Here is a 72,089-nt window from a genome sequence, read left to right on the forward strand (position 1 = left end):
AATGCAGATGGAGGTGAGACCTAGCGTGAATCCCCGCTTCGTGGCCGCGACTCAGAGCGCCTTGTCTCCCTCTGATGACGTCACTGCTAGAGTGCCCCTTCTCCTCCCCACATGCGTGCACGCTGTATCACGTATAGTAAATTCCACCCTATGTGCGTTTCGTGACTGCTGACGTCACTAATCCTTTGCGGACGGCACGTTGTATCCTGTGCATGGTGATTTTCACTTCCTCACCCATGGCAGATCTTTTTGATGTTTTTTTTTGTTGTTAAAAAAAATGATCAACAGAGCCATATCATTATATATCTCATTACAATTATGGACATCATGCAACTCCTCCTACTGATACTGCAAATTACAGCACAAGCTGGTGCCCATGGGGAAAATCTGGAACATAGTACCTTGGAACAATAGGAGTGTCTGTACAACAGTGCCCAATCTGTCCTATCACAGTTTAATAAATTAACCTCCAAGAGTTGTATTATAATAATGACACTACTCATGTCACTTTTTTCTCCAAAATGTAATTTATACTATACATAGACCCCCAAGGTTTGTTTTCTAGAAATTCGGAAAATAAAAGCATATAAACCGCATATGATTGTAAAACGACCCGTAACACCTTGTTCTGCAAGGTCTTCATTAGGTGTTGCTCTGTTTGACACACATTAAAGGCTTTTTTTTATCACTGCTTGTTAAGTTTATGTAATGGGTATTCCCCCACCCAATAGCATATGGTATGTGTGTGCAGGGAATCTAATGTTACCAGGTGTGGTGCTTTACCTGTTAGGCTCACAGGGGGCCTAAGCCTCCGCCACGGGGAGCCTGGGGCACGTATAATAATAGGAGTAACCTCGTACTCACTGCAGCGCCTCCACCTGCGATGGCTCCCACCAGAGGGGGAGTGGTCCTCGCAGGACAATTTATATATACCACACACACAGCATGTAAAACAACCAATAACTTTACTGTAGCAACCATACTTATCCATATATATATATATCAACAGGTGTCCTTCTCTAGAGGAAACACTACTACTGCGTCTCGCAGGACGCTACCCCCTTTCACCAGGTGATCCCACCCTGTGTCCAGTAACCCCACACAATATGTCCTCCACCCTCAAGTGAGATCAATATATGTGTGACTGCGCAGCCACTATGTCTTGTATGAATAGATGGTATAGTTGGTGCACTTGTAGATTACCTGCCGAGCACTCCAGTGCCCGGGCCTGCCAAGGAGCTTCACAAAGGATCCGATGACAGCTGACCACAGGAACTACCGCCCGGGGCGATCCCACCCGGATGGTTGCTGCAGTGACAACGAAGGTCTGAGCCCAGACCTCTGGATGGACGCGCAGCATCCGCTGTGTCCCTAACTGACTCTGGATAATAAGGGGCAGGGTCCCTAACCTGGGGCCTGTCCCTGAAACACTCAAAGCTACTGGTGACTCAGGGCTATCTGGGGCCTAGGGGGCTGCTGGCCTAGTACAGGGAGTCACTGACTCCTGCACCCTACCTCCTTCCCCTAGCTGCTGCTGACGCCGACTGACTAACGTGCTCCAAGCCCGAGAAATGTATCCAATCTCCCCTGCAGGGAGATGCTGTAGCCCTATTGGCTCCCTGGGGTCATGTGGGGCGCTCCTAGGCTCATGGGATATGTAGTCCCTTCTCTAGAGCCCTCTCTCTATTGGCCAGCGTTCGCGCGGTCTATCTGCTCATGCACAATGTCCCTGGCTGGCCGCCGCATGCGGGGACTCACTGCGCATGCGCGAAGTTGCGCAACATGGCGGCGCCCTGCTCGGGAGCCGCCGGGGACCTCCGGAGCACGGGGGTGCTCCCTGCTCGGCCCCCACCCTCCAGAAGTGCCGGCGGGTCTATCGAGTGACCCCCGGCAGCGGAGGTAAGAGGAGGGGGGGGTCGCGGCACAAAAGGGGACCTGGCTACATCTATAATAATAACTTAAATGTTCAAAGATCATTCCCTCCCTTCTTGTTTTGCTCCACTGGACACAATGTTGAACAGGCCCCTTCAGCGGCTGGTACAATACTTGTTTGGCTATAATCTTTTCTTGCAGTATTCATCCACCACATTGGTACTTCTTTTTCTTAACTTACATTCATTTTTATTCTTTACTTTTGCCATTAAAGATCCTGATACATGCCATAAAAGTTCATTCCAAGGAGATACGTTTTCCTTTAATATGTTTAAATACCGTAGCTGTGCAATGTTGCTAAACTGGCAAAACAGCATCAGTCCCAATTTACACAGTCATGACGCCCTAAATGAACTCATACCCACTCATTGGGAGTTTTTGTGTGTTACCACACTAAATTGTTCCAGTAAAAAATGTACTCCCTGAAAAAATGTAGTGTAGTATCTCTGGAGCAAAATAAAGCATATCACATGGACAGCACTAAGCACTATCCATTAAAATGTAATTTTGTCCCCGAATATTTTAAGAGAATGTGAACAATAAAAAACTTTGTATAATTTCCAACTGTACAGATCTACATTTTCTAATTTTGGATGGGTTATGTATCTCTCAGACCTTCTGTATGTAAAGTAGTGATAAATGTGTTTAATATATTTAATATATAATTACCCCAATAGGGTTACATAATATACTCAAAATATAGCAAACAAAAAATAACTTGTGAGCACATTCACGTCTTAGACAGGTCTGCAACCCTGCTTTTCGCCATTATCACATAGCATACAGTGCTTTCACTGCAGCAAGGGATTCTGGGAAAAGACATGCAAATGAGCACACAATGTCACCTTTTGACTCAAATCCATTTTTACATGAAACACTTATGAGCTTATGCTTGCTCAAAATATACATAAATATTTTTTTTTACCTGAAAAGTGGAATATCTCTGAAAATGAATACTCTAGTTTTACCACCTGAGATGTTCTAGTTCTAGTTCTAGAGAGAGATCCTCTGTCCTTGCATTTATTAGAAGTAAAAATGATTGCCATTATCATTAAATAAGGGAAAAGGGTTATAATTTTATAGTAATTAAATGTTCAATTTATACATTGACAGATAAGTAGTAATTTTTATACTGAATAACAAAAGTGCCAAGACATTGGAAATCTGGATCTCCCCATTTGGATTCACTTCATGATTGGTGAGTTCTTTTTCATGTGACATTCATGATTAAGTTCAGTTTTAATATTTAAAGCGGCAGTCCAAGCTTCCACTTTTTATTACATTTTTATTTTTTTCTCTTTAATATGTGCATCAATACAATCCACACAATGATAAGTAATTAGCTAAGTTTTGATCGATCCATTCTCTTGTTATCGATAAGCGAAGATTCGGCTAGGGGGTTCACTAACTGGCCATCAGGGCAGCAGAAGAGGACCAAAGATGTAAAAGTCTGTGGGGAAAATCATGTGACCAGGCAGTCACTAAAAACAATTGGTGCACTGCTAGAGAGAGGGCAGGGCTCAAAAAGGGGTGTTCCAGAGCCTGATTCAGAAGAGGAAGGAGATATGACTTTGTAAACGGTTGCTATAGAAACCAAAAATAATTGTTAAATTATAATACATTCAAAATATAGTTACATAGTAGATGAAGTTGAAAAAAGACATGCATCCATCAAGTTCAATCTATGCTAAAGCTATACTTACTTATTGATCCAGAGGAAGGCAAACAAAAACCCCAGTGTTATATTATCCAATAATATCTCATAAGGGGAAAAATAAATTCCTTCCTGACTCCAAGAATAGGCAATCGGATTACTCCCTGGATCAACATTCTTCCCATGTTTACTTATTTTGTATATCCCTTTTTACTGTTCCCTTCCAAAAAGATGTCCAACCTTTTTTAGAACAAATCCATTGTATCTGCCATCACAGTCTCCATGGGTAATGAATTCAACATTTTAACTGCCCTTACTGTAAAGAATATGGAAAATAGCTGAAGCGCTCAAATGCAGGTATTTCTCAAAATGATAATAAGCCAGACCACTGTACCAGGGTACTAACAATTGATATAGTACCTATTGTGTCATATAATGGGTACTATCCTCCTGAAGACAGGTGGTGTGTGGTGCAACCCACTCACCATATGTCTCATTGGCAGGTTCCCCTGAAAAATATGCAAATACTCACATCCTGGTAGGGCGGGCAGGCAGGCAGGCTGTGCAGCTACTCAATGCAATACAGGGAAAAGGGAGACCAAAAAGCGCACCAGCACAAACGGAGCAGGAAGAAACCAGAACAAAAAAATGATTAAAAGGGCACTTTAATGTGGCAAAAGACCCATCCAATGCATTTCGAACGTCGCAGCGTTCTTTTTCAAGGATAAAACACAATGTGATAACATCCATTATATACCCTCTTACCTGTGGGCCATTTCGCGCCAAAAATCAGAACCTGATGACGTCATAACAGAGCGACTCAGTGCCGATCTAAGGGCAAAAGGAAGTACCAAAGGCAGTGTGGCCATTTTGGATGTGGGCAAACATAGGAACACAATAACAAAGCTTTATTGACCATTCCAGCAGAACAAAATACATTGCTGCTAACTGGACAAGCATATTTAAACTAAATAAAGCTATATTAAACTAAACTAATGCTTAATAAAGGGTACTATTATATCAAGGAAAAACATGAACAAGGTGGATTAAAAAACTAGCTGTGTTGCAACTAAGTTATATACAAAAAAAAAAAAAGTTAAAAATAAAAACCTCTAGACATGATTAAAAAAATGTGCAAGAAAAGTAAATTTAAAGACATATTACACATACATACTGCATAACACAGATTGTGTACCTAAATCATAGGAACCAGGGAAATACAACCATTATAAAATATGAAGTATTATCCACAAGATACATCAAAGAACAATTTAAGCTTACATATTAGCATAATATTTGCATGATAAGGCATAGGTTCAAAGGTTATAATGACAAGAATATAATGTCCAATATAATGACAATTGTCTTATTTAATCTGTATTACCAACTAATTACACCATAATACGTCTATCACAAAAATGTTACAAAAAATGTGTTAGTTGCCAGTCAATGTTCAAGCCCATAGGGAAGCGCGTTTGGAGAGTGAAGATCCAATACGGTGTAATTAGTTGGTAATACAAAGTTGGCTATTGAAGTCAGGCTTACAGGTCTGTAATTCCCCCGTTGTGATCTAGCTCCCTTTCTAAATATAGGGACCACATCTGCTTTACGCCAATCTTGTGGTACTGAGCCTGTGGAAATGGAGTCCTTGAATATTAAATATAATAGTTTGGCTATTACTGAGCTTAACTCCTTGAGAACTTTTGGATGTATGCCATCGGGGCCAGGTGCCTTGTTTACTTTAATTTTTTTCAAGCCGCTTATGAACTTCTTCCTCAGTTAACCAATTGTTCATTAATATGGAGGATGTGGCTTCCTCCTGCGGCACTACTATTTAAATTTATTCTTCCCTGGTAAACACAGAGGCAAAGAATTTGTTTAATACCTCTGCTTTTCCCTTACCTCCAATACTCTGCCTAACCATCTCACACAGAAATATCATTTAGAGGTTTTTTTTTTTTTTTAAACAGTATTTTCTCATAGTACAGAACAGATTTATTTAAAAAAAAAAAAAAAAAACACACGAAGGATATAGCTTTAAGTATAAGTAATTTAAAAAAAAAAATCTTCATGAGGGGGCCGTTGCTTCAGGGAAGTGATTCAATCCGAAATACTTCTGCAGCAAAGTAAATTAAAAAGGAAGAGAGAATAGGTCTAGGATGTGGGTTAGATAATGGACACTTGTTTAATCTTTTTTAATCTCTAGGATAGAAAAACTGCTGAATAACGGCGTTATTTCCATTACATTATTTCCAAGTCTCCAGTTACATATTGTGGCAGAAATGATTCCAAGCAAATGCAAGGATTTATGTGACCTTTGAAGCATTTTCAGAACAGAAATACATTTTAATGGGATTTTTGCGTTTAACTCAAATAGTACAGAAATCCTGCAGTTTCACAAACCAGAATATGGGTTGCTACATTGCCAGTTGTGGAATTTTAACCCCTTTGCTGCCAGTGGATACTGGGATGCATTGCAAAGCAGATATTAATATATTCTCCCCATTTCAGATTGAATTTGAGACTAATAATGAATGGATGATTGCTGGCTCACTTTATGATTATTGTTTTTTTTTTAGACTGAATATCTTTCAGTGTGTGTGAGGATTTTGGGAATGTTTACAATAATCATTCAAATAAAAAATATTTAAAATTACAGTGAGAATTGTGTCCTGGAGTTGCAACCCCAATTAATTGAATAAAAATAGAGCCCTGGTTACATAACAGGCCCTTCCTGAGGTCAACAGAAAAACAGTGTATTAAATAAGCTGCCATTAAATTGATTGATACAAGAGAATGCCATGTTCATGACTGTCTATAATAAAGTGCGCAACACCTGTAATTTCCATAATCATACTGAATTAGATTGCATTATTCCTGCATTCGATTCCTCATTGTGTAACTTCCCAAAATGAAAGAATGCCAGCTCTGTAGTAGTCTTGCTTCACCCTTGAAAGTCATTCAATGTTCTCTCTGTGTAACAGTAAATTACAACTGAAGGTCTAAAGCCTCTAATTTAAGACACACTGATGTTACTGTAGTAATTGTGTTACACAACCTGCATATGCCTTATTTTGTTTAGAACAAAGTAAAAATACCATTACATTTATTTATATATATATATATATATATATATATATAGAAAAAAGGAAAGAGAAAGAAACAGGCGCACACCTAGTGCATTACCACAATAAAAATGTATTGAATGAACATAAAATCTAACAAATGCCCACTCACAAAAGTACAGCAAATATAAGCGTGTATGAGATAGGCTCTCATGTGCCATACAGCTCAATCACCAGCGTCCGTCCGCAATCAATGGCGTCGTCACGTGGATCAACTCCGTGAAACCGGAACCGGAAGAGGGGTCCTTCGCCTTCAGTGTACCATCGTATTGGTCCCTCCAGGAAACAGACACCTCCAGTATAACAGATGAGGTTGTAAGCCGGGAGAGCAGCACACGGGAGCGAAAGTTCTACAGTCAACCTGCAACAGTGCTTGTGGGCAAATGGCGGCCAGAATCTAGCCACGCCCTATGCGTTTCGTCATCAAATGACGACTTCTTCATGGGATGCCCTTCAAGCATAAGTCCTCAGTATTTATAGGGAGGTAACCAGCAAATTAGCCAATAAAGGATTATTGAATTATAGCAGTCAATTTGATCAATTACACATATATATATATACAATTTAAATAGAACATTTATACAGTATACATGAATATGACTACATAGATTGTAGATATTGTGAGGACCCCATTGATATTTGAGGAGTGATGTATGAACTCTGAAATAAAGCAACATTACTGATGTTATAAATGTAAATAATGAGTGGAAAATCACAGGATTAATTAACAAACAAGTCGCACTAGAAAATGCATCATGATTGAATTATTGGAAATTATTTCAAGTCAAACAATCTAAAGAATATATTAGAAACTAACTCATTGGATTATAATATATATATATCAAATGATATATTTGATATGGTCAGATCTATATCACTTAGTTGTTGATGACATCTCAAACAAGGAGATCACTAATTGATTGACACATAGGGCCTCATGCAGAGAGCAGCGCAAAAAGTGAAAGCGGCATTAATTGGCGGATTCTGCCTTCAGAAAGGCAGAAACCGGCAAGTTTAAAAAAAAGCGCCATTTTTTTTTTTTCCCCTTCAAATTCGCCGCGCGCCTGGAGAGTTTAAATTCTCTCCAGTTTTTTTCTCTGCCGTATGCAGAGAGCCGCGATCGCCATCTAGTGGCTGTTCGCGGCAAAAAAATGGCGCGATTTTCAACATTTTCCCTCTCCACCAAGCAGCTGGCGCTCCGCGGCCGGTGGAGAGGGAAAAAAAAAAAAAACGCGATTTTTCCCCAGTAGTTTCAACAGCGCTAATAGCGCTGGTTGAAACTCTCCATATGCAGAAAGGCAGTTTTCTGCCCTTTCTGCATATGGACATAAAAACTCTCCAAAAAAGGTAAAATTTTTCCCCCTCTCCAATTCTGCATAGCGCTGCTCTCTGCATGAGGCCCATAGTATGAATAGTTGTTTATAGAACAACATAAATTGGTAATATCTCGTTTAAACCAATGACACCCAATATATTGATCAATAATTACCACCAGAATAATTAACTAATTTGTCACCAGGATATTTACCCATTGTTTGAATGCCAGTATGGAGTCAGAGGAGGCAAAATAGATGGATCCAAAGCAATGACAGAGAAAAGGAAGCGATGGTGACTTGAATTGTGATTGAATGAGTGCATGAAACTATTATAAAAATATTATTATAAAATTAGTATAAAAATTATGTGTAGGTACTGTGATCTTATTAAGTACTGTGATCTAATAATTATATATACTATATGTTGTGTGAATAATTATGGATATTAGTGTATAATGCATGATTAGGTGTATGTGAATGAATATGGGATAAACAAAAATTTGATGAATAAATGAAAAAATGAAAAAATGAAAAAATATAAAAAATAAATAATAAATAAATAAATGAATAATGGAGATAGATATTGACCATTTGTGGAAGTGAATTGTAACAAACACGAAAACTGACCATACCCTAGATGAATGAATTAAACCACAATGACCAGACAGAAGACCATAGCCCAGAGGGAATGCTAAGCATTCAATCCAGACCTCTGGAGAACACCCATATGAGGTGTTCAAACTATGGTACTAATGTCAATATGGTCATTGTGTCCCTTGGGATGAGTGGTATCCAAAATATACATCCAGTAAGTTTCTCGGGTACATAGCTTTTGAAAGCGATCACCTCCCATATAGGAGGGGGGGATGAACTCGATTCCCATGACAGAAAGGGATTTGGGATCTTTGTTATGACTAGTACAAAAATGATGGGAGAGGCTGTGTGTTTGACACCCATTTATAATATTTCGCCGGTGCTCCAAGAACCGTGTACTAAGAGCTCTAGATGTACGGCCTATATATTGTGTGCCACATTCACATGAAATAAGGTACACAACATATTCTGTTAAACAGCTTATATGGTCTTTTATTTCATATGATGTACCATTTGAGTGTGATGTAAACTTATTAGATTTTATCAAGTGTTTACAGGTGAGACACCGGCCTCTTCCACAGCTAACGTTTCCCACCCTTAAAGTCATATTTTGATTAGTAATCTTTTTGGTTTTGAGTTTACTTGGTGCCAGCATTGTTTTGATGCTCCTCTCTTTTCTGAACACAGTTGGAGCATATTCAGGTACTAGGTGGCCAATAACAGGATTATTGCGTATTATTTTCCAGTGACAATTTAAAATATTTCTAATTTGGTGAGCAGACTGATTAAATTGTGTGATAAATTTTGGTGCATTATTTGATTTGTATTCCTTTTTTCTACTTGCACACAATGATTCAGATTTATTTTTTGATTGTTCCAAAAGTGTATCTCTTTTAATAAGACCTGCATCCTGAAATGCTTTTTTAACAACAGAGGCATCATATCCCTTCTCCAAAAACTTCCTCGATAGATCTCTCCCCTGTGATGTAACGTCAGAGTCCTCTGAGCAGTTACGCCTAATTCTGTAGAACTGGCTTTTAGGCACGTTGTTTAGCCACTTTTTATAGTGGTTGCTACCATAATGTAAATAGCTATTGGCTGACACTGATTTGAAGTGTGTTCTTGTTTGAATCTGATTTTCTGTGCCAATAAATAGTTCCAAATCCAAAAAGACAATGGTGCTAGGATGTACAGTATGTGTAAATTTAAGGCCCATCTCATTAATGTTAAAGGATGACAGAATCTCCTCCAGGATATCCCTATCACCATCCCAAATGAAAATGATATCATCTATGAAACGGCCATAGTAAACCAGACCACCCCTCAGACTAGCATTCTCCCACACATGGGTACTCTCCCACAGACCCATGTAGAGATTAGCATAGCTGGGGGCAAATCTGGTACCCATAGCCGTTCCACAGATTTGTAAATAATATGTGTCTTCAAATAGAAAATAATTGTGACTTAGAATAAATTGAATGCATACTAAAAGAAAAGTTTTTTTGTGAAGGGTGAAGGTTGGTGTCTAATTCAAAAAAGTGATTAATAGCCTGGATACCTTTAGTGTGATCAATACAGGTGTACAGTGAGGATACATCACATGTAATCCAGTGAAAGGTATCCTTCCAAATAATATCAGAGGTGGAATCGATGACATGCAACGTGTCCCTAATATGTGATTTTAAATTTATGACATACGGTTGTAAATAATAAATAATAGTCAATGTATTGGGACAAGTTGGATGTCATCGATCCCACCCCCGATATTATAGGCCTCCCTGATGGATTAACTTTATCTTTGTGCAATTTTGGCAGGTGATAAAATATAGGTGTCCTAGGGTGTTTAGTGAATAAATTTTTTTTCTCTAAATTAGTGATAATCCCTTTATTGAGTGCTTCCTGGAGGAGATTTTTTGAATTAGACACCAACCTTCACCCTTCACAAAAAACTTTTCTTTTAGCATGCATTCAATTTATTCTAAGTCACAATTATTTTCTATTTGAAGACACATATTATTTACAAATCTGTGGAACGGCTATGGGTACCAGATTTGCCCCCAGCTATGCTAATCTCTACATGGGTCTGTGGGAGAGTACACATGTGTGGGAGAATGCTAGTCTGAGGGGTGGTCTGGTTTACTATGGCCGTTTCATAGATGATATCATTTTCATTTGGGATGGTGATAGGGATATCCTGGAGGAGATTCTGTCATCCTTTAACATTAATGAGATGGGCCTTAAATTTACACATACTGTACATCCTAGCACCATTGTCTTTTTGGATTTGGAACTATTTATTGGCACAGAAAATCAGATTCAAACAAGAACACACTTCAAATCAGTGTCAGCCAATAGCTATTTACATTATGGTAGCAACCATTATAAAAAGTGGCTAAACAACGTGCCTAAAAGCCAGTTCTACAGAATTAGGCGTAACTGCTCAGAGGACTCTGACGTTACATCACAGGGGAGAGATCTATCGAGGAAGTTTTTGGAGAAGGGATATGATGCCTCTGTTGTTAAAAAAGCATTTCAGGATGCAGGTCTTATTAAAAGAGATACACTTTTGGAACAATCAAAAAATAAATCTGAATCATTGTGTGCAAGTAGAAAAAAGGAATACAAATCAAATAATGCACCAAAATTTATCACACAATTTAATCAGTCTGCTCACCAAATTAGAAATATTTTAAATTGTCACTGGAAAATAATACGCAATAATCCTGTTATTGGCCACCTAGTACCTGAATATGCTCCAACTGTGTTCAGAAAAGCGAGGAGCATCAAAACAATGCTGGCACCAAGTAAACTCAAAACCAAAAAGATTACTAATCAAAATATGACTTTAAGGGTGGGAAACGTTAGCTGTGGAAGAGGCCGGTGTCTCACCTGTAAACACTTGATAAAATCTAATAAGTTTACATCACACTCAAATGGTACATCATATGAAATAAAAGACCATATAAGCTGTTTAACAGAATATGTTGTGTACCTTATTTCATGTGAATGTGGCACACAATATATAGGCCGTACATCTAGAGCTCTTAGTACACGGTTCTTGGAGCACCGGCGAAATATTATAAATGGGTGTCAAACACACAGCCTCTCCCGTCATTTTTGTACTAGTCATAACAAAGATCCCAAATCCCTTTCTGTCATGGGAATCGAGTTCATCCCCCCCTCCTATATGGGAGGTGATCGCTTTCAAAAGCTATGTACCCGAGAAACTTACTGGATGTATATTTTGGATACCACTCATCCCAAGGGACACAATGACCATATTGACATTAGTACCATAGTTTGAACACCTCATATGGGTGTTCTCCAGAGGTCTGGATTGAATGCTTAGCATTCCCTCTGGGCTATGGTCTTCTGTCTGGTCATTGTGGTTTAATTCATTCATCTAGGGTATGGTCAGTTTTCGTGTTTGTTACAATTCACTTCCACAAATGGTCAATATCTATCTCCATTATTCATTTATTTATTTATTATTTATTTTTTATATTTTTTCATTTTTTCATTTATTCATCAAATTTTTGTTTATCCCATATTCATTCACATACACCTAATCATGCATTATACACTAATATCCATAATTATTCACACAACATATAGTATATATAATTATTAGATCACAGTACTTACACATAATTTTTATAAGATCACAGTACCTACACATAATTTTTATACTAATTTTATAATAATATTTTTATAATAGTTTCATGCACTCATTCAATCACAATTCAAGTCACCATCGCTTCCTTTTCTCTGTCATTGCTTTGGATCCATCTATTTTGCCTCCTCTGACTCCATACTGGCATTCAAACAATGGGTAAATATCCTGGTGACAAATTAGTTAATTATTCTGGTGGTAATTATTGATCAATATATTGGGTGTCATTGGTTTAAATGAGATATTACCAATTTATGTTGTTCTATAAACAACTATTCATACTATGTGTCAATCAATTAGTGATCTCCTTGTTTGAGATGTCATCAACAACTAAGTGATATAGATCTGACCATATCAAATATATCATTTGATATATATATATTATAATCCAATGAGTTAGTTTCTAATATATTCTTTAGATTGTTTGACTTGAAATAATTTCCAATAATTCAATCATGATGCATTTTCTAGTGCGACTTGTTTGTTAATTAATCCTGTGATTTTCCACTCATTGTTTACATTTATAACATCAGTAATGTTGCTTTATTTCAGAGTTCATACATCACTCCTCAAATATCAATGGGGTCCTCACAATATCTACAATCTATGTAGTCATATTCATGTATACTGTATAAATGTTCTATTTAAATTGTATATATATATATATATATATATGTGTAATTGATCAAATTGACTGCTATAATTCAATAATCCTTTATTGGCTAATTTGCTGGTTACCTCCCTATAAATACTGAGGACTTATGCTTGAAGGGCATCCCATGAAGAAGTCGTCATTTGATGACGAAACGCGTAGGGCGTGGCTAGATTCTGGCCGCCATTTGCCCACAAGCACTGTTGCAGGTTGACTGTAGAACTTTGGCTCCCGTGTGCTGCTCTCCCGGCTTACAACCTCATACATCTGTTATACTGGAGGTGTCTGTTTCCTGGAGGGACCAATACGATGGTACACTGAAGGCGAAGGACCCCTCTTCCGGTTCCGGTTTCACGGAGTTGATCCACGTGACGACGCCATTGATTGCGGACGGACGCTGGTGATTGAGCTGTATGGCACATGAGAGCCTACTGCACCGACACACTTTATTCGAGCAAATACCCAGTATGTACCTGGCAGATACCTGGAATGCGCCGCTCCTCACCTCTGACAAGCCCCGTTGCGTTTGCCTTCCCAGCCTGGGTTCATGCCTGGCTGACGGGCGGCTGATCTGTTAAATGATAATGATTAGGATTTAATAGGCTGCAATGCTTCGCGTGTCTACCAGATGGCATAAATTCATGAATTGTAATGCAGTATATATATATATACTGTGCAGTATTGCAGCCAGCGGGAATAAAATGCTTCAATCCCTGCCTGGAAAATAACGCAATGCACTCGGGCAGAAAACAGTCACAAACCTCAATACACCCGGGTATACCCGAATTCGTGGGACTAGCCGAGCTCGAATAAAGTGTGTCGCCAGTGTATCTCATACACGCTTATATTTGCTGTACTTTTGTGAGTGGGCATTTGTTAGATTTTATGTTCATTCAATACATTTTTATTGTGGTAATGCAGTAGGTGTGCGCCTGTTTCTTTCTCTTTCCTTTTTTCTAGATATCATTAGGGACTGGTGATCCCTTTGAAACGGGCTGCAAGAAAGCAAAGACATTGCCATTGGAACAGGACTTTATGTATTGAAGGTTTTCTATTACATTTTTATATTTTTTGACAATTTTTTCTATTTTTTACATATTAAATATATTTTTTAGATTTTTATTTTTTCTTTAGGGTTTATTGTCAGGAGATTGTATTGCTATTGTATTTTTTAAAGTTCTATCATAGTGTATTAGCCTACTCTACAGTAGCTGCCCCTTCAAGCCTATCCAATTAGTTACTGTCTCTCCTATTAATATCTATAATTAACTGGGTTATTTAGCGGCGCTACTTCATATTGTTTTTTTGTTGCTATATATATATATATATATATAATCAAATAATAAATAGATAATACCGTTCTGTGGCTAACGAAATGCTTTTATTTGTGCGAGCTTTCGAGATACACTGATCTCTTTTTCCGGCGATGTTACAATGAATGAAGCAAGGGTATACTTAAAAACAGTGTCTCTTGGAATGTTATCTGTGCTGGTCCTTCCCCCGGTGTGGATGTGTTTTATGGCTAGAGGTGTCAAAAGGTTCCTGAAAGCAAGTGAAGAAAGAGTGTGTATGTGTATCAGTGTGAATAAAAATGAATGGAGAGCCCACAGTATATACAGTGCTTTACAAAAGGTGTGTGTGGAGTAGGAGTGGATATAAATGGTGTGGGTGGATGTGGAAATGTGAGAGTTTGTAGCACAACTAAAAGTGTGTGTGGATACCTTGTGGTCCCTATTGGTGTATAGGGATGGAAAAACAAGGAGTATTAGTATGTGTGAGAGACAGCTGTGTGTGCACACATATAGCACAGTATGTACAGACATGGCCTTTAGCGCTCATGGGAAGAGAGTTCACTTGTGTCAATAATGACTCATAAGCATTTCGTTAGCCACAGAACGGTATCATCTATTTTTTTTTGATTATTGAAGCTCGGCTAACACGGTACTGATACCTCTACATGTATATATATATGTATATATATATATATATATATATATATGTAGCCCCCTGTAAACAGCACAAGCTATACATATCTTTCTCCTACTGTGGTAAGTCCTGTTAAGGGCAGGCACCAGTAGTAATCATGGGTTTTCCCCCCTTCACACCCTGCCATGAGTGATAGATGCAGGCCCCTGACTCTGCTGCAGGCAAGAGACAGAGGGGAGGTCCTGTTGACATCATAAGGGGTGGGGCTGATCCTATTTAGCAACCAGCTCCTGTATCAGTCAGTCTACTTCTGGGGAGTGAGCCTACTCCTAGGAAGTCTGTCCAGGGAGTTGGGGAAGAGAAGTAGATCGAGCTCTCTCTCCTGGGAGCAGGAGAGCTACTAAGAGAACGTTGGCCTATGGTAGTCAGCGAGCGAGCAGAGCTGAGGTAGGACCAATGCCCCTTGCCCTAATGAGACGGTGATGGGGATGATCTACCCCCGCCCAGAGGGGGACCCACTGGGGTACTGAGGCCCCTTACAGACCATCCTGCCAAGGTACTTCTTTGGAGGAGAGGAGAGGAGAGGCGAGAGGTGGTACACCTTGGGATTGCTGTGTGCTACTGCTGTTGTTGTTGCGGCTGCATGCTGCAAGGCTGCCATACGAAATAAAGAGAGACATTGCTGATCTTGTCAAAAAGACTGTTGTGTGATTCTGGAGCATCCACCCTGGGACCAGGGGACATTCTTCTATACGGGTCCTACCCCATATCTCTGGGAAGGTATAGAGGATGGAGGTGCTGCACCACCACTAAGGAAATGAGGCATATACCCCAGAAGCCTGGTCCTGTGTCCCCAAGAACATCGTGGGAAGCTCAGGCCCTCCTGTTACCGGCAGGTATGCACCACTCATACACGTGTAGCCAGCCCTCATACACCCTAGATATAGCATCTGTGTCTGGGGGGGGGGGGGACAAGGTTTACATATATATATACACACACACACACACACACACACACACACACACACACACAAAACGGTGTGGCTCAACAAAACCAATAAATAAACGATATCAAGAATCAGTCTGAATAAATCCAAAATGTATATAACACATTAATCTATGATGACTGATAGTGCTGGAGAAAATATGAATATATAAACACACAAAAGACAGACAGAAACCCCATAAGCACGCAAAATTCATCGCAATCAACAAAGTAAAAAAGCATGAAAAGTCTGGATCAAAGAACAAATGGATTTTAATAGTACAACACACACAAAAGAAATACTAACAATTTAAAAAAACATAAAGAAAATGAACCACTATGTGACCCTCCAAGGCACAAAATACAAAAAAGAGAGGGAAAAAAATGCCTAAACCTATTCTACCTGCAGTGAAAAATGTGAGCCACTAACATGTACAGTATAATAAGGGACACAAAGGGAGGAAAAAGAGAAAAAGACTCCTCCATCATCCCTTAGCAAATAAGTAGACTCAATAAACTGAACCAAAACTCCTAATGAATGCTAATGCTATATAAAATTACCCTATAATCTAATAATCCCTGGAGGACTGACCCGCAAAAATACAGCCAAACAAGCCTTTAGGATATTCAGCAAAAAATATAAGCATCAATCAAGGGGTAAAATGGGTCAAAAAAAGTACACATCAATATAATGAGAAATTATGTACCCACTGCAGAAAGAAGGGAAAAGTAATCAGACTATATCAAAGAGATGGGCTTGTGTGTAACACATACCGCCCTATTGAAGTCACCATATCCGACTAGGCAAATAGAAGTACCCACAGGCAAATCTACTTATAAAAAGGTGGTATACTAAGCACAAGGGAAATGAGTGATACTCAGCTGATGTAAATAGCATAGTCAGGAATCCACGATGGTATCCGGTCCCTGCTGTATGGTAAGATCCTTCTCTGATCATATGAGGAGAATAAACCCGCTTCTGTGTAGTCTGAAATGATGTATCATGGCAAAAACATACTAAAAAAAATGATAAGAGGTCCTTGGAGGTATCACATGCATCCGAAACACTCAACGCGTTTCGCCCATAGGGTGGGCTTCTTCCCGGAGTGAGTGAAGTGTGATGCGAGTGAAGATTTTTTAAATACTAAAATTGGAAACAGCCGCGGTCGCCACCTTGGAAAACTATATAATAAAGAATCCCTAAAGGAGCACACGAGTGTATCCAAACAATAAACACATTTTATTAACATGATAAAAACAGGGGAGAAAAATATAAAAATGGTGGGGGACAACCCGCTACCTAACTGTAACAGCTGTATAATATATAATCGCACTTCCCCCACCCCCTGGGAGTTATGGCGGCTACGGTGTATGTGATGCATTACCTGCGGCTCACAGGAGGCCTGAGCCTTCGCTACTGGAAGCCAGGGTTGTGCCTGATCCATCGAGTGACAGTGCCTCCATCTGTATGGGATCCTACTATGTGGGATAACCCATTACAGGACCCCATGCAATAATACACCGGTAAGAGTAACAGTTTTACTGCATGCATAAAAATAACAATGGTAGTCCCAGCTACTAGGCCACGCACGGCTGTACCCTCACACTGTCCTCCAACACAATGTCCACCCTGGATAGAATATCCCCCAAAGTACTGAGGGGCCCTTGGGCACCCAACCACCCTGGTGTTCACAAGAAGCAATCCACCCAAATGTGTGAAACAGCGCTGCCCACAAATCCAGCACCCCGGTAGCATCGATTGTAGGTAAGGGCCGTCTGGTCCCACGCCATTGTCGTCAGCGATGAGTCTGCCTCTGCGTTGGGTGGTGTCCAGCATGAGTGCAGCATCTTTATAGTCTCTAAAGTATTTCCCGGAGCTGTCATTCCCTTCTTCTGCTTTATACCAATTCTCGTCTGAGACCTCAGAATCCCAATTCTCTCTAGAACTATTAGACCCCCAATTTTCATCAGAACTATCAGTATCCCACCCAGGAATCTGGTGAAGCATCTCTTCCCTTTCCCAGGTAGACAGAGTAGCTACTCTTAGAAAGCAGATAATCAGTGACAGCTTCTCTGAGCCAAGACTCCCTATTACCTTCAATTTCCCGGATAATGGTTTTGGGAACATAGGGGTACTCATACCCATGAGACTGTCTGTACCTTGCTACAATAGAATGATCTGCCCCGCTCAACTTGGTCAATTTCTTGCAATGGACTTGTCGTGACAGGACCCAGTATTTTGGTTCATCTTTGTACACCTCCTGATATAGCATGGAGGGTCCCGCAGGCTTAACAATACCCAGCTGTATTTCATTAACTCTCTTCCTTAGTTCCTCCGCTGTTTCCTCAGGAGTAAAGGGTCCCTCTTCCCACCAGTGATCTACTACCTCCCCATCTATTAATACAAATGTGGTGTGGTTCATAGACAAGGAGTACCCCTGAAAGAGAGGATCCCACCACTTGCTTGTAGTATCCAGGGACACAATAGAGGAAGCAGACTCATTCTCAGTATCCATTCTGGTGGACACACCAGAGGTTACAGATCGATAAAAGGAAGAATGACTGGGCCTATTTAAAAAAAATTCTAAATAAGACGTGGGATGCTTAACTACTGGACACAGGAATCTCCCCCTCTGACCCCTTGTCAGAGTCCACCCAGTCCCGGTAATCAAATGATGGCTTGGGGACCTTCTTTTTACCCAGTGAGCCATGGTGACTGCGTTGGGAACCCGAACTAGATGGGGCTTGGGCATGGGCAATGGTGACAGGGGCTGGGGCCTTGGAAACAACAGTGTCCGGGGCAGAGTCCTTAGCTTTGGCTAGGCCACGGTCTACCGCAGTTGGGGTCTTTGGTGATACTGGGTCCCAAGGCCGCCTCTTTCCTCGGCACGTAACCTTGTGCATGTTGTGTTCCATTTCTCACCTGGGGCGGGCAGAACTCATGGAGCAATCACAGCACAGTTCTGGTCCGCTCCGGCGGTCGCCACGGAAATGATGTCATCAGGTGGAGGCATTGCGGGATCTCGGTACAGGTCCAAGTCCTGCCCCGGAAGTACGTCATCCGCAGGGTGTTGTTCCGGAAGGTTGGTGCGATCCTCTGCACGGAAGTAGGCACCGGGCAGGGCCTCTCCACTGGATTCCTCTGTCGCCACCTGCAGGGAGTAAGGGGGTGGTGCCTCACCGCTCCACTTGCTCGAAATGGGCATTGGATCGACTGGAACTGCTGTAGGTACTGCTTCAGCTGCACTGGGCACCGTCGTGGCTATGGGACTTCTCCGCGGTTCTGGGCACACCAGCACTCGCGGTGTGTGGTGGTTTCTGGACTCCGTCTCTCTATTTTAACAGTATCTGGCTCTTTTTCCTCAACGTCTCGACGGTGGTCTGCTGGTTGGTGCATCACCATGTATCTGGAACTGTCGTCATCGTCGGATGAGGTTGGTAAGGGCTGCTCCACCTCGGACAGGTACCTTGGCACTTCATCCTCGCTGGTGGCATTTGGTCTGAAGCCGTCCGGCTCAATGCCACCAGGGACATGCTTAGGTCTTTCCTAGGCCTGTCAACTCAGCCAGTGGTCTTTGGGCTCCCGTTTCAGGAACCAGGTTGAACGGACCCCCTGGAACATCTGTTAGGGCGCACAGGCCCTCCGTGGTGGTAGTCTCAAGGCCGACCACATCGATTAGCGTAGCCACGGGGCCTTTTGTCTTGACCGATGGCTAGCAATGGCACTACCAGCCACATATAGTAAGTTCTGTTCTGCAGCGAGCCATAGTACTGGGCTCACCTCCGGGTGTTTTGCATTGCAAGCACAGGCACTGCAGGAATTCTTGACCCGCCACCTCAACTACCTGGGAGCTGATACGTGGTCAAATGAAATTCAGCCATTGTAGAATTGAGCAAGGCGATGTTGAGCAGGAACTTGAGTAGAATAGTTTTGTCTCCATCGTTAGCTCAGAGGAACTGAGGATGCGGCAGCTCGCATCCAGCCCCTCCCTCAGTGTGGACAAGACTCACTGATTGGTTGAAAAAACGGGCAGCAGGGCTTCTAAAAAAGAAGAAGCCCTGTCCTACTGTTTGTTATGGCCGGGGTTACTCTCGGTAACCATAGGGTTAAGATTGGGCCCCAGGGTTTCCCCCGTTTACTTATAATATATCTCCAATGTATTGTATTATGTATGTTTCAACACGTGAAAGCAGTGATACTGTACTGATCAGGAGATTGTAGAAACGCAGGGGTTAATTTCCCTGAAAATGTACTCTTAGTCACTGTAAGCACTGTACTGTAATTATCAGGAATTGTATTCATGGGGACGGAAGCCCCTTCTATGGGCAGGTAGCCTTAAGTTATGTATGTTTTATTTGTATTTATTCTGTGGCCTTTGTTGTTGAATTCAGGAGGGTTAAGCGACATCTGTGCTGCTTGCATTTTATTTGTGTAGCTGAACTAGCAACGAATAGCTGATTGATCGGCCCATGTTAAGTCAAAGGGCTTGTCTTTGTGCAGGCTAGGTGGAGTGTTAAGGTAGTTGGGGTCAGACACGCTCCGCTGCTGGGAAAATACTTACTCCAAAGCCGAACCATTGTTCTACCCAAATAACTCAAGAGCCAAGCCGGAATCTACACCTGGCTACACCTGGTGTTCTCATTTCGGGAAGGAGAAGCTCAGATAATATATGCAGAAAGAACTGATGCAGAAAAGAGAACTGGGACCTGCTGAGAGAGATGGCAGGGACCTGTGCGAGAAACGCTGTATGGAGAGCTGATGGGTCTGTGCACCTGTGACCACTTCAGTAGAGACTCCTCGTCCTACATAGTTACATATTTACATAGTAGATGAGGTTGAAAAAAGACGTACGTCCATCAAGTTCAACCTATGCTAAATTTAGACAACAGATACTTTATTCTATATCTATACTTACTTATTGATCCAGAGGAAGGCAAACAAAAAACCCCATTAAGGGGAAAAATTAATTCCTTCCTGACTCCAAGAATTGGCAGTCGGATTAATCCCTGGATCAACATCCTTCCCCTGTATACTTATTTGGTATATCCCTGTATACCTTTCCCATCTAAAAAGATGTCCAACCTTTTTTTGAACAAATCTATTGTATCTGCCATCACAGTCTCCATGGGTAATGAATTCCACATTTTAACTGCCCTTACTGTAAAGAACCCTTTTCTTTGTTGCTGGTGAAATCTCCTTTCCTCCAAACTTAAGGGATGGCCCTGAGTCCTTTGTACTGCCCGTGGGATGAATAGTTCTTTTGAAAGCTCCTTGTATTGTCCCCGAATATATTTGTATGTAGTTATCATATCCCCTCTTAGACGCCTCTTTTCTAATGTAAATAAATCTAATTTAGCTAGCCTCTCCTCATAAGTTAGAATGTCCATCCCCTTTATTAATTTATTGGCTCTTCTCTGCACTCTCTCTAGTTCCATAATGTCTTTTCTTAGGATTGGTGCCCAAAATTGTACTCCATATTCAAGGTGTGGTCTTACTAATGCTTTGTAAAGGGGCATAATTATGTTTACTTCCCTTCCATCCATTGCCCGTTTGATGCAAGATAAGATCTTGTTTGCCTTTGCAGCTACTGCATGACATTGGGCACTATTGCTAAGCACTCCTAAATCCTTCTCCATCAAGGATTCCCCCAATATATCTCCATTTAATTTGTAAGTCGCCTTTTTATTCTTGCATCCCAAATGCATAACCTTACATTTATCTGTATTAAACCCCATTTGCCATTTAGCTGCCCACGTTTCCAGTCTCTCCAAGTCCTTCTGAAGAGAAATTACATCCTGCTCTGATTCTATTACCTTATACAATTTAGTATCATCAGCAAAGATGGAGACTTTGCTCTCGATCCCAACCTCAAGGTCATTAATAAACAAGTTAAAAAGCAGGGGTCCCAGTACCGATCCTTGAGGTACTCCACTCACGACTTTAGCCCAACCTGAAAAAGTTCCATTTATGACAACCCTCTGTTGTCTGTCCTTTAACCAGTTTTCAATCCAGGTGCATATATTATGACTGAGTCCAATTTTCTTTTTTTTGTACACCAACCTCTTGTGTGAAACCGTATCAAAAGCCTTTGCAAAATCTAAGTAGACCACATCAACTGCATTACCCTGGTCTAAATTCCTACTTACCTCCTCAAAGAAACAAATAAGATTAGTTTGGCAAGATCTATCCTTCATAAATCCATGCTGACTATTACTAATAATTTTGTTTTCCATTAGGTATTCCTGAATATTATCCCGTAGTAAACCTTCAAGTAGTTTCCCTACTATTGAAGTCAGGCTTACAGGTCTGTAATTCCCCGGGTGTGATCTAGCTCCCTTTTTAAATATAGGCACCACATCTGCTTTACGCCAATCTTGTGGTACTGAGCCTGTGGAAATGGAGTCCTTGAATATTAAATATAATGGTTTGGCTATTACTGAGCTTAACTCCTTGAGAACTCTTGGATGTATGCCATCGGGGCCAGGTGCCTTATTTACTTAAATTTTTTCAAGTCACTTATGAACTTCTTCCTCAGTTAACCAATTGGTCATTAATATGGAGGTTGTGGCTTCCTCCTGTGGCGCTACTATTGAACTTGATTCTTCCCTGGTAAACACAGAGGCAAAGAATTTGTTTAATACCTCTGCTTTTTCCTTATCTCCAATAATCTGCCTACCCATCTCACACTGAAAGGGTCCTATATTTTCTTTTCTCGTTTTTTTGTTATTAAGGTACTTAAAGAACTTTTTAGGGTTGACCTTACTTTCTATTGCAATCCTTTTTTCATTATCCATTTTTGCTAATTTAATTGCCCTTTTGCAATTTTTGTTACATTCCTTATAATTCTGATACGATGTCTCTGTCCCTTCTGACTTAAAAAATCTAAACGCCTTCCTCTTCTTGTCCATTTCCTCCCCTACCTGTTTATTTAGCCACATTGGTTTTGACCTGTGGTAGTAGTTAAACCGTACTACTATATCCTTTGGATTTTTCCATGTGGCAGATCTCAGTCTCAGAGCTTCACGTGCGTGGTCAAGTAGAAACATGTCTGCTGGTAACTGGCAGGAGTACATGGTACCATCTCTGTATTTATTCCTCTAAGTTGGTGATCGATGTTTAAATATTTGCAATGCGTAAATTGTTTCAGTATTTCAGTCTTCTTGCCTCTAGAGAAGATTAGTGACCTGTGATTGTAGTGTGGAGACATATTGATTCATTATATTCTGTGTGATGGTGACCTCATCAAGCTTTTTCCAATAAAGTCAGTGTGCTCACCTAGTGAAGATATTTCCATCCTTAGCACTCTAAGGGGCCTATTCAGGTAGCACAGAGAGCTGCATCTCCATGCACAGCTTGTACAAGCGATCGCGCTATTTTTATTTTACATTTATTAATACAGTATTGAAGCAGGGGGTCTCTGGACCGGAACCGCATTAATTCTTTATTCCCAAGGTTCAGGCCCCCGTTGGGGTTGCCGGTACCTCAACGCATTTTAAATGTCCCAGTCACATGATGCGGGAAAATTAAACTTACCGTAGATACCGGTACCCCATACCGGGGCCTGTACCTCAGGAATCAGGAGATTCACAGACCTGAGCTGAATGTGGTTCAGGTCCAGAGACACCCAGCTTCAATAATGTGTTAATACATTTAAAATAAAAACAGAGCTTCATTACCTAACCGCTAAGGTAATGTAGGGGTAACCGCCACTACCCACTTTGTTGGTGGTTGACAGGGTGATGGAAGGTTATAGTTGCCCCAGGGAGGGTGATTAGGCCTCTTGGGAGGGTTTACCTTAGCGGTTACAAAGCCTAAGGTAATTAAGGGGGTAATACCCACAGCGTGACCTAACCCCCCTCCCCAGGGCAACTACACCCTTCACCCACCCTCAACCACAATACCACACAGGTTTGGGCAAAAGTGCTATTAGCCAAAGATGGCTAAAAGCATTTTTGCCCATTCAAATAATCATTACAATGCAATAAATTAAAATGCATTGCTATAAGAAACACATTACTATAAAACAAAACTCTAGCCATTTAATCCATTGATTGTCACTGTGGTAAGCTATGCTCTTAACAGGTCACAGATAGCCACATTGGCAAGCAATGGCTACCCAAACCCCCTCTCTCCCCCCTCCACCTCTCTAACACACACTGTAATGGACAAAAGGCATATTATCCAGATATGGATAATAGCACATTTGGTCCCTAAAAAAATAAATAAACATTAGCCAGCCAGCCAACAAATCGTAAATAAAAGTTGTACTTACCCCTGCCAGGATAAAGGCTGTCTCTTCCATGGCAGCGACATTAAAATAAAAAAATTAACTACTGGCCACAAAATCTAAATTACCATAGCGATTATTAACCACAATGGTTATTAAGGGCTTAACCCCCTCCTCCCTGCTACCTACCTGGGAGGCCTAAGCACCCTCCCCAGGTCAAATACCCCCTCCCCCACGCCCTCTATCTCCATCACAACACATACAAATGGGCAAAAGCATTAGTAGCCAAATATGGCTAATAGCGCTGTTGCCCATTTCTTTTCAAAACAAAATACAGCTCAGCCCCATTATAGCCCGGTCCTCGGGGGCCATCCGATCTGACCGCGCTAGAACCGGGGTCGCGCTAATTTTTTTTTTAAATGGCCGCCGCGCGCCCGATTGGGAGGGAGAGAGGAATGGAGTAAGGAGGGAAGGAAGGAAGAGGTGGCCAGAAGCCCTACATGTCCCCCAGCAGCGGCCCTCCGAGTCCAGCCGCAACCTTCTCCTTACCTCCCACCCCCGCATCCATCCCACTCCACCGGCATCCACTTCCTCCCCCCCCCGAGGCCCCCACACCTACCGGCCCTCCGTGGCATAATCAGTTTTGGGCCTAGCCCACGCGGCCCTCCAAGTCCCAGCCTGCTCCTCACTCACCCCCCGTACTGGCATCCACACCACCCCCCCTCCTCCCGACCCCCCCTGTCCTCTCAACACCCCCCCCTCCTCCCGACAGCCCCCCTCCTCCCGACACCCCCCCTCCACCCGACACCCCACCCCTCCTCCTGATGCCAGCTCTGCTCCGATCTCTGCAGCCGACACCAAAGGTAGGGAGGGGGAGTGGGAGGTGTGGTGTGAGTGTGGTGTGCTGTGCAGTGTAGTGTGCTGTGAGTGCTGTGAGAGTGTTCTGTGAGTGCTGTGAGTGCTGTGTGCTGTGAGAGTGTGCTGTGAGTGCTGTGGGTGCTGTGAGTGCTGTGAGTCCTGTGTGCTGTGAGTGCTTTGTGCTGTGAGAGTGTGCTGTGAGAGTGTGCTGTGAGAGTGTGCTGTGAGAGTGTGCTGTGTGCTGTGAGTGTGCTGTGAGCAGTGTGCAATGAGTGCTGGGAGTGTGTGCAGTGTGCAGTGAGTGCTGGTAGTGTGTGCAGTGAGAGTGTGTGCAGTGTGAAGTGTGTGCTGGTAGTGTGTGAAGTGAGAGTGTGTGCAGTGTGCAGTGAGAGTGTGTGCTGTGAGCAGTGTGCAGTGAGTGCTGGGAGTGTGTGCAGTGTGTGCAGTGAGAGTGTGTGCAGTGAGAGTTTGTGCAGTGAGAGTGTATACAGTGAGAGTGTGTTCAGTGAGAGTGTGTGCAGTGAGAGTGTGTGCAGTGAGTGCTGGGAGTGTGTGCAGTGTGCAGTGTGCAGTGTGCAGTGAGAGTGTGTGCCGTGTGCAGTGAGAGTGTGTGCAGTGTGCAGTGAGTGCTGGTAGTGTGTACAGTGAGAGTGTGTGCAGTGAGTGTGTGCAGTGTGCAGTGAGAGTGTGTGTAGTGTGCAGTCTGCAGTGAGAGTGTGTGCTGTGAGCAGTGTGCAGTGAGTGCTGGGAGTGTGTGCAGTGTGCAGTGTGTGCAGTGTGCAGTGAGAGTGTGTGCAGTGTGCAGTGAGTGCTGGGAGTGTGTGCAGTGTGCAGTGAGAGTGTGTGCAGTGAAAACTGCGTTATAAGCGAATTCTCATTATAACGGGTCGCGCTATAACGGGGTTAAGCTGTAATTAGACAATAAAATCACATTGATATAACAGTACAATACATGAGACTGTAGGCCATAAACCCATTGATTATCACTGTGTTAATCTATGACCACAATGGGGGCACAGATAGCCACAATGCCAATGAATAGGCAACCTAAAAAATAAACATAAAAAAATACAATACAATACAATTAAATCAAAGTAAACATTTGCCAAAAAAAATACATTGATTGTCAATGTGGTTATCTATACCCTCAAAGGGGCATAAAAAGACACATTGCCAATCCATTGGCATCCTAAAAAAAACATCCACAAAATAAAATACAATCAAGTGTTTCTTACCTTAGTCGGGATGAAGATTCATCCTCCTTATCCAACTGTGGCACCAACTCTTGAACCACAAAGCAATGATTCTCATCAACATGATGCGCAAACGTCCACAATCCTCAATTGCTTGCAGAGACGGCCCCGATGAGTAGATCTTCTTTCTTTTTTTCTTTCTTCTCTTTAACAGATCCAGGAGATGTTGATCCGTCATCTTCTTGGGGTCAAATGTGACGTGACAAATGACTGTCAAAACTTACATCAGATTAGTGGGTGTACCATTTGATGGCATCCATTTTTTTTAATGACGTGACAGATTATTTCTGCTAGGGACTCCATTTGTCAACCTCTTGCAGTTTACCTAGACTCATTCCTTCAAAAGATATGTACTGTAAAGAGGATGACCTCATTTGTTAAGGACACATGACTTTCTTGATAAACACTACAAAGTCACTCCGAATGAGGATGACATTGGTTTCCCTAGCTGTTACCTCATTATACACCAGTATTTCTCATGAGGATTGGCTAGAAGTTATTTGGAATAAATTGGAAATGTCCCAACATTTCTTATGTTGCTACTTGATTTTATTTCATATAAAAATTACTTCAAGAGTGAAAAAAAAATTCTACCTACAGCTACAGGGTACAGCAATGGGGAGTAATGTGGCACCATCATACGTGAACCTTCTTATGGAAAGTTTTGGACGGAAATATGTCTGATTCCTAGCACTTTGAACATATACGTGTATGGTGGCGCTACATAGATGACGTATTCCTTATTTGGAAAGGGGGTGTCTGCAAGCTGACTAAGTTTGTTGATTATCTAAACATCCTACCTGCCCCTACATGCTTCACATCTTCGTGGAACAGTGCTAACATCTCCTTCCTAGCTGTTTCCATAGTGAAAAAGGAGAGGGGGTGGCTAACCAGCATCGTCCGCAAGCCAACTGATAAAAATACTGTATTACATGCGGATAGTTAGCATCACCTAACCTACTAAGTAGTCTCCCCTTCTCACAGGTCCTATGGGCTAAATGCATATTTAAAGACCTTGATGACTCAAAAAAAGCTGTGCAATTGATGAGATGTCGCTTTGCTGAACACGGTTATGAAAAAGACCTCCTTGACAAATGTACTATCACGGCTGACATGTATGTATGTAAAATGTTTGGTGATCCTGATCAGCGTTTTATTTTTCCATTTGAAAATAATCTTCTTTCCAAATTTACCAAAATACACCATCCTTAAACATTGGCCAATCCTTCAAGTAGACCCAGTCATAGGGACACTTTGTAAAACCAAACCTATGCTGGCATATAGAAGATGTAAAAATCTGGGAGATACATTGGTGAAAACCAATGACCAGGAGAAATACTGTACGCCATCATGCATTTTTTAAGCTTAAAAAAACCTGGCTGTTAAAATTGTAAGGGATGCTCAGTGTGTAATTCTCTCATTGTTGTGGATACTCTCTGCCACCCAATAGATGGCCATAAACTACGGATTAATCAGAGAATCACATGCAACACCAGACATGTAATCTATTATCTCAAATGCCCATGTGGGCTGATCTATGTCGGTAAAACAAAATGGCCACTGAAGACCAGTTTCATCGAGCACCAAAGCAACATCCAAAGGGGCAAGGACAACACCACCCTGCTGAAACACTGCAAAGACAACAGACATAATGTCTCGTCCATGCACTTTATAGGGATTGAAAATCTGTTTCCCATGGGCAGAGATGGTGACATTGATAGGTTATTGCTACAACGCGAGGCATATTGGATTTTTGAAGTGAAACTTCTATGCTGGCAGATTAAACAGAGATTTGAGCATTTGTACCTAAGCCTTTTGCTGCTCTAGTTGGAACATGTTCCTTGGATGTGCCACAGTCTTTTCGCTTTTGCTGAAGCTTCACTGCAAACACATTTAACTAGTATAGTCAACCTGACACGTATCTCAGTGTAGAATAAATGCCATGGATTTAGGAAAAGGAGTGGCCAAGTGGTAATGAAACTTGAAAAACAGGCTTGACACCCAGTTCCAGCTTCTGATTACCTTGGGCAAATCAGTTTGACAACCTGCTTGTCAGGACTCGGGGCACACGCCACCCTCGGCGCTGCCCTTCCTTACCTGTACCGCTGGCTGCGGTCTTCTCCGTCCCTGCTTGGTGCCTCGGTCCGCTCCACTGCCCCCCCGCGGCGTGCACGCACGCCACCGATGCCGGACTCGTGGTCGCTCCGCTTACAGGATGCGCGCCGCGCAACTTAATTTATGCACAGCACCGGCCGGATAACTCCGCCCCCTGGCCATCTCCGCTCTCAGGCTCAGCTCCTCCCACCATCCTCCGGCAACAAACCAGGCCATTAACTCCTGCCTTATCACAAAGGGCTCCTGGGCGCGCCTCTGCTCTGCCCCTTCCTCCCATTGGTCCTCCTCACTTTATAACCCCTGTGTTGCCTCTCCAACTTCGCTCTGCATAGTTCGTCTGCCTTGTGCTGTTACTCACTGTGCCCAGCTCTCTCTCTCAGTTCCAGCTTCGTTACCGAATCGGCTTGTCTTTCTCCCCTCTCTGGCTCTACGACCCCGGCTTCCACTCGACCACGCTTACCTCTCGGATCCCTTGAACTCAGCACCTGGACCTCCACTTCCCGGAATTCTGTTATCCTCGACCTCTGGCTTCGGACCTTACTATGGCACCTTCTCTACGCCCGGATCTGGCAAGTACTTTACCTACCCTGGTACCCCTGACCTTGTCCATACAACCAATCCACACTCCAGGCACGCTCTCATTTCTGCAGGTGCGTGGTTACTCACTTTCCACCTCAGTATTGTGGGTTAGTCTGGTCTGCAGGCAGAACAGCGTGACATTATGCAGAGCCCAACCGACGCAGACCCCCCCCCCCCTGGACATGAACCAAATACTGATGGCACTGGCACAACATTGTCAGACTCTTGGAGACCTAGTAGCCACCCTCACGCAGCAACTCTCAAATCTTACACTCCAGGAGATACCCACCAGAGTACCACGCACTCCGCGCCTCACCCCGCCCATTCGTGAAGGGGCTACCGCCTCGGAACCTAAAATTCCTGCACCCAAGTCATTATCCAGAGACCCCCAGGCTTGTCGTGGGTTCCTGACCCAGTGTGAGATCCAATTTAAACTGACCCCTAGTCACTTCACATCTGACCGCTCCAAGGTGGGCTATATTTTTTCTCTTTTGACAGGAAGTGCCCTGGCCTGGGCCTCCCCCATCTGGGACATACGGCCTGAGCTTACCACGGATTACCCCCGCTTCAAGAGGGAGTTCCAACAGGTGTTCGACACTCCCTCTCGCTCGGATACTGCAGCTTCTGCTCTCATGTACCTGGCTCAGGGTCGTAGGTCCATAGTGAAATACGCTTTAGCATTTCGGACTATCGCGGCAGAGATCCAGTGGAACGAGGAGGCTCTGATTGCTGTATTCTGGCAGGGGTTGTCCGAACCGGTGAAGGACGAACTCGCGACTTAACCTCGACCAGAATCCCTGGAGGAGTTGATTTCTCTTTGTATACGGGTTGACCAGCGCCTGCAACAGAGATGAAATGAACGCCAGCATCCCCGGTTTGTTACTCCTGTATCCTTCCCGGTTCCTTCCATGTCTTTCAGGAGCCCTCCGGCGATCCTACCACCTCCTGACACTTCCGAACCTATGCAGATTGGCAGTCAGCAACTTCGGGGTGCGGAGAGGATTTGTCGTAGGAATTAGGGTCTCTGCTTTTACTGTGGGTCCCCAGAGCATCAGGTACGCGCTTGTCCGCTGAGGCCGGGAAACGAAGATACCCAGTGAGTAATGTGGGGCTCTCCCTGGGTACGATCACTTCTCGCCGCCTTTCCAAGGAAGAATTCCCTAAAAGGATTATGTTACTGATTACCCTGGAGGGTACGGATTTCCTGGTTTCCACCTCAGTCTTCCTCGACTCGGGATCTGGAGGGAATTTCATTGACAAAGGTTCGCCACCTTGAATAACATTCCCATGATCCAGAAGAAGTCACCCATAGGCTTGGAGGCCATCGACGGACGCCCTCTACAGCCGGCCTTCATCTTGCTGGAGACTCTTCTACTTACCTTGTCCACGAAGGACGGCCATAGCGAACGCCTCTCGTTTAGATGTTTTCCACTCCCCCATGGTCCAAGTGATCCTCGGCCTGCCCTGGCTCCAGAAGAACAACCCGCGCATCGATTGGACGGACCGGGTTCCTATCCAGTGGCAAGCTCTCCCGGAACAAGACATTCCCACTACCCTTCTTGCCGGCCTGGAAATACCTCCTCCTCTACTCTTCCGGAGGCATACACGGACTTCCGGGATGTTTTCAGCAAGACCTACTCTGATCTCTTACCTCTGCATCGCCCATACGACTGTCCGATCGAGCTGGTTCCTGGGGCGATCTTGCCCAGATCCAAGACTTATCCCCTGTCCTTTCCCGAGACCACCGCCATGGCAGACTACATTCAGGAGAATCTCCAGAAAGTTTTTATACGGCACTCTACCTCCCCCACCGGCGCGGGGTTCTTCTTCATGAAAAAAAAGGACGGCACGCTTAGACCGTGTATTGATTGCAGAGGTCTTAACCACATTACAGTTAAAAATCGATACCCGCTCCCACTTATCTCAGAGCTGTTTGACAGACTACAAGGATCCACCATTTTTTCCAAGCTTGATCTGAGAGGGGCTTACAACCTAATCCGCATTCGGGAGGGGGACGAGTGGAAGACCGCATTTAACACACACAGCGGGCACTATGAGTACCTGGTTATGCCCTTTGGTCTTTGCAATGCCCCAGCTGTCTTCCAGGACTTTTTGAATGAGGTCTTCCGGGACGTACTTAATGTTTTTGTGATCATCGACTTGGACGACATACTGATCTTTTCCAAGACCCTTCAAGAACATGTAATACACACCAGGCTTGTGCTTACCCGCCTTCGTCTCAATCATCTCTATGCCAAACCTGAGAAATGTCTGTTCCACCAGAGGTCCACAGCCTTCCTTGGTTACATTATCTCTGACAAAGGCTTCAGCATGGATCCGGAAAAACTAAAGGCCATACTGGATTGGCCCCAGCCCAATACATTGAAGGCCATCCAACGCTTGCTCCGATTCGCCAATTATTACAGAAAGTTCATTCAGGATTTTTCCTCCATTGTAGCCCCCATCACTGACCTCACAAAGAAAGGAGCCGACCCCTCCACTTGGCCGCCCGAGGCTTCCACTGCTTTCGAGACCCTCAAATGCACCTTAGTTTCCGCACCTATCCTTCACCATCTGGACACTTCTCTCCTCTTTATACTCGAGGTGGACGCTTCGGAGTCAGGAGCTGGTGCAGTACTCTCCCAAAGAACAGGACCTCAAGATAAATTGCATCCTTGCGGGGTTTTTTCTAAAAAAAAATCTCCGGCCGAGAGAAACTATGATGTCGGTAACCGAGAGCTTTTGGCCATCAAGATGGCCCTTCTAGAATGGAGACACCTTCTCGAAGGTACGAGGGTACCCATTTCCATCCTTACGGACCATAAAAACTTGTTATATATTGAGGGAGCTCGCCGTTTGGGGTCGCGGCAGGCCCAGTGGGCACTATTCTTCTCGAGGTTCAATTATGTTCTATCCTATATACCTGCAACCAAGAATGTTAAAGTTGATGCCTTGTCTCGGCAATTCACCCCAGAGGAGAGGTCGGAAGAAATCCCTGAAAGCATTCTACCAGTCAAATTTATCATTTCTGCTAATTCTTTTGATATTCTGGACGAAATCATCAAAGCTCAAACTCAGATTCCCACAGGCCTAGAGGTTCCGGAGGATACTTTGTACGCACCACCACAATTCATGCAGAAGATTCTGGAATGGGGCCATTCCACAAGGACTGCGGGTCACCCCGGTTTTAAGAAAACCCTGGATCTCGTTGGAAGGACTTTCTGGTGGCCCAAGATGGGTAGTGAGGTTCAGAAGTTCACCAGTGCCTGCTCTACTTGCGCCCAAAATAAGACTGCTCAGCACAAACCTCCGGGTCTACTGCTTCCCTTACCCATCCCCAAACGTCCATGGACACACATCTCCATGGATTTCATTGTTGAACTTCCACCCCCTAAGGGTATGACCATCATACTCGTCGTGGATCGCTTCACGAAACAGGCACACTTCATCTCGCTCAAGGCCCTTCCTTCTTCTCCAGTTCTGGTGGACATTTTCTCCAAAGAAGTCTTTAGACTCTACAGTATTCCCACCTCCATTGTGTCCGACAGGGGTTCTCAATTTATTTACAAATTCTGGCGCTCCTTCTCTAAATCACTATATCACCCTCTCCTTCTCCTCCGGCTACCACCCTCAAACCAACGGGCAGACTGAGAGGTTGAACCAAAATCTTGAACAATTTCTACGTTGTTTTGTATCTGAGGCCCTCGACGATTGGTCGGATTTACTACCCTGGGCAGAATTCGCAATCAATTCACACAAGAATGAATCTATCCAAGAATCTTCATTTTTTGCAAATTATGGTTTCCACCCGCTCGTCTTCCCATCTCCAGGAGTCATTCAGGGGTACCAGCTGCCAATATGCGGATATCCGTCCGTCAACACTCCTGGAGGAGGATTCAATCGGCACTCGCTGACGCTTCCAAGAGGTACAAACGTCAAGCCGATCGGAATACAAGCCAGGGAGCAAGGTGTGGCTCTCTGCCAAGAACATCGACCTGAAGACTCCCACCCCGAAACTGTCCCCAAAACACCTGGGACCCTTCGAGGTTCTCGAGTGCATTAACCCAGTCACTTACCGGTTACAATTTCCTCAGACCATGACAATTTCCACGGCTTTCCATGTTTCCTTGCTCAAACCCTACATCCAGAGCACTCGCTTCCTGTCCGAAGACCCAAGACCTAAACCCATCTCCATACAGGGACAACCTGAGTTTGAGGTCTAAGCCATCCTGGATTCTCGTTTTTCCAGAGGTCGTTTACAGTTCCTGATTCATTGTAAGGGGTATGGTCCGGAAGAACATACCTAGGTCCCTTTGGATCAGATTCATGCTCCAGTGTTGCTTAGATGCTTCCATCTCAAATTCTCCCACAAGCTTTGGATGGATCGTCCTGAGGCCGATCCTCGAGGGGGGGGTACTGTCAGGACTCGGGGCACACGCTGCCCTCGGCGCTGCCCTTCCTTACCTGTACTGCTGGCTGCGGTCTCCTCCGTCCCTGCTTGGCGCCTCGGTCCACTCCTCCACACCCTGCGGCGTGCACGCACGCCACCGACGCCGGACTCGTGGTCACTCCGCTTTCAGGGCGCGTGCCGTGCAACTTAATTTATGCACTGCACTGGCCGGGTAACTCTGCCCCCCGGCCATCTCCGCTCTCAGGCTCAGCTCCTCCCACCACCCTCCAGCAACCCTCTCTTTCTCTCTCAGTTCCAGCTTCATTACCGAATCGGCTTGTCTTCCTCCCCTCTCTGGCTTTACGACCCCGGCTTCTACTCGACCACGCTTAACTCTCGGATCCCTTGAACTCGGCACCTGGACCTCAACTTCCCGGAATTCTGTTATCTCGACCTCTAGCTTCGGACCTTACTAAGGCACCTTCTCTACGCCCGGATCTGGCAAGTACTTCACCTACCCTGGTACCCCTGACCTTGTCAATACAACCAATCCACACTCCAGGCACGCTCGCACTACTGCGGGTGTGTGGTTACTCACTTTCCAACTCAGTATTGGGGGTTAGTCTGGTCTGCGGGCAGAACAGTGTGACACTGTTCTGTAAGGCAAGATTTTACTGCGTTTGTAAAATGTTGTACATCGTGCTTTGTTTTCCTGCAAGAAGTATACAAAATTAATTCTAAAAAAAACTTTCCTATGTGAAACCACAGTTTATTCTTCATGATATTTTTTGTCTACTCTCTAAAGTGAGCACATCCTTAAGGTTTTTATGCCATTCTTATAAATTACAACTTATTATCACACAAAATATGTTGACTTCTTTTGTTCCAGATGGACCTGAATGGATCTATTTACATTATTTAAGCATATAAACAGGTACAACCCAAACTACTTATAATAAAAAAAAACATATTTCCTATGAACTTAAATGTCTGACAAATTAACTTTTTATTTACTTACCTAATCATAAACGGAATAGCATGTGTCACAAGAGTACTACTTTGGTCTATGCCTTTTTATGTCCTGTTACAATACAGCACAGTATGTTACCAGAGCCCATCCCCAAGAAAAATACCTGAGCCTGTTACATTAAGTTACACATTTGCAATCTGTTATACTCAAGTGGCTCAATTGTGCTAGGTAAAAAAAGAGCTTTTCAGCATTGGCTAACAGTAAAGAATACAGCTATTGTGTTCACAGTCAATGTCATGTTAAACTTAAACTAACATTACCACAAGCACCTTATCAGTTTCACCTAAGTGTTTCTAATGCATTTTTGACTAGCCATGACTTGGCAACATACTGTACAAAACCATTGTTACATTGAAAGACTTAAATGGATAATTTAATTACCATCAAAACCAACCTCCAAACATGGGCTCCAAGCAGACATTTTCACATGGACGTGAATGAGAACTGAAGGACCTACGGGAATAAAAATGTGTGGCATATTTGTTTTGCTTTGACTTCTTTCCAGACATATTTTAGTTTCCATAAATATTTGAAGGTCGGATCAGACAGGATTTACAGCACAATAGCATTAGGAATGCCATTAGACAAACTTTGATAGGGTCTCTAAATTAGCTTGAAGGGAGTATGGCTTTTTAATGTTTCACTGAATAGCCTTGTGAGTGTTTTTAAAAAATCAGCTTAACCCTTACAGGCTAATCTGAAATAGAGCAGGTTACAGAATCTGTTTATAGCAAAGCATATCGACTGCTTTGTTTTTTTTTTTTTAATAGAGCCATTTTTCTAAAGCACTTTACACAAAGAAGGAATATTGCCAAAACCTTGTGTACATGTGGAGTGAGTGCTACACATGACTTCTCAATGACCTCTGATTTTAAACTCCCAGGGTTAATGTTGTCTTTTGGCATTATACATAATTTCCAATGTGTTTATAGAAACAAAAGAGAACCACACCCTCCAAGCTGGGCAAGCTGTTTCCTGTCGAAATGTCACTATCCAAGTGACTGCTTTACAGTAACATGGGCAAACACTAGCTTTGTTCATAATGTTTTTTTGAATCATTATGGCTTATAGACATTATAAGACCTGTTTAATAGGCAATCTAATTGGCATTTAAAAATATATATATATATATATTTGTTTTTTTTAAATATATGTAACCTTTGATTACCTTGATTGAAAATGAATTACCTAAGCTGCCAATCGATTTGTTCTCCCGTGATCGATTAGCAAAGGTCCTGCTTCCCAGAATTCACTAAAGCGCTGACTTTTACTTACAAATCAATGCTACGGTCAGTTTAACTCGGCAGCTACAATGTATTCTTATATTACAAAGGTAACATCTATTGTTACAGTTTGCAGTTCAAACTGCTGGGAATATTGGTAACAAATTATCACAAAACAGGAAAGTGTTACAAAGATCTTGCACTGCTGGGAAAGTGTGCTAAAACCTCCTATAGACATGAAAGGATGCTCTGTATATTAAAACGCATTAAGAGTTTAATAATACACAATTATAAATGCAGTAATTATTATCTAATACTACAGAACTGATTAAAAAAACCACATGTAGGATATTGCTTAGATTGCCTCTTTAAGTGTGAATGATGATCATTTTTTGAAAACACAACCAATATAGATTGTATAAATCTACCCACAGATGAAATCAGAAAACATATGTTTCCAAACTGATTCCAAGGATTCCAACACTGTATATTTCCCACCTAAGAGCTTACATGTTCACCCAAGCCCCTAAGTATCCAGAGACAAACTTCACAGACTGATAATGATAGCATTATATATCACTTAATGTGTGATAAAATAGGAGCAGTACATTTGCCAGAACACCAATGCCCAGTGCAAGTTTAATTGGGTCCTTCACCTGAGCCAGACACTTGGGGGATATCCATCAAGTTGGTGCAAAATGCTCCAAACACTTGGCTCTGCCAGAAACTAATAGATATGGCCACTTGATTGTAACATTCTCTTATTTAACATTTGGCTCCACCCTTTAATAAAATATACTACGTTTATATTTTTGTAAGCTTACCTTGATTTAAGTGAATATCTAATATCTAAGTGAATATCAGCACATTGGTTCCTCATGTTACAACTTGAAGCCTATATTCTATTTCCATGAACTTGCTTTCTTTGTAATCTGCCCAAGGGAAAATATGATGGTGTAGTTACTATTAATTAAAATTAAGGCCTCACTAAAAGTACTGACATTAAATCATCATATAACATATGAAAAATGACACTGCATTGAAAGTAATCTACAAAAGGTACACATGATAAAAGGTAAACGTGATATTCTATTTATTTATCATGTATGGTAGCCACATGACCTGAATTAGGTAGGGCAAACCCACATTTGTAGGGAATGTTCTAACTGAAGCTAGGTGTGGCTATGATTTATCATTTGGAGACAGCTTCCATTTTCTTGATTTTTTACTAAGTTTCACAACAGTTCAGATGAACAGATTGAGAAGTAAAAGTGAGATCCTGTAAGTGAAGGAAGGTTGCATGAACACTCCCAATAAAGGGCTTGTTAAAGGTATAAAATAACCATCATGTCTATAGTGCCTTAACTTTATTACCCCAAATCAGATTCTCCATATTTAATTTAACAAAGTGGTTGCAGAGGGGTCAGAAACATATATACAGTGCATGAGGCAGCTTTAAGGGTGCCACCTTTCAGCTATAAATAATTTATAGCAGACCTAACCTAATAATAAAAGTAAGCATTATTTATATACAGTATCTTAGATAAAAATTGATTACGTATAATATATCTGTATGTGAAGTTGCAAATCGGTCGCAGTCCTCAAGCAAGAAACTACAGTAGGTAGGGAAAAAAAAAAAAATATATATATACTGTATATATATCTATATATATATAGATATATATATATATATATATATATATATATATATATATATATACTGTACAGAGTGGTAAAAATTACAGAATTTATACAGTAGCTTTAAAAAAAATCCCACATCCTTTTTAAGGGGTATAAAGTCCCAAGCACAACGTTTCTGGCTTATGAAAGGCTGTAGAACCTAAAACACTCTGTATCTTTATACTACTGTATTTATCTGTACTTGCATTTAAATGGTGTTTATTAACAAGTATGGAGCATTTCTGTATACATTTTTGCATTCTGGGAACAGGGAGATTGTTGTTTATCTTTGCAATAAAGTAATCAGAAGTCAACCAATTAAAGAAGCAAGGGAGAGGAGGCAGGTACTGTATTAAACTAGGAGTGATATAAACAAGAGGCGTAGGATAAGGGAACCCCAACATCTACCAAGTCTATACAGGCTGTATACTTTTTACAAAGATTTTGTCGGATTTTCAACCATTTGCACAACATGAAATATATTTATGGGATAACCTGTCCATCCTAATTTAGATAATCTTTTAAAATCAAATCCCCCAACACATACTGTAATGAAGCTTTGTAACTCCTGCAAGTTATTAAATGACCAGGCTCTAGCCATTCCCCAGTGATATCACAAATAGGTATAATCTCATTCTACAGATGTACTGTAGCAAGATTCACTGTTCTCGTTGCCGCAAAACACCAAGTGTAAATCCCTGGCATTTATTTGCAATCTGCGGCTCCCGCGCAGCCACCAAGTATCATAGGCGAAGATATATCAGTGCGCCACCAGCCGGCCACACATACTAAATTGCAATAATATAAATAACCACACAAATAATTATTCCGGCTGAACGTAGCTGAGGTGCAAACAACAAAATGTTCAAGCAACTGTCATCTCGCGTTCACGGGAAGTGTAAGTCTTACTACATCTGTAAAAAAGAAAGAAAAGAAACAGTGCAAAAATCTCACAGTGAAGTATGTAATAGATAATAGATTTAGTATGTACAGATGGATAGGTAATACGCGGACATCAATGTAGAAGGTTACTAGCAGGACATGTTATGGACTTGTTACCACAACAGCAAGGACCTCTGTCTCCACACCAGTCACTCAGTCCGCAGGCTGCAGCAAAACGAACGTCCTGGACCTGCTTAGGCAGCTGGTTCCTGGCGTGGTATATGTCTGTCCTCGATGGAAGCGCTCCTGTATTACTAAGCGCTACTGCTAGTAACCTTCTACATTGATGTCCGCGTATTACCTATCCATCTGTACATACTAAATCTATTATCTATTACATACGTCACTGTGAGATTTTTTGCGCTGTTTCTTTTCTCTTTTCCACTAGCTGTCCATGATGTTTGACACCCTTTGCCAACCAGCAGCATCTCATTTATTCCTAAACACAGGTTTAATATTTCTTTGTCACTGTATATACACTGGTATTCACTTTGTGTTATAGTTAGAATTTATTTTATTTCCTCCCCAATCACAAATGTACTATTAATATATACACTTTATATGCAGAACGTTGGCTCACATTTTATTGATATGCGTAATATTCGTCACTATCACTTATTATCTGGTACGCAGTATCTACAGTATTCACGTTTGTTCAATACTACATCTGCATACAGTATGCTGTGAAGCCGATTCCTTGCACTGGAGAAGATGTTAGTCCTATTTATTTGAATGGAGATAACCTTTTCTCCAGGCCTGGGAAGCAGCCCCACAGCACACTCAATGATGACCAAAGGCTCCTCCGTTTTTAGATACTTCCTGTTATCTCAATTTCAGGTTTGGTTGCAATATTTCACCCATGAAATATTAATCTAATGTTGTGTCCTATGTCTCTGTTATTATTAGACTGTGAAAACAAATTTCAAGTACGAACATTTGATCTGCAAGTATTAGGAAGCAGGAGCCTTTGAACCGGGGGAGGGGGGGGGGTTCAACAAAACGTATTGAGTAAACGTTTTGTGAGCTAACTCGAGTGGTTTAAGGCGGATTAGGTAAATATTGTTTTATAAACCATGTTGCACTCTAAATAGTCTTACAAATGAACGTAGTTCCCAGTCAAACACAAAAGGAGATTTTATTAAAAGAAAGTAAGACTTGCTTGGACAAAAGGTTAAAAGGACAGTTTACATATCGAAGGCTTTGATTTTCTATAGAGTGCAAGTTTGAAGTGTACCCAGGGCTCTGCATTCTGGTTGGCTTATACAAGCTGATTGTGCTTGTCAACCCCGGGGACTCTACTTCCTGTTCGTGTTCATCTGTCTTTCTGCATTAATTAAACTGACTAGTGTTTAACTCTCCCAACTCCAGAGGGTCCTGCAATATATTTCAATACTTTGTAGAATCCTCTAGCACTAGAATGACAAAAGCTGCTAGCCACAATTTTCTATGGACACAAGCCAGTAACTATTTGAAATATTAGGTTTATTTTAAAACCATAAAATCAGTTTTTGCGTAAAAAACAACAAACAACATAATGTACTTTTAACAAACAAGAGTTATCACATAATATTATTCATCCCTATAAACTCCGAGAGAGTGAGTATGTGAGTCTGAGTGTGAGTGTGTGAAGTTAAGTTATGGTGGGTAAAAAAAGTGACAAAAACCCTCCACAGCAAAGCATACTTTACTTTATAGCAAATGGAAATATTCCTGTATGCTCATTTGCATGTCTTAGACTGGTCTGCAACCCCACCTTTCACCATTGTCACCCAGCACACAGCACTTCCACTGCAGCAAGGGATTCTGGGAAATTACATGCAAATGGGCACACAGTGTCACCTTTTGCTTCAAAATCATTTTTAACATGGTTCCCTATAGGCTTAAGCTTGCTGCATGGTCACAGCTTTAAGCACTAAGTATCGTAAACACCATCCTCATTGCTTCATTGCATAGCCAGTTAACCAACCCCACACTGATGAGACCCATTAAGGTCGAAACGGCTGTCTGTGGGTGGGTTTTCTGGCTATGCATCTTAACCCTGGCTGTGCTTTTGAAGCAAAAGGTGACACTGTGTGCCCATTTGCATGTCATTTCCCAGAATCCCTTGCTGCAGTGGAAGTGCTGTTTGCTGGGTGTTAATGGTGAAAGGTTGGGTTGCAGACCTGTCTAAGTCATGCAAATGAGCATACAGGAATATTTCCATTATATATATATATATATATATATATATATATATATATATATATATATATATATATATATATATATATATATATATATTACAATAAACACACAAAATGTGTCGCTCAACAAAACCAATAAATAAACGATATCAAAACAAGTCTAAATAAATCCAAAATGTATATCACAAAATAATCTGGGCTGACTGATAGTGCTGGGGAAAATATGAATATATTAACACACAAAAGACAAACAGGAACCCCAAAAGCATGCAAAATTAATCGTAATTAGCAAAATACAAAAGCAAAAAGAATCTGGATCAAAGAAAGAATGGATTTTAATAGTACAACACACAAAAAAGAAATAATGTTAATATATTTCCCTGGCCTTACACAGCGCGCCGTCCGTGGGCGTGTCGGGGGCGGGCCAGTGACATCACGGAGCTGGTTCGCCCTCATTGGGCGAACCACTCACGTGACCGGCCCTGCGCTCCGGAGAGCGGCAAATTTGAAACCTCCGTGAGACACACGCTTCCCCAAGCGTGCGGACGCGTGTGCGAACCCCTGCTAAAGCCGCTCTCATTGCGGCTGAAGGGGCTCAGTGCCGAGCAGCAGCGCGCCTCAGCACTGGTCAGCGCATAAGCCCGAGGCCTAAGACATGTGAATGTGCTCACAAGTGATCTTTTTATTTGATATATATATTCATTCATTGTAACATCGCCGGAAGAAGAGATCAGTGTATCTCGAAAGCTCGCACAAATAAAAGCATTTCGTTAGCCACAGAACGGTATCATCTATTTATTTTTTGATTATTGAAGCTCGGCTAACACGGTACTGATACCTCTACATGTATATATATAGAGGTATGTATATGTATATATATATACAGGCATACACCGCATTAACGTACGCAATGGGACCGGAGCATGTATGTAAAGCGAAAATGTACTTAAAGTGAAGCACTACCTTTTTCCCACTTATCGATGCATGTACTGTACTGCAATCATCATATACGTGCATAACTGATGTAATTAACGCATTTGTAACAGGCTCTATAGTCTCCCGCTTGCGCACAACTTCAGTACAGATAGGGAGCCAGTATTGCTGTTCAGGACGTGCTGACAGGCGCATGCGCGAGCTGCCGTTTGCCTATTGGGCGATATGTACTTACTCGCGAGTGTACTTAAAGTGAGTGTCCTTAAACCGGGGTATGCCTGTATATATAATATATATATATATATATATATATATATATATATATATATATATATATATATATATATATATATACAGTGTTCGACAAACCTATACATTTGCTCGCCCCGGGCGAGTGGATTTAACCCCCGGGCGAGTAAATATTGGCCCAAGCAGCACACGTTTGGTACTAGGTGGCGAGTAGATTTTTTTGTGTGGCGAGTAGATTTTTTGGTGATTTGTCAACCACTGTATATATATATATATATATATATATATATATATATATATATATATATATATATATATATATATATATATATATACTAGCTGAGAGACCCGGCGTAGCCCGGGAGCCACACTGTCCTCCCCCCCCCCACACACACTGTCCCTCCCCTCACACACACACACACACACACACACACACACACACACACTGTCCCCCCCTCCCCCACACACACACTGTCCCCCCCCTACCCCCCACACACACTGCCCCCCCTCCCCCACACACACACTGTCCCCCCCTCCCCCACACTCACACTGTCCCTCCCCCCCCACACACACACTGTCCCTCCCCCCCACACACACACTGTCCCTCCCCCCCACTCACACACGGTGTCCCACACACACTGTCCCCCCCTCTCCCCACGCACACACAAAGGCCCCTCACCTCTGCCAGGACTCACAGCACCGCTCCTCTCTCCCGCGCTCCTCCGATTGTCGCGCACCTGGCCCTTCTCTGCTCTCCCTCCTCACGCGCCCCCTCTCTGCAGAGCCGCCGGGAAACGCAGGGAAGGTGCAGGGCCTGTCCGTGTGACGGGAGTGACGGCCACTGGGAGGGGGGAAGGTGCAGGGCCTGTGAGCGCTGCGCACGCGCCCCCTCTCTGCAGAGCCGCCGGGAAACGCAGGGAAGGTGAAGGGCCTGTCCGTGTGACGGGAGTGACAGCCACCGGGAGGGGGGAAGGTGCGGGGCCTATAGTGACGGCCACCGGGAGGGGGGAAGGTGAGCTACGGTCCGGGTCACGAGGAAGAGTGACGGCCACCGGGAGGGGGGAAGGTGAGCTGCGGTCCAGGTGACGGGGGAGAGTGACGGCCACCGGGAGGGGGGAAGGTGAGCTGCAAGGGGGCCTGAAGCAGTGGTGTGAGTGTGTGAGGCCAATGAGAGGTGTGCGGGGGCGGGCCAAGGGGGCCTGAAGCAGTGGTGTGAGTGTGTGAGGCCAATGAGAGGTGTGCGGGGGCAGGCAGTGAGTGTGTGAGGCCAATGAGAGGTGTGCGGGGGCGGGCGGTGAGTGTGTGAGGTCAATGAGAGGTGTGTGGGGGCGGGTGGGCCAAGGGACCAATGAGATTGCCGCTAGGGACAGGGAACACAGTACAGACAGAGAAACATACAATGCTTTCAGAAATATATAGTAAGATATATATATATATATATATATATTATATATATATATATATATATATATATATATATATATATATATATATATATATCATACATTGTTATAACCTCTACACTCACGGAGCCAGGGGGGCTACATTTCTTTTGGATTGTATGTATGTCTTTATTTATAGAGCACCATTAATGTACATACAGTAGCGCTTCTAAGCAGTAATACACGTGACATAATCATATAAATAACAAATAATACAAATAGCACATAATGGGAAGTAGTGCTCCAGAAATAAAAGTGCCATTTAGGAAAAGGAATCCCTACCCGGAAGAGCTTACAATCTAATTGAGTTAATTGCTTTGCTGTCTTGTCTTGAAACGCAGGGAAGGTGAAGGGCCTGTCTGTGTGACGGGAGTGACAGCCACCGGGAGGGGGGAAGGTGCGGGGCCTATAGTGACGGCCACCGGGAGGGGGGAAGGTGAGCTGCAGTCCGGGTGACGAGGAAGAGTGACGGCCACCGGGAGGGGGGAAGGTGAGCTGCGGTCCAGGTGACGGGGGAGAGTGACGGCCACCGGGAGGGGGGAAGGTGAGCTGCAAGGGGACCTGAAGCAGTGGTGTGAGTGTGTGAGGCCAATGAGAGGTGTACGGGGGCGGGCCAAGGGGGCCTGAAGCAGTGGTGTGAGTGTGTGAGGCCAATGAGAGGTGTGCGGGGGCGGGCGGTGAGTGTGTGAGGTCAATGAGAGGTGTGCGGGGGCGGGTGGGCCAAGGGACCAATGAGATTGCCGCTAGGGACAGGGAACACAGTACAGACAGAGAAACATACAATGCTTTCAGAAATATATAGTAAGATATATATATAGATATATATATTTTATATATATATCTATATATATATATATATATACATCATACATTGTTATAACCTCTACACTCACGGAGCCAGGGGGGCTACATTTCTTTTGGATTGTATGTATGTCTTTATTTATAGAGCACCATTAATGTACATACAGTAGCGCTTCACAGCAGTAATACACGTGACATAATCATATAAATAACAAATAATACAAATAGCACATAATGGGGAGTAGTGCTCCAGAAATAAAAGTGCCATTTAGGAAAAGGAATCCCTACCTGGAAGAGCTTACAATCTAATTGAGTTAATTGCTTTGCTGTCTTGTTGTAGCAAACAAAAGCTTTAGCTACACATATGCTTTACGTAAATAGAGAGATAATCCCCAATCACGCGGACAGTAAATCTGGCTACATCTGTGTGTTTGGATTTATTATACTTACTGTTGTAATCTTCATTCTTGCCATATAGTGCAAAATGACATATAACCCCACCCCAGTCCAAAGTTATCCCTTGTTGTCAGTGACTAACGCAGTGTATTCCTGTATTACACTTTAACCCAAATACCTACATACTCCTCTGCAATCACAGAGTGAACAAAGCGAGCTGGACTGGGAGTTATCAAAGCATGATGAGCTAATTGACCAAAATGGCAGTTACCACCAGATTGTGTGTGATATACTCTATCACTCTTTAATGGCTCCTGGACATTTGGGATTAATCATTAAACTGCAATAGTGCTGATCGGGGGGCTCTGTAACCTCTTCAGTATAGGTTGAGATGTTTGTGCAGAAGCCTAAAGTTGTTTTTTTCCCCAGTGGATCTGCAATTTTTATTTAAAGCCCACAGAAGACTTTAAAAAAAAAAAAAATATGTATTCCAGTCCCTTTCTGAAAACCGGCCCCTGCCTGTAAACCGAGACCTGCCTGAAAACCAACCCCTGCCTGAAAACCGGCCCCTGCCTGAAAACCGGCACTTGCCTGAAAACCGGCACCTGCCTGAAAGACTGCCCTTGCCTGAAAATAAGCAAGTCATTTTTGGACAGACAACATGGGGTTAGTGGAAACCGTGAACAATTTCGGCTCACGCTACCCGCCGGTGCTGTCCCTTCTGCGCAGTTTCGTACTGGCATGCTTGCAATTGAACATTGCGTTCAAGGCTCGGCATGTCCCGGGGGTGGCGAATAACATTGCTGATGCCTTATCCCGGTTACAGATGGCGCTGTTTCGGAGACTGGCCCCCCGAGGCGGACCCAATCGGCAGTCCATGCTCTGCAGACCTGTGGGAGCTGGCGACAACCCAGTAACCTCGTTGGTACGATCATCGCTGGCTCCGGGTACGTGGTGGGCCTATTCGGCAGCGTGGAGCGATTATCAAAGTCTGGCAGGGGAATTTGGTCTCTACGTATGGGGAGTCGGGACCTTGCTATCATTTGTCCTAAACTTAAGGGCAAGGAGTTTAGTCAAATGACAGCAGAAGGCCAGTGACGCCAGCGATATTAGAGGGTTTAATGCAGGCCACAGACAGAGTGTGCCTATCAGGGTCCGAGGTGAAACTTTTCCGGCAGACGTTTGAATTGGCCTTCTTCGCAGCACTGCGAGCCGGGGAGCTGGGTGCGCGTCGCGCAAAGGCAAGGGAGGGATGCAGTTTGAGGACTGGCTACCAGGGACCATTTTTTGCCCAGTGAGCACCCTCAGGGAATACTTGGCATGCAGGCCAGACGGTCAGGGTCCCCTGCTCCTTCACGCAGACGGGGTACCGTTATCTAGATTCCAGTACCTGCGGGTTTTCCGCATGTGCCTAAGACACCAGGGTCTTGACGAGGCACAATACGGGACGCATTCGTTCCGGATTGAGGCGGCAACCGAGGCACCACACACGCAGTAGCTGCGATACAAAAGATAGGGCGATGGAAGTCTAACAGATACCGGTCCTATATCAGGCCCGCATTATCTGGGATTTAGCGTGCTTCGATAAACCCCCTCATCCCTTTAGGCCTTCACAGACGCCGCAACCACTGGGATAATCGGAGACTTGCTTATACACTGGGCAGAGAAGCGGGCTGTCAAACGCCCATGCGGGGCTAACCTTGGGTTGCGAACAGAGCAGGGAAAGGTGTTATGAGGAGGAGGTAGGGGGCCGCGGTGGGCTCAGTTGCTCCCGCGGCTAATGGTGATGGGTAGGGATAGGAGGGCTCCGCAGATCCTGCTCCTCCACGTCGGGGGCAACGATCTGGCCGCTCGACGCTACTTTGAGCTGGTTAATTCAATAAAACACGACCTAGCCCTCATACTCGCCCGTTGGCCAGGAGTACAGATCGTTTGGTCGACATAGTGGGCAGGATAGTGTGGAGGGGTGCAAGGGCACCTGGCGCCATCGACCGAGCGCGGGTCAAATTGAACAAGATGGTGGGAAAGTTTGTGATGCAGTGTGGGGGATGGCAGATCACCCATCCCGAGTTCGACTACAAGTCAATCGGCCTGTCCGAGCCGACGGCACACACTTATCCGAGATAGGGGCGGACTTGTTCAACAACGATTTGCAGGAGGGGCTGGAGAGGGTCCTAGCGGTGTTGGCGGCACGGTCTAATTTAAGGAGGTTTAAATAGAGCCGTGAGTGGCGGCAGTTCGGCAGTAAGTGCTTGTCGTTGCCAGATGAGCTCGGGGCGAGCGTCGCCCGGGGGTAGGAGCGATTGGGCGGGGTCAAGCGAACGTGACACCCGGGAACCCACTCGCGACAACGGCCGGCTCTTTAGGGGTCGGCCGGGTATGGGGCAGCAGGCCAAGACCTGGCTGATCCTCTGACCCCACTCTGGCATGGACTAGTGCTTACTCCAGTATTATGATTGTTAATAAAGAAAGCCACAACATACTTCAGTCTGACTTTTTGAATCTCGAAAACTGGATTTCCCAAAACAAACTGTTTTTAAACACTGACAAGACTGTAACAATGGTATTTGGGACCAAGACTAAATTTGTAAAGCTTCCAGTGACTGAGCTCCTGATTAGAACCAACGCTAACACCACCCTAACTCCTATCACTAGTTTTAAATACCTGGGCTTATGGTTTGACTCCCACTTAACATTCGGGATGCACATTGATACCCTGACAACCAAGACCTATGCCAAACTAGGGGTACTTTAGAGGAACAAATCCTCCCTAAGTCTCCTGGTCAGAAAGCGTATAGCACAGCAGATGCTAATGCCAATTATTGACTATGGAGACATATTATATGGCTCGGCTCCTCAAACCCACCTTAGCAAACTTGACACCCTCTACAATTCAATTTGTCGTTTTGTTCTCCAATGCAACTACAACACACATCACTGCGAAATGCTCAAAGAACTAGATTGGTCAACACTAGAGTCTAGGCGCAAAGTTCACCTTTCCTGTCTTGCCTTTAAATTCTTCATGGGCAAGCTACCCAGCTACCTGAACAAGCTCCTCACCCCTACCATTTGCAGCACTTATCACCTGAGATCAGACTCCAAAAGACTATTCATGGTATCCGGACGTTCCTCCTTCTCCTTCCGTGCACCCCAAATCTAGAACAACCTACCAGAGACTCTCACATCCACCACCAGTTTAAGTTCTTTAAAATCTAAGGCTCTCTCACATTTTAACCTGGTCTGTAACTGTTTCATACGCTCATAATATATATTTTCTTTAACTGTGCATGCAATGTCTTGTATATAATGTATACCCTGTTCATTTATGTAACTGTACTTGTAACCATGTATTATTTGTTTTACTCTGTGCCCAGGACATACTTGAAAATGAGAGGTAACTCTCAATGTATTACTTCCTGGTAAAATATTTTATAAATAAATAAATGAAAGACTGCCCTTGCCTGAAAGACTGCCCTTGCCTGAAAGACTGCCCTTGTCTGAAAGACTGCCCTTGCCTGAAAACCTGACCCTGTGGGATAAAACGACCCAGTCTGGAAGATGGTTCACACTCTCTCACCAGAGCATGAGACAGAGAGATCACCCTGAGGCCAGTCTCTCTACTCTTTCGCAGTCCCTCTGCCCTGAGAAGCCTCCTACTAAACCTTTTTTTTCTTGGGAACCCCTAAATAATGTTGTGTATCTGCAGCTTAAAGAAGAAATTTTCATGACCCCTGTCTCGGACCCAATTCTTCCTTTCCCTGTCTCTCCTGCCATGTCTGACCCTCTTATACCCACTTCAAAGACCAGTGCACTTTTTCCTGATTCTTGTCCTGTACCTATTGTGACCACTGCTGCAAACTCAGGGTTATCTCTCATGGAGGTTTCTGTAGTATCGGATGTACCTATGGATTCAAAGGCCCCTGTGTTCAAAACGGAATTATACCTCACTGTTTCTCTCACAGTACTTGAGGTACCCGCTACTGACCACATAACTGCTGGTGCAAACTCAGGGATACTTAGGGGAATTACAGACCTGTAAGCCTGACTTCAATAGTAGGGAAACTACTTGAAGGTTTAATACGGGATAATATTCAGGAATACCTAATGGAAAACAAAATTATTAGTAATAGTCAGCATAGATTTATGAAGGATAGATCTTGCCAAACTAACCTTATTTGCTTCTTTGAGGAGGTAAGTAGGAATTTAGACCAGGGTAATGCAGTTGATGTGGTCTACTTAGATTTTGCAAAGGCTTTTGATACGGTTTCACACAAGAGGTTGGTGTACAAAATAAAGAAAATTGGATTCAGTAATAATATATGCACCTGGATTGAAAACTGGTTAAAGGACAGACAACAGAGGGTTGTCATAAATGGAACTTTTTCAGTTTGGGCTAAAGTCGTGAGTGGAGTACCTCAAGGATTGGTACTGGGACCCCTGCTTTTTAACTTGTTTATTAATGACCTTGAGGTTGGGATGAGAGCAAAGTCTCCATCTTTGCTGATGATACTAAATTGTGTAAGGTAATAGAATCAGAGCAGGATGTAATTTCTCTTCAGAAGGACTTGGAGAGACTGGAAACGTGGGCAGGTAAATGGCAAATGGGGTTTAATACAGATAAATGTAAGGTTATGCATTTGGGATGCAAGAATAAAAAGGCGACTTACAAATTAAATGGAGATATATTGGGGGAATCCTTGATGGAGAAGGATTTAGGAGTGCTTATAGACAGCAGGCTTAGCAATAGTGCCCAATGTCATGCAGTATCTGCAAAGGCAAACAAGATCATATCTTGCATCAAACGGGCAATGGATGGAAGGGAAGTAAACATAATTATGCCCCTTTACAAAGCATTAGTAAGACCACACCTTGAATATGGAGTGGAATTTTGGGCACCAATCCTAAGAAAAGACATTATGTAACTAGAGAGAGTGCAGAGAAGAGCCAACAAATTAATAAATGGGATGGACATTCTAACTTATGAGGAGAGGCTAGCTAAATTAGATTTATTTACATTAAAAAAGAGGCGTCTAAGAGAGGATATGATAACTATATACAAATATATTCAGGGACAATACAAGGAGCTTTCAAAAGAACTATTCATCCCACGGGCAGTACAAAGGACTCGGGTCATCCCTTAAGGTTGGAGGAAAGGAAATTTCACCAGCAACAAAGGAAAGGGTTCTTTACAGTAAGTGCAGTTAAAATGTGGAATTCATTACCCATGGAGACTGTGATGGCAGATACAATAGATTTGTTCAAAAAAAGGTTGGACATCTTTTTAGATGGGAAAGGTATACAGAGATATACCAAATAAATATACATGGGAAGGATGTTGATCCAGGGATTAATCCGATTGCCAATTCTTGGAGTCAGGAAGGAATTAATGTTTCCCCTTAATGGGGTTTTTTGTTTGCCTTCCTCTGGATCAATAAGTAAGTATAGATATAGAATAAAGTATCTGTTGTCTAAATTTAGCATAGGTTGAACTTGATGGACGTACGTCTTTTTTCAACCTCATCTACTATGTAACTATGTATATGTAACTATGTAACTATGATACCTCTCATGGAGGTTTCTGTAGTACCGGATGTATCTACCAATTCAAAGACCCCTGTATTTAAAACGGCAGTACACTGCACTGTTACGTCTACTGTATCTCATGAAGCTATTGAGTCTGGGACTTCCATGTCAAAGTCTACTTCAAGTTTTCCTGATTTTTCTTCTATGTTGGGGATACCCAGTTCTAACCCTGAGACTTTTTTTTCCTAAGCCAGGTTTATCTCTCAATTTGCTACGGACAATGGGCCTGGACATTAACAAGAGAACTGTATCTTTTAGTGAACCCTCCCGCCCTCTACCCTCGCTAACCAGTGACCGGATTACTTTTGGTGCAAAAGATTCTCACAAACCTCTATGTGCTTATTTCTGCAATATCATTGCTTTCCCATGATGTTCCTCTACCACATCCGACCAACAATCAGTCTGCCTTGTCTTGTACTCGGGGGACCGGGCATCTGGCTGGTGCCCTTCTGACGTCCCTGTTCTGGACTCTCCTGTCTTTCCACAGCTCTGGATTTCCAAATATTTTTGTGATTCTCTCTACGTGTCAAGAATTGCAGTACCACCGTTCTCATGTGTAAAGATGGTACTCGCCAATGAACTGCTGGATTACGGGCCTACTTCCCGCCTAAAACAGTTCAGAAACAATTCTAAGTCCCCCAAGTCTATTATGGATCGCCCGGAGTTCGATCCCGAAGAGGGGGGTACTGTAAGGAATCAGCTTCTGGGTTTTGCTGAAACCTTGTCCTTACAGAACCTTGCAGCTTCTAGGAAACTCCCTCCTTGTTTCTGCAATCAGCACCACCTGCTTCTGCAATTAGACTGCAGCCTGCTTCTTGCTGCCCCCTATGCAGCTCTGTCTGATTGGCTGTCTGTTCTATTTAACTCCTGCCCCGCCCACCAGGAAGTTGCTGAGCATAGACTTTCTCTAGTACCTGTGTTTGGCCTGCTTGACCTTCTTGTCATAGTTCTCAGTTACTGGCAGACCCCGCTGCGTGGTAGCGGTTACACTGAAGCCTCAATGTTTCTTGTCCTGTCTGCAGTACCTGTTCCCTGCTTCGAGTCCTGCAGAGGCCTGCATCGGTGTTCCTGTTACCTGCTGCCTATCTCCTTGTAGGGGCCTGCACCGTTGTTCCTGTTACCTGCTGCAATCTCCTGCTTCCAGTGGCCTCTGCTAATCACAGCTGTACCGGCTAGGGAGTGCTGTTTTGTGCCGAAGCACTGGATCCCCTGTCCCTCTTCCTTCTACGTGAAAGCACCTTCGCTCAAGCGTCCTTTTGCCGAACCCCAGCATGGATATTGTTTACCCAGCCTTCTCCTATCCTGACCCCGGCTTGTCCACAGATTATCCTGCCTTTTCCTGTCCTGACTTGGCTATGTTTGACCACGGAATTCGCAACCCGGATCAAGCTTCGTGGTCTAAGGTCGGTGTATATGTATCCCCACCTCAGCCCCGCGGTCCGGTCCACGCTTGTGGTGAGCACGTACGTTACATAGATCAAGGAAGAGCACTAAACAATAGTCTCTGATATATCTCAATATAAAGGGGTAGGACACAACAGGATACATACAAAGTGGAATCCAATATAGTAGTAGCCTATTTGTTGGGAGGAGAAAGGAGGACACATAACAGGTAATGTATGACCTACCCAACTAGTCAGATAGGAGCAACAATATTTCCCCCACATTGTGGCTGGGGTCGCAGTTCTCATACGGTACCTCTTATAGAAATCATGTGGAGCCGCTTGTGCTCCCTGTTATTCTCCGCCTCTCCTTCAACTGGCTGCACGCTCGATCTGTAGAGGAATCTGTGTAGCCTGTATGAGTCTCTCCAATCACGTAGAAAATGCCAAGAAGGAAAAAAGGGATTGATGGAACCGCAACCCAAAGGAAAAAAACAAAACTCACCAGAAAATGTAAAAATTCTAAATATTTATTAATTACATTCTAAAAAGCACAAAACAAAAACAGACAGGGAATCTCCTCAAGGTTTTTCTGGACTTGCTCCTCTGAACGCCTCTGGAGGAAATCTCATATTTTCACAGATTATCTTCACTACAAATTTATCCTATCCTGTTTAAACTCTGCTCTCTCCCAGGTTAAACAAACATACTTTCTTCACTAATCAACACTCACAAGTCTAAACCACACAGACTCTTCTCTGTCTTTGGGTCTCTACTCAGGCTGTTACCTGTCTTTCTTCCTCTGTGTAACCTCAGGACTTTGCTGACGATTTCAAGACACAGATGGATTCCATTCGATAAGACATACCCTCTGTATCCTCCACACATTTTATACCTCTTGCAAACTCTCCTCCTGCCTTCCTCGACTACTTTTCATCTGTCACAGAGGAGGATGTGCTGATCTCCTCTTCTCCCTCTACCACCTACCCTCTTGACTCCATTCTCTTTCATCTGCTAAAATCTCTTGCTCCTACTCTTATCCCCACACTCACAGATATGTTCAACTCCTCCCCCTACTCTGGCAACTTTCCCGCCTCATTCAAGCATATAAAAGTTATACCTTTTCTCAAAAACAGCAAGCTTGACCCTACTTGTCTCTCTAATTGTTTACCTTCTGCCTTTTGCCACTAAACTCCTTGAACACCTTGTGTTCTCTTCCTTGCTCAATTTTATCACCACCTAGTCTCTCAGTCACTCTTCTCTTTACACACTCTTTCTAGGTGATCTTATCACTTCACTAGGGTTCAAATATCACCTCATGCTGATTACACACAAATGTACCTTTCAACCCCTGACCTTACACCTGCTGTACAGACCAAAGTCTCCGAATGTCTTTCTGCTATATCAACTTGGATGACCCTTCGCCAACTCAAACTTATGTCCAGGACAGAGCTCCTCATACTCTCTATAAAACCTTGCCCTTCTGTCCCCTTCTACATTACTGTTCGCAGTGCTATCGTACATCCAGTATCACAAGCATGCTGCCTAGGGGTCACACTTGATTCCTCCCTCACATTCTCCTTGCACATTCACAAAGTAGCTAAAACCTGTCATTTTTACCTCAGTAACATTGCAAAGATACATCCTTTCCTCTGTCCCTCTACTGCTAAAACTCTAATGCAGGCACTCATTCTCTCCCGTCTCGACTATTGTAACCTTCTACTGCTAAGCCTTCCTGCCTTTCCCCTGTCTCCGCTACCATCAATCCTAAATACTGTTGCCTGAATCACTTTATTCTCTTCTAATTCTATCTCAGCATCTCTTCTGCTGAAATCCCTCTCCTGGTTTCCAATTAAACTCTGTACCACTTACAAAATTCTCCTCCTCACTTATAAGGACAATTATATGGAGTACAATTTTGGGAACCACTCCTTAGAAAAGACATTATGGAACTAGAGAGAGTGCAGAGAAGAGCCACCAAATTAATAAAGGGGATGGACAATCTGGCTTATGAGGAGAGGCTAGCTAAATTAGATTTATTGACATTAGAAAAGAGGCGTCTAAGAGGGGAAATGATGATTACGGTATATAAATATATTTGGGGACAGTACAAGGAGCTTTCAAAAGAACTATTCATCCCAAGGGCTGTACAAAGGACTCATGGGCATCCCTTAAGGTTGGAGGAAAGGAGATTTCACCAGCAACAAAGGAAAGGGTTCTTTACAGTAAGGGCAGTTAAAATGTGGAACACCCCTGACGAAGTAACGCGAGAGTTACGAAACTCATAGGGTGGAGTTTATTGGTGAACGTGATCCCAGTCTGTGGAAGGGAGCCAGCGTCACAGCAGTATACCATCAGGGGAGGACCCAAGTTGAGTCGCGGCCGCGAGAAGGAGGGAGGAGGGGATCCCACCCCAGCTGCTGGTGCGTGCAGCTTCTAGTACATGGGCAGCAGACGGCACGTTGTAAAAAAGGTCTGGCTACATGTGTCTTGGTGGTGCATACCTGTGAGGAACAGGAGGGTCTGAGTCTCCCGTGATGGTATGGGGGACAACAGGGACAGGTTTCTGGGGTACATGCCTTCATCTGGTTCTAGTGGTGCAGCGCCTCCATCTCTGGCAAGCCCTATCAGGGTAGGGTGAAATCCTTCCAGAGAACCCCTCGATGGGGCGAGAGATTTCAGTCTCACACAGTCTCTTATAAAACAAGTAGCAGCAGCTCTTTATTATCCGCAGCAGCACACAGCAGTATCAGGTACAACAGGTCTTCTCTCTCCAGACTGTATCCCTTCAGGATGGGCTGTCTGGGGCTCTTTGTTCCCCTGCCACCACCCCAAGTCACAGGCACTCAGGGTGGGGCTAGCTCTTCCCTCACCCCCTAAGCAGGGTGAGGGGCACTGGTCCACCGCAGTTCTATCAACTATACTCAGGGCCTGCCTGAGCTCCTCCAAATGTGATACATAACTCTCCAACTCTGAACTGACACACTCCTTCTGCTGGAACACACACTTCAACTACACTAAATTGACTGCACTGCCCTTTATGACTTTGGCAGGCCCCTCCTCTATGTCTCTTGCCTTAGACAGTCAGGTGGCCTACCTCCACCACTCAGGGCAGGGCTTGAAGCGGGGGAAACCCATGATAACTACTGGCAGCCTGCCCTTAGAAGGACTTACACCAGTAGGAGGAAAGACATATAGCCCAATTTCTTACCAGGGCTACACTCTCTCTCAGGTTGAATCCAATGGTCCCCACTTGGACCTACATTTAGCAGCACCATCCTGCAGGTGAACAATCTGGAAAACAAACACAAATTTATTAGTCTATACCTCAGAAGGTTCCACCCAGATGGCAATAAAAGATGACGGTAACTCCCAATATGGAGAACCTAACTAATAATAATGACGCGGGTCAGGCTTACGAACTTCCCGCCCTTTCTGATCAGTAACCTTTACATAATAGGGCTGTACCGACCCATACTCCGGCCGATACACTACACTATGCATGTAGATGCTCCTCCCAATGCTCCAGGCCCATATAACATCACAGACCTTGACCTCATTGTGATAAGCCGCCCTACCGAACCTAGTTCAAAGGAACTCCATAACTGCTTTCCGGAGCCAGGTATCTCTCTGCTCCACTATTTCCTGCATAATAGGCTCAGGCACATAGGAGAACTCATAGCCATGAGACTGTCTATACCTGGCCACTATGGCTCTGTCTGCTCTGCTTAGTTTGGTTAGTTTCCGGTCACCTGCCCTGCTTGGCAGTACCCAAAACTCAGGCTCCTCTGGGGCAACATCATCATACAAAATGGCAAGGCCCTTGGGACTCACGATCTTCTGTTCAATCTCCATGTATCTCTTCTCTAATTCATCGGCCACCTCCTGGGGAGAAAAGGCACCTATAGCCCACCAATGGTCAACTATATTATTCTTTATGAGCAAGAACCGCGTACAGTCCATTCCTTTGTGGTACCCGGTGAACAGAGGTGCCCACCACTTATCTTGGTGCTCAGACCCTGACCCTACACTGGTACCTGTATCTGATTCCACTTGTGAGGACACACCTGACGTGGCCGCCTCAGTAGAGTGCGAGCCCCTGCGCCTACCTCTTGTATCATCGGTGTAAATGGTGGGGTTCATCTTCTGTACCACCTTATTCACAGGCCCTGCTTCTGCAGTAGTATGGGACCCTTGGGCCCTACCTCTATGTACAGGAGAAAAAGGCACAGGATTAGGTACATGAATAACACTTGCATAAGGTATCTCCCCATCCGACCCTTCATCACTGAGTTCCCAATCCCTCCAATCTGTATAGTACTTGGGATTCTTAGTTAACTTATCCCCGCTAGGGCCCGGTGTCTTAACTCGTGACGGGGCAGGGGCAATGGCCGGGGCAACGGCGCTAGGGGTAGGAACTGGGGCATCGGCAATGTCCGCTATAGTGTCTATAAGTCGGGCAATGCCGCGACCAGTGGGCATCTTTCGACTTGCCCTCTCCGGCGTGCTTCGTGCTCCTTGGTTAACGCGTTGGGCCTTTAGTGCTGCAAGCGCGGCGGCCATGGCCACTCTCCTCTCTGAGAACAACTCTCCCGGGCCTCTTTGCCAGCCGGACCCGGAAGTGACGTCATCACTGGTGCCCGCGGAATCTCCATCCGCTCCGTGGTCTCGCACCGGAAGGGGCGGTGGTGGATCATCCGGTCCGCGGACTGGCAGGAAGGCCGCAAGCCTCTCTCGCCCTCTGCAGGTTCCGTCTTTGCCTGGTGGGAGTAAGGGGTGGGGGTGTCTCCTTACCGCTCTGCTGCCTGCTGGTGATCTTTGGTTCCTCCGGAGCTGTCTCGGATCCCGTCTCCGCCAAACTGGGAGTCGCCACAGTGGGGGGACTTCTACGCGGCTCAGGCCGCACCAACGCTCGCCGTCGGGGGGTGTCCGGACTCGTCTGCTCCCGATGGTAGACCATCTCCTTCCTCCGAAGACTCCTTTTCCAGTTCCTCCGCTTGGGAGTCACCGGGATCTCTTGCCACACCGCCAGTGGGTAGTGGTACGAAACGAGCCCGCTCCGGTACCTCCACGGAGGTCGCGCTCTTCTCCGCCATGACATCTCTTGGTTCTTTGGTTGGCTGGGCCTCGGTTCCCACCTCAGCGGTGATACAGGGAACTAGGGCAGCCTTCTCCGCTGCCTCCACCACCTCCATTAGGGTTCCTGGCGTGGCACTTCGTGGCGTCTTCAACATAGGCCATGGCTCGACAGGCCACAGATAGAACGTGCCACATTGAGGGCATCGTGCTGTCGTGCTTGGGGCCAGTCCGGGTGTCCTGCAATGTACGCAGAGGCACCGGAGATACTCTCGGCCGTCAACCTCCACAACCAGGAAGCCTCCTGGAAACTGAAAGGGTGTCATATTTAATTCAGACATCTTTGGCGCGGGGGTTGAACAGTTCAGTTCGCTCTTAGCTCCTCTCTCTTCAATTGTCAGACAGAAGTGAAGTTCCTCGCTCTCACTTCCTGACCCTCCTTCTGCTGGAGGGGACGATTCTGATTGGCTCTTGCAGTGCCCCCTCCCTCTGGTGAAAACAAGAGGAGGGGCACTCTCTCACTCAGGGCTACAGTAGCTAGTAGCTGGGAGAGAAATTTCCTATTGCTCAGAAGATATTGCGCAATGGTCTTCTGTTTTTTATTCTTCCAGAAACCTGCAAGCATGAAGCATGAAGCATTAAGAAGTAACCCCACAAAAAAGAAGTGACAGTGAGATATAAACTATCTTGAACTTTCATTCATTATCTTTCCCCCACGATCAAAGGAGGACTGGTATTTTCTTATTGAATTGTTTTTTGTGATTTTTGCGCCCGGTTTTTCCACTGTTGTCCTATTATTGTTATAGCAAGTCATTGAATAGACTTGTTTCTGTATTTTCTAGGCTGCTATCCCATTATCCCAAGGGGTTGGGTTGGGATATTATCACAGTTTATTGATTAGTTAATCACAGACAGGTGTGGTGTCACTCGCCACCACTTTTTATAGTATAGGTTGAGCGCAGTGTGTAATACATTTCTTCTTGTTCCAAACTTTGTACCACTTACAAAATTCTCCTCCTCACTTATAAGGACAATTATATGGAGTACAATTTTGGGAACCACTCCTTAGAAAAGACATTATGGAACTAGAGAGAGTGCAGAGAAGAGCCACCAAATTAATAAAGGGGATGGACAATCTGGCTCATGAGGAGAGGCTAGCTAAATTAGATTTATTTACATTAGAAAAGAGGCATCTAAGAGGGGAAATGATAACTACGGTATATACAAAAATATTCGGGGACAGTACATGGAGCTTTCAAAAGAACTATTCATCCCACGGGCAGTACAAAGGACTCAGGGGCATCCCTTAAGGTTGTAGGAAAGGAGATTTCACCAGCAACAAAGGAAAGGGTTCTTTACAGTAAGGGTAGTTAAAATGTGGAATTCATTACCCATGGAGACTCTAACAGCAGAAATAATACATTTGTTCAAAAAAAGGTTAGACATCTTATTGGAAAGGAAAGATTTACAGGGATATACCAAATAAGTAAACATGGGAATGATGTTGATCCAGGGAGTAATCTGATTGTGTAACGCGTAGCTCACCACAAACAAGGCGCGACCGCGGGGCTGAGGTAGGTAATTGTATAGAATGCCATCCAAACCACGAGGGTGCATCTAGAGTGTAGGATAGCCTTGCAGGCCGGATCAGGGTAATAGAAGACAGCCTAAATGAGGTACTTGCCGGGTCTTGGAGTATAGAGTAGCGGATTGTTGAGGTACGTACTGTAGCCAGAGTCAGGATTGAAGTGCGTAGAATAGTCATTATTATTTGTCTTAACTCTGTGCCCAGGACATACTTGAAAACGAGAGGTAACTCTCAATGTATTACTTCCTGGTAAAATATTTTATAAATAAATAAATAGTCATAGAGCCAGAGCCAGGGTCAGTGCAGGAGAGAGACGCGTTGTCATGGTTCCAAAGCCAGAGTCAGTACAGGCGAGAGTAGAGTAGTCGTATCCAAAGCCAAGGTCAGTGCAGGAGAGTATCACAGAGTAGTATCCAGGCAGGGTCAGTGTGGCGGGGGAAGCGGGAACCAGGCTTATAATAAAGGTCAAGCCCACCTGATTACCCCTGACCCGTGTTTTGGGGTCCTAGAGTGTCAGCTCTTGGGCCCGGGCATTGTGTATGCATTACTGGGACTGTGTGCAAAATATAAGACAATTGCCGTTTGTGTTTTACCGTTTCCGAGGTGCTGGGATGCCCTGCTTCAGCACAGAGCAGGAAAAGGTAAAAACGGGACACAAGGGGTTAATGTATATCCCCACACTCCAGCCAGATGAACCCAAAATAGGGTTCAGGGGGAAAATTATATAATGTATGAAGTATGGTAACAATGTTTTTGAATAAGGGAAAAGAGAATAGGGGGTTTAACCATCCCCCAAGCTTGATATGGTTGAAGGAATGTCCTAATGTTCTAATTTGTTGTATGCAAACGATTAGGAGAGAGACATGTACACTGTTATGATTTTATTAATAGTACCGTGTGTGTAAATGCATAAACAGGCATGGCCCTTGTGTAGGTTACAGTTATGTGAGGCGGGGGGATTTACATGACAGGTAGGGGACAGGATACATTAAAAGATTCACCCTGCTAGGTTATGACCCACCATTCCGAAGGCCTGGCTTTTAAGGGACCCTGGGGAGATGCCCTCCAGGATGTATACAAAAGTTAGAGCTTCAAAGGGGTTAAACAGCTGGCCAGCAACTGGGGGGATTCTTTGACCAGAAGCAGATATTCTGTCACTGAGCAAAGGGGGTTTGGCCAGGTGGTATTATAAGCTGGTGCAGACCATGGGGAAGTTGTTCTCTGCTGTAACATCAAGAAGGAGAGGGTGGGGGTGAAGAGGAGTTTTATCACCATCACAGATTTGAACCCCGCTCAAGATTCATCAGTTCTAAGAGATCCATCTAAGTTTTTCATGAGTCCATCAGTTTCATAAGGTGTGATTCACCTGAAATTCAGTCCCATTTGAGAAGTTCCACCTCTGAGTAAATTGCCTACATTTCTCAGAGGCTAAGGGACCCGAATTCAACAGCAAGAGGCCACGGGAAGGAAAAGTGGCCAGGAATTATTTTGCTGTGTGTTTGCAACAAGAAAGATTAGTTTTGTTATCCCAGTTTCCAAAGTAAGTGTGTCTTTTTACTGTATTTTTGTGTAACATACTTGTGTACGTTCATTAGGTGAATAAACGCAATTTATTTTTATCTCTCTGTTTGCTCAATCAATGATCCCGGTAATTAAAAGTCGTAATAAGCTGGGTCCATCGTGACAGGAAGCAGGGTTCAGGCAGACAGGCACAAGGTGATGAGTACTGCGTCACACAAACAGGAGTTATGCTCGGCAAAGCAGGAGAGCACTGAGAGGTTATAAATAGGACCTCCCACCAATGGGAGTAAGTGAAGGAGCCCTCACTGATAGGCTGCTGGATCGCGCAGGTGCGTCCTACTGTGCAGCTGATTAGGAGTGGGGGTGGGCCTTCTGGAGTGCGCGCGCCGCGCATAACCTGCGCATAACCTGCGCATTACGTTGGTGACCCAGTCGCGCGCCAGTATTACGCGTCAAGACACCTGCGTCAGTACGGGGGCGGAGACCGGAGGCGGAGCCAGATACGAGGGGGAAGGAGCGTGTGCGGCTGCTGCGCCACTTACCGCTGTCATCAGAGCAGAGGCAGAGTCTGGGAACGGAGGCCACGGACGACCGGGAGGAATGTTCACCGCGCATGCGTAGCGCGTTACCACTGCCGGTTAGATAGTACACCCTAGCCTTGGGAACCGCGGGGACAGACAGGGACCACGCACCAACCACATGCCGCGCACGAGAACCAGCGCTAGAGTGCTAGTCAGGATTGCTTCTGGAGCCTGCAGGACAGGTGAGGGTTAAGGGGACAGAACCGCCGGAATGGCGAATCCTCACAGATTGCCAATTCTTGGAGTCAGGAACAAAGTTATTTTTCCCCTTATGAGATAGCATTGGATGATATGTCACTGGGTTTTTTTGTTTTACTTCCTCTGGATCAATGTACTGTAAGTACGGATATAGGATAAAGTATCTGTCACCTAAATTTAGCATAGGTTGAACTTGATGGACACATGTCCTTTTTCAGCCTCATCTACTATGTAACTAAATATTTAACTATGTAAGGCTATTCCCTCTTCTGTCCCACCTAACATCTCAGCTCTAGTTTCTCACTATACACCTGCCCGACTCTTGCATGCTGCTCAAGGATGTCTTCTTAGGACCACTTTTGTATCTAATGCCCTCTACCACTTAAACCCTATGCTATCTCTAGAATGTCTTTCCCCTCAATATCCGACTGGCACCCTCTCACTCCACCTTTAAGATCTATCTACAGTAACAATGCACCTCTTTAATGAAGCATATCGTGCAAGCTCTGCTGGCTGATGCTATACATCTCAGATGCACTGACCTTGACCCCTTCCAGACGCACTTATCATAACACCATATCATAACTGTCTCTGCAGGTGGCATGCCAACAGCTGGGGAGATGCCCGGCGATGACAAGAGGCCCGACCAGCGCCGGCCGGGCCCCCGCAGCCAAGAACAGCACAGTGAGGAGAGCCGCATTAAGGTGGTGAAAGAGCTGCATATGGCTCGGGAGCCGCAGGTTGCCGACCCCTGCACTAGACGAATCTTTAGTTCAGGAAGAGGTAGAGACTGGCCATGTTCCTGGGGGTGTTGAAAGAAACCACAGGGTAGAATAAGCAGCCACCTAGTTGTGCTGTGAGTCAGAGTTCGAAGAAGGGCAGGTAAAAGTGCAGATAGAACCAGTGTTACACCCTCCTCGCCCTCAGAGAGTGACAAGGCTGCCCATGTGGTTAACGTATGATTCTCCTGAGGGAACCACTGAAGTCCCGATGGGTAGTTTACCAAAAAGAGTGGCCTCTATGGTGTGTGACCCATGTAAACCAAGGAAATGTGGTACCTGGAGGTGCACTAATTACGCATTATGAGGGAATTGCCATTATATGCCATTATATGCCATCACCTGCCCCCGTACTGAGATTGGAATCAGGTTACATAGTTACATAGTTACATAGTAGATGAGGTTGAAAAATGGCATGCGTCCATCAAGTTCAACCTATGATAAATTTAGACAACAGATACTTTATCCTATATCTATACTTACTTATTTATCCAGAGGAAGACAAACAAAAAACCCCAGTGACATATCCTCCAATGATATCTCTTAAGGGGAAAAATAAATTACTTCCTGACTCCAAGAATTGGCAATTGGATTACTCCCTAGATCAACATCCTTCTCATGTTTACTTATTTTCTATATCCCTGTATACCTTTCCTTTCTACAAAGATGTCCAATCTTTTTTTGAACAAATCTATTGTATCTGCCATCACAGTCTCCATGGGTAATGAATTCCACATTTTAACTGCCCTTACTGTAAAGAACCCTATCTTTTATTGCTGGTGAAATCTCCTTTCCTCCAACCTTAAGGGATGACCCGAGTCCTTTGTACTGCCCGTGGGATGAATAGTTCTTTTGAAAGCTCCTTGTATTGTCCCCGAATATATTTGTATAAGTTATCATATCCCCTCCTAGACGCCTCTTTTCTAATGTAAATAAATCTAATTTAGCTAGCCTCTCCTCATAAGATAGATTGTCCATCCCCTTTATTAATTTGGTGGCTCTTCTCTGCACTCTCTCTAGTTCCATAATGTCTTTTCTTAGGATTGGTGCCCAAAATTGTACTCCATATTCAAGGTGTGGTTTTACTAATGCTTTGTAAAGGGGCATAATTATGTTTACTTCCCTTCCATCCATTGCCCGTTTGATACTGGCGATGATTCTCCAGGAAGCGCAAGGATATGTGAAGGTAAAAGAATATATTGATAGTGCAATATTGTATGTGATAATTATGAATAAGGCTGTTCTAATATAAATGTACTCACAAGCGTGAGAAGATTATGGGCACATAAAGGTATCTTTGGGTAATCTAGATGTCACACAGCGGTCAGGAGTTCAGTTTCAGCCCCCATGTAGACTCCAAAAGACCTTAAATAAGAAGACTGGACATAGTGCAGACTGTATACAAAAGGATTTTAAAAGGTAAGTGGAAAATGTTACACTCACATGGTTTCAAAAGGTTAAAAGCATTTAGACCACACGTAGTGGATCTCAGCAGCCGGATAGGTAGTAGCGATGGTTCCCCTCCTCTGTGGCGTGCGTGTCATGGGTAGCGTTCCAACGGCACCGGAAGTGATGTCATCTGCTTCCAGGGGTTCCGGCCAATGCTGAAGGTACCTCTCGCAGTGGATCTCAGCAGCCGGATAGGTGATGGCTCTGATTCCCCCCCTCTGTGGCGTGCGTGTCGCGAGTTGCATTCCGACTGCACGGGAAGTGATGTCATCTACTTCCAGGGGTTCCGGTCAATGTTGAAAGCGTCACTCTACGCATTTCACCTATTCGGTTTCTTCAGGAGTGACGTTTTAGTGGATGTGGGGGTTATATATACCCCTAGCTGAGTTTCCATTGGTAGATGGCAAACTAGATTGTAATTGAATTACGATTGTGCTAACTAGGTTCACATGGGGTTCTAATAGGACATGTTGTTAATCCCTCTGCATCATACATATGCAGAGTTCAATAAAGTTTATTGAGTAATATGTACATTCAATTAATATAGTATATAAACTTTATAGAGATGATGATGCACTAGTATTGAAATGTTAAAACATATTAAAAATAGAAACAGTTTAAAAAATAAAACAGGTATATAAGCAATAAATGTATACTATCTCACTACATTTGAAAATAACTTATTTATAGGCTGGTTAATTAATGTTGGTGAGATATAGAATCTAGTAGGGAGACATAAAACAGGTTGTTAGTATAAATTATACATTTTTATAAAAAAAGGTTTCAAATCAAATTCCAAATTCAGACCGGCATGATGCAAGATAAGATCTTGTTTGCCTTTGCAGCTACTGCATGACATTGGGCACTATTGCTAAGCCTGCTGTCTACAAGCACTCCTAAATCCTTCTCCATCAAGGATTCCCCCAATATATCTCCATTTAATTTGTAAGTCGCCTTTTTATTCTTGCATCCCAAATGCATAACCTTACATTTATCTGTATTAAACCTCATCTGCCATTTACCTGCCCACGTTTCCAGTCTCTCCAAGTCCTTCTGAAGAGAAATTACATCTTGCTCTGATTCTATTACCTTACGCAATTTAGTATCATCAGCAAAGATGGAGACTGTGCTCTTGATCCCAACCTCAAGGTCATTAATAAACAAGTTAAAAAGCAGGGGTCCTAGTACCGATCCCTGAGGTACTCCACTCACGACTTTAGCCCAACCTGAAAAAGTTCCATTTATGGCAACCCTCTGTTGTCTGTCCTTTAACCAGTTTTCAATCCAGGTGCATATATTATTACTGAGTCCAATTTTCTTTATTTTGTACACCAACCTCTTGTGTGAAACCGTATCAAAAGCCTTTGCAAAATCTAGGTAGACCACATCAACTCTGGTCTAAATTCCTACTTACCTCCTCAAAGAAACAAATAAGATTAGTTTGGCAAGATCTATATCCATGCTGACTATTACTAATAATTTTGATTTCCATTAGGTATTCCTGAATATTATCCCGTATTAAACCTTCAAGTAGTTTCCCTACTATTGAAGTCAGGCTTACAGGTCTGTAATTTCCCGGTTGTGATCTAGCTCCCTTTTTAAATATAGGCACCACATCTGCTTTACGCCAATCTTGTGGTACTGAGCCTGTGGAAATGGAGTCCTTGAATATTAAATATAATGGTTTTGCTATTACTGAGCTTAACTCCTTGAGAACTCTTGGATGTATGCCATCGGGGCCAGGTGCCTTATTTACTTTAATTTGTTCAAGTCACTTATGAACTTCTTCCTCAGTTAACTAATTGTTCATTAATATGGAGGTTGTGGCTTCCTCCTGCGGCACTACTATTTAACTTGATTCTTCCCTGGTAAACACAGAGGCAAAGAATTTGTTTAATACCTCAGCTTTTTCCTTATCTCCAATAATCTGCCTACCCATCTCACACTGAAAGGGTCCTATATTTTCTTTTCTCTTTTTTTGTTATTAAGGTACTTAAAGAACTTTTTAGGGTTGACCTTACTTTCTATTGCAATCCTTTTTTCATTATCCATTTTTGCTAATTTGATTGCCCTTTTGCAATTTTTGTTACATTCCTTATCATTCTGATACGATCTCTCTGTCCCTTCTGACTTAAAGAATCTAAATGCCTTCCTCTTCTTGTCCATTTCCTCCCCTACCTGTTTATTTAGCCACATTGGTTTTGACTTATTTCTTTTATACTTATTAAAGAGAGTACAGGGAAAACGGTGGTGCATCTGCTGCTGCTGCTGAAGATTGGAAACCACAAACTGCAAACCACAAAATATCCTAGGTGCAAAAATTTATTTTAGGGCATAGTAACAGCCAAAAAGAACACTCTGACGCGTTTCCCGTGGTATCCCACGATTTATCAAAGATATCAAAGATAAAGCGTGGGATACCACGGGAAATGCGTCAGAGTGTTCTTTTTGGCTGTTACTATGCCCTAAAATAAATTTTTGCACCTAGGATATTTTGTGGTTTGCAGTTTGTGGTTTCCAATCTTCAGCAGCAGCAGCAGCAGATGCACCGCCGTTTTCCCTGTACTCTCTTCAATTGTTCCTTGGTAGGAGCACACAGGACAGGACCAGGATATCCCCAAGGTCAGCAGTGAGTAATCCATTTACTTCATTTATGTGATCAGTCCCACACATGGTTACCTAGACCACCACATAAGACTTACCTATATGGCTAGTGGCATAATCTATGGGAGTGTGTTTAACATTGGACTATCTGGAGTCTTATGATCTGTCCTATGCTATGAAGATGTTTATATTTTTATATCATGATCAAACATTGCCTACTCCTGGTTAGCATCACAAGTGGGAATTAACCCTCCCCTTCCCTTCCATTTTATACTTATTACCCAAGGGTATACACTGATAAGTGTGCTTTTCTAACAATGTTTTAAAGACTGCCCATCTTCTACATTTTCCCTGCAAAAACATCATTCCATTGTATTGCTACTAGATTAGACCTCAGTTTATTAAAATCTGGCTTTCTAAAGTTTAAGGTCTTTGTTGAACCCAAGAAATCTATTTTTTGATCATTTATTTCAAATGAGACCATGTTATGATCACTGTTAACAAATATTCAAGTCCTGGAACATTTGGGTATTACTTCTACATTGTTTGATATGACCAAATCCAGTATTGCCCCTCTCCTGGTTGGTTCCTCAATAATTTGGGTCATATAATTGTCTTTAAGCACCCCCAAAAACCTGTTCCCTTTTGTTGTAATGCAAATCTCATTGCCCCAGTCTATGTCTGGATAATTAAAATCCCCCATTATGCAAACATGACCCAGTTTTGATGCCTTCTCCATTTGCAAAAGTATTTTAGCTTCCTCAATCTCACAGATATTTGGTTGTTTATAGCATATTCCCACAAACATTTTCTTTATACTTTTACCTCCGCTGCTAATTTCTATCCACAAAGTCTCTACATTTTCATCATTCCCTTCATAAACATCATCCCTTATAATAGGTTTTAGATCCGGTTTAACATATAAACATACTCCACCTCCCATTCTATTTGTTCAATCCTTCCGAAAAAGGGAATAACCCTCTAAATTAACTGTCCAGTCATGAGTTTCATCCCACCATGTTTCAGTAATGCCTATGATATCATACTGCTCCCTTGCAGCTATTAATTCAAGCTCCCCCATTTTATCTGTCAGGCTTCTTGCATTAGCAAGCATGCATTTAAGTTTTTTTCAGCCTGTACTATTATCTTATCTGCTCCTTCCTTTCTGCGCCCACTTGGTTTAGTCTTTAGAAGTTTTCTAGTATTGTCTGTATTTAATTTGGGTGTCTCACTGCTTTTCAAACTTGCACTTGCCCCCATTCTACCTCCATACCACCTTGTATCCTCTATTCCATTTAGTTCATTATGTGTTTCATTCCCCTCCCTCCTCCATCCTAGTTTAAAATCTCCTCCAACCTTTTTAACATTCTCGCCCCTTGCACAGAAGATCCCTCTTCATTGAGGTGCAATCCGCCCCAAGAATATAGATGGCACCTCTCAGGAAAGGAGTCCCAGTGCTCTAAAAACCCAAACCCCTCCTTCTTGCACCACTTTCTTAGCCATGCATTAACCTCCCTGATCTCTGACTGTCTCCTTGCGGTAGCGCATGGCACTGGTAGTATTTCAGAAAATACTACCTTGGAGGCCCTTGCCTTAAGCTTTTGGCCTAGATCCCTGTAATCATTTTTTAGGACCTCCATCTTTCTCTAACTTTGTCATTGGTGCCAACGTGTGCCAAGACCGCCGGGTCAATCCCAGCCCCCCCCCCCCCCCAACAATCTGTCTACCCAATCCGCAATGTGCCGAACCCAAGCACCCGGGAGACAACAAACTGTTCGGTTCATGCGGTCACGGCAACAGATTGCCCTATCTATCTTCCTAATAATGGAGTCCCCTACCACCACAATCTTTCTTTGTATCTGAGCATCCTGAGTCCCCACTGTGCTGGAGGAACTATTCCACTGGCTGCTAGAGGAATTAGTCTCCCCCAGCCTTGCCATTTCTGCCCCGACATTCCCAATATCTTCCCTCAACACGGCAAATCTATTGTTCAGCTCATAAAAGACCTGCCTCTCCCTATTGCCCCTGATTCCCCTTCTAACTGTCACCCAGCTACCTACCTGCTCCTCACTAATAGCAACCAAGCTACCTACCTGCTCCTCACTAACAGCGCCACCCTCTGCACCACTAGTCGAAGCAAGGGCCTGCTCAGTGAGCTCTAAACCCCTTTCAAGATTGTTAATGTCCCTCAATATTGCAAGTTGCCTCTTCAGATCAGCAATCTCTGATTCTAAAGAGACCACCCGCTCAAACCTCTCACAGCGATATGCTCCTTGGAACAGCTGCTCCAAGTGCACATACATGTGGCAAGATGTGCATTGAGTGGCATTTTCAATCCTGCTCATTCTAGCAACTATGAAGTTTATAAGTACTAACAGTAAACTGTACTTCAATAAACTATACCTTGTCCAAACTGCTTCTGGTTCTAACTGCACACACTTTAAACAACCAGCACTTAAAATCAAGCACACAGATCAGTCAGTACACGCAAGCTCAGGATTCATTAGAAGCCTCTGTTTAAATAGGGACACCCACCAGGTGTGTTAGGTTATCAATTAACTAACCCCACCCACCGCAGGTGTGTTAGGCCAGCCAATTAACCAACCACACCCACTCTGCCTCAGGCAGGAGAAAGGGAAAAAAAGTTACAGGCTTCAAATTACAGCACACTTTAAAAATAAATTAACCCACTGCACACTCCCCAAAAACAGCCACCCCTGCTAGTATACTCAGTACTTCCCTTTCCTTCTGGTTCTAACTGCACAAACTTTAAACAAACAGCACTTCAAATCAACCACACAGATCAGTCAGTACACGCAAGCTTATATTAGGTAAAAACAATGCTGACAGCTAGGATGATTAAGATGAACCATAAAACTGGTCTGTGCCCGTTGTTTTTGATTGGCACCAATAAAAACTGTCAGTATTCACTTACTTTTTTATTATTATTATTGTTATTATTATTTATAATAATCAACGACATCATTTTTATTATCATTATTTTTACTAAGTAGATTGTAAATGGCATAACTACTTCAATGGGAAGCAAAAAACAACTCCAGATTATATGACATTATGATTTTCTTCATCAAATTCCCATTTTTCTCATAATCCAAAAGCAGAACCAAAACTAAAACCAATGGATTTTGGGCAAAACCAAAACCCGAAGAAAAAAAAATACTGGCTCAAGCGTACATCTGTAAGGCCTGGGACATAGTAAAGAATTTGGCGCTGTTGCTTGCTGCCGCTCGCTCTACCAGGAGCTTTTTGCTGTCCTGGCAGAGGAGACAGCAAGCGTGCTTGGGAGGCGGGTATCACTGTGTGTGTGTGTGTCACTTGGTAGCTGTCAGTGTGTGTGTGTGTCATTAGGTAACTGTGTGTGTCACTTTGAAGTGGTCTGTGTGTTTGTGTGTCACTGGGGAACCTGTGTGTGTGTATATGTGTGTGTGTGTGTGTGTGTGTGTATATTATATAATATTTTAAAATTTAAAAAAAAAGACGTTGTGAGAATAAATTATTTATTAACATTGTGCAACTTTGATAAATATATTCACACACATATACACACACAGTGACACACACACACAGTGACACACACACACACACACACACACACACACACACACACACACACACACACACACACACACACACACACACACACACACACACACACACACACACACACACACACACACACACACACAGTGACACACACACACACAGTGACACACACACACACAGTGACACACACACACACACACACACACACACACACACACACACACACAGTGACACACACACACACACACACACATACAGTGACACACACACACACAGTGACACACACACACACACACACACACACACAGTGACACACACACACACACACAGTGACACACACACACACAGTGACACACAGTGACAAACACACACACACACCTCTGTGCTGCCTCTACTCTGTCTGGTCTGGTGGCTCTGCTATCTCACCGACACAGTAGGTAAAATGCCGGCTTCAGCCCCATTGAATGGGAGCGGTCACGTGACCGCTCCTCCGCTCCCCCAAGCGGCAAAATTTCAAACTTGCCTGTCTCTTCTGATTTTCTCAGCCTCCGCACGCATCAGCACGCATGCGGAGGGAGAAACTATAGCCGCGCTGATTACAGATGCAGGAGCTTTGTGCATCTGTTCAGCGCACTCATCCCACCTCAGTGATGCTGATTCCACTATGTCCTAGGCCTTTTGCAACACTGTTCTACAATGTGTGCAATTAGTGTAGATCTGTGCTACACAACAAAAAAGCTATTAATAAAAGTTATGACATCATCTCCTCCCCTCACTAAATAATGAGAACACTGCCAGCTTCCTCCCTGCAAGTAGGTTTTCTCTTTGGAATAAAGTAAATAATTATTTTTAATCATTAATATACTTTGGCTTTATTACAGTTTTGCTTCTGAAAACATCCATCTGTTCTCACTGGCAGAAGACTCCCACTCCCACACTTTCGTTTAATCTGGGAACTGTAAGACATGGTTTACAATTTATGATGTTTTGCTTGAAATGTTTTCAGATCTTGTCCTGCAGGCACTAACCTGTATTATTTACTTTAAGTCTGTAGGTTCAGAACACGTCTCACGTGTAATTGTGGGGCATCATGACAATCATAGGCATCTAAGTGAAAAAGGAGAAAAGGAACGGGCTTCTGCTGAGCATGATTGTGATGTGGGTACAGAACGTTGAATGGTAATAGCAACTGGACTGTCATGAAAAGTGAATAGTGATAGAATGTAGTGGGGAAAATATTTTAGGATATAATTAAAGAAAAGACCAGAATGGTCTAACTATCAGCACCAGACAAAATATATGCAAAAATAAAGGGTGTTTTTTGACCCATAACACACAGGAGCCCGAAGTTTCGGTCCCAACGGAGTCAATAAACACCCTTTATTTTTGAAGTGAAACTTCTTTAGTGGCACCTAGTCCTGATGGGACAAAACTGGATAGATGGGGGGCGAAATGTGAAACGGAAGTGACGTCACGTAATGGACGCCGCTTCGCTCACACGTCCCCTGTCACATGCGGTGGCGGCGGTGATAGCCGCTGGCGCCGCTCCTAATCGCCGCCGCACCTCCCACCCCCACACACCCGGCTGCTGACATATGCGGCGGCGATAGCCGGTGCCGCCGCTCCTAACGGTCGCTGTTCCACGGCCGCTGTTCCCCTCCCGCTGCCATGCCGCACATGCGCAGTTGTGATGGCGCCGATGATGGATGCCACACATGTGCAGAAGCGGCTGGCAGCGGCGTCATTCCCCCCACACGCTCCTAACGCTCATTGGCAGCGGCGCCATTCAGCCCTCCACTGACACGGGCGTTCGCAGGCACTCTGCGCCTGCAGGAAGCGGTGGCACACGGCTCGGCGCAGACCCGGCGCAAACCCGGGTGCAACCCGCGTGGCACATGGGCTCGGCGCCGGCTCCTCCTGCTTGAAGAAGAAAGGGTGACCCGGGGCGGGCCAGGCAGCGGACGGGTAACCTTGCCTCTCACCCGCGGCCGATCACTCATGCCTGTGCCGGGCGCATGTACCCCGCGGGGGTGGAGGGGTGTGCAGAATTTGCGTAAGGGTGGGGGGGGGGAGAGGTGGTGCGCAATGTTACACCCCGCCCCTGGCTGCAGCAGGACACACACACACTGACTGACACACACACACACTGACTGACACACATACACACACTGACTCACATACACACACTGACACACTTACTGACACACTGACACACATACACACACTGACACACATACACACACTGACTGACACACATACACACACTGACTGACACACATACACACTGACACACATACACACACTAAATGACACACATACACACACACACACTGACTGACACACATACACACACACACACTGACTGACACACATACACACACACACACTGACTGACACACATACCCACACACACATTGACTGACACACATATACACTGACTGACACACATACACATACACACACACACACACACACTGACTGACACACATACACACACTGACTGACACACACTGACTGACACATACACACACATGCACACACTGACTGACACACATACACACACACTGACTAACACACATACACACACTGACTGACACACATACACACTGACACACATACACACAATAACTGACACACATACACACACACACACACACACACACACACACACACACACACACACACACACACACACACACACACACACACACACACTGACTGACACACATACACACACACACACTGACTGACACACATACACACACACACACACACACACTGACTGACACACATACACACACACACACATTGACTGTCACACATATACACTGACTGACACACATACACATACACACACACACACACTGACTGACACACACTGACTGACACACACACATGCACACACTGACTGACACACATACACACACACTGACTGACACACATACACACACACACACTGACTGACACACATACACACATGCACACACTGACTGACACACATACACACACACACACATACACACACTGACTGACATACACACACACACACACACACAGACTGACATACACACACACACACACACACACACTGACACACATACACACACACACACACACACACACTGACTGACACACATATACACACACACACTGACTGACACACATATACACACATACACTGACTGACACACACATACTGCAACACATACCCATACACACACTGACTGACACACATACACACGAGGAATTCACACTTAGTGCAAATAGCTAATACAGGGGATGTGTGCCGAGCACGCGCATTATAAGTCAAATTTATTTGCGTTTTGTATTTTGATTTTTAATTAAAACATCACCAATACAAATACAATTTCTGTGACAAAAGTCAAAGAAGTTTCACTTACACAGCTTTTTTATATATTTTGTCTGGTGCTGATAATTAGACCATTCTGTTTTTTTTCTTTAATTGTATATTTTATTTCTGTCTTGCACAGACACCCTCTGTAGCATACTTAACACTCAGTGTGCAGCCATATATACACACACACACACACACACACACACACACACACACACACACACACACACACACACACACACACACACAC

The sequence above is a fragment of the Ascaphus truei genome, chromosome 1 (assembly GCF_040206685.1).
Source record: "Ascaphus truei isolate aAscTru1 chromosome 1, aAscTru1.hap1, whole genome shotgun sequence".
NCBI lineage: Eukaryota > Metazoa > Chordata > Amphibia > Anura > Ascaphidae > Ascaphus > Ascaphus truei.